The sequence below is a fragment of the Emys orbicularis genome, chromosome 2, assembly GCF_028017835.1.
Source record: "Emys orbicularis isolate rEmyOrb1 chromosome 2, rEmyOrb1.hap1, whole genome shotgun sequence".
NCBI classification, from domain to species: domain Eukaryota; kingdom Metazoa; phylum Chordata; order Testudines; family Emydidae; genus Emys; species Emys orbicularis.
This window is the reverse complement of record NC_088684.1, coordinates 49591563-49663073: the sequence shown is the minus strand read 5'-3', so window position 1 is coordinate 49663073 and position 71511 is coordinate 49591563. Positions and strand designations below refer to the sequence as shown.

At 41.1% G+C, this 71511-nt stretch overlaps 3 protein-coding genes and 1 long non-coding RNA gene across 5 annotated transcripts in view; 2 read left to right on the top strand and 2 right to left on the bottom strand.

Annotated features, from left to right (window-relative positions):
* E2F5 (E2F transcription factor 5) overlaps window positions 1–23657 on the top strand; it is a 26821-nt gene extending 3164 nt beyond the window's left edge. Inside the window, exons 2-9 of the mRNA XM_065398135.1 lie at window positions 10142–10251; window positions 11135–11296; window positions 14714–14757; window positions 18122–18186; window positions 19687–19954; window positions 20627–20827; window positions 21286–21330; window positions 23042–23657. Coding sequence (XP_065254207.1) covers window positions 10142–10251; window positions 11135–11296; window positions 14714–14757; window positions 18122–18186; window positions 19687–19954; window positions 20627–20827; window positions 21286–21330; window positions 23042–23151 — 1005 coding nt within the window. The 3' untranslated portion in view covers window positions 23152–23657. The remainder of the gene's footprint in view (window positions 1–10141; window positions 10252–11134; window positions 11297–14713; window positions 14758–18121; window positions 18187–19686; window positions 19955–20626; window positions 20828–21285; window positions 21331–23041) is intronic.
* An 89-nt stretch (window positions 23658–23746) lies between these two features.
* RBIS (ribosomal biogenesis factor) lies at window positions 23747–28913 on the bottom strand. The gene is made up of 4 exons (XM_065398134.1): window positions 28675–28913; window positions 27942–28058; window positions 24878–24994; window positions 23747–23929 (listed from the first exon to the last, which is right to left on the bottom strand). Exons 2-4 carry the CDS (start codon window positions 28053–28055, stop codon window positions 23861–23863), a joined length of 300 nt encoding a protein of 99 aa, XP_065254206.1. The 5' UTR covers window positions 28056–28058; window positions 28675–28913; the 3' UTR covers window positions 23747–23860.
* Window positions 28914–34887: 5974 nt separating this feature from the next.
* LOC135873506 (carbonic anhydrase 13-like) lies at window positions 34888–67152 on the top strand. Of its 2 annotated transcripts, none has more exons than XM_065398050.1 (7): window positions 34888–35051; window positions 45855–46052; window positions 55453–55571; window positions 59498–59593; window positions 61214–61276; window positions 62423–62578; window positions 66958–67152. In XM_065398050.1, exons 1-7 carry the CDS (start codon window positions 35021–35023, stop codon window positions 67069–67071), a joined length of 777 nt encoding a protein of 258 aa, XP_065254122.1. In that variant the 5' UTR covers window positions 34888–35020; the 3' UTR covers window positions 67072–67152. The 2 variants fall into 2 exon arrangements, with proteins under 2 accessions (XP_065254122.1, XP_065254123.1); XM_065398051.1 differs by lacking the exon at window positions 34888–35051 and adding an exon at window positions 35441–36426.
* A 112-nt stretch (window positions 67153–67264) lies between these two features.
* LOC135873507 (uncharacterized) lies at window positions 67265–70398 on the bottom strand. Its single transcript, XR_010561128.1, has 2 exons — window positions 68898–70398; window positions 67265–68732 (listed from the first exon to the last, which is right to left on the bottom strand). It is a non-coding gene; the product is annotated as an uncharacterized LOC135873507 (long non-coding RNA).
* Window positions 70399–71511: the final 1113 nt, after the last annotated feature.

Below are 71511 nucleotides of genomic sequence, written 5' to 3'. Positions count from 1 at the left end.
TCTAATTAGGAAATTACATGTACAGTGAAAATGAATTTTGGCCAATTGACTGAGATCTCGTATACTGTTTTTAGTGCAAAATACAATAGAGGTTAGCTTGAAAATTTTGTGCTCCCATACAATTAATAATAAACACCAACTGTTCTTATTGGAGGAGAAAATATACTTTTTCTTAGTGTTTAGTATTGTGCATCAGCATTGGTATAGATTAGAAATGCTAATGACTAAAGTTGTGGGTCTGACATGAAAATGAAACTTTTCAAAGGAAGCTTGGAGGGAAGCCAGAATATATTAGGACTGTCCCAGATTGTACCACAGACTTCCTATGTGATCCTGGACAAGTCAGTAAGCCTTTTTGTGCTTTAACTTTTTCATCTGTAAAATGAGCATAGAACATCCCTGCCTCAAGGGCTGCTGTGAAGTTTACTTTATTATCTGTCATGAACTTTGGTATCCTCTGAGACAGTTTGAGAAGTAGAAATTACAGTCAGTAATGATGGTTCCAGAGATGATGGAGCAAATGGAGATTTGTTTTGAACACTGCAATATATTTCCATTATGGCCCATAATGGCTCCCCAAAACTATTAGGGTTAATTTATTTAGTATTTATGATTCTCATCACCATAGTATCTAAGAGTTTGTCTACATATTAAAGTTATTGTAGAATAAAGTAGATTAGGAATTTAAAGCAGAATAACTATTTTGGCATAACTCCATGTGTGGACACTCTTATTCCTGAATAAGTGTGTCCACACATAGAGTTCTTCCACAGTAGATATCCTGAATAACTCCATGTGTAGACAAGTCCTGAGTTGTCTGTATGTTGTCCACTTTTTCATGGGTATGTAGGATCTCTCAGTGGCATGGTAGTATAGTAGTAGTGATGATTGATATTTAAAACTTTGTCTGTTTTTATCCAGAAAAGCAAAGAAAATTTGAGTGAAGAATGAAAATTAAGGCTCAGGTTTAAATCTTTCTACTTCCTTCACTCCATCCTGGCAGGTTCTCTAGGTTTAAATCAGAAACTGTTTTCTTACATATTTTGTTTGCTGAGCTGTTAAGTATGAGTAGAAGATGGTGGTAAACTTTATTAAAGCACAGTCTGTACGGAATAAATGTTTAGTACTTTCATGACCAATCAAACTGAACAACTGTTTAGCCCAATATCTACTGTAAAGCAGTTACACATGTCTCAATTAAGAAAGGTAGAAACCAAGTTGCATACCTTAGCTACATTTTCAGGGAGTTACAGAATTTCTGTAGGCAGGTGACTCATCAATTTTAGTTCCAGTAGCAGGCATCTTTATAAGGCCAGGGGTTCCACATCTTAGAGAGACATTGCCTTGTGAACCGCCTATCCTCCCATTCAAAATCACTTACCATTTCTGTAACACTTCTGTGACACCTACAGCAGTTGTTTACATGGAAAATAATACTTAGAAGGCATTAAATAAATGTGTTTTTAGCTTCCTGATTTAGCAGTAGAATATGAAGAGGAAGAGGAGCTGGCCATCTACCCGTAGTCCACTAGCAAGTGCCCTTGTGCTCCACGGACTAAAGCTTGAAAATCACTGTTAAAACAGGCTGTGGGATTATGATTTGGGCATGTGATACTGCACAGTTGTTGTCTTGTCATTCTTTTTCCTTCTTCCACCCCCATTAGGTTCTGGTGCACTGTCCCATAAGTGGTCACTAGCAGCAGTTCTCTCTTTAGATGGCTCTGGATGCCTGTCATTGGCAATGGTTCTAGCATTAGACACATACCTTGTTAACATTTAGAGGTAGATGGACTGTGGGAGGAGAACTGGGAGCTTGTCTACACTTCAAAATTAATTTGGATTAAAGGAGGGTGTGAATTTAAAATGCAACAGTTATTTTTCAGTCGTTGCATGTGTGGACATTCTTATTCCAGAATAATGTCCATCCCCATCCATGAAGTTATTCTGGAATAACTGTGTGGGTAGACAAGCCTGGTCAAGGAGATGAAATAAAATTATCAGTGAAGAAGTGAGAAGGGAAGAGATCAGAAAGATGAGGAGGGAAAGGAGGCTCCAAAACAAAAAAAAAATCCCACTGGAAAAGTAGAAACAAGAAAAGAGAGACTAAATTAATCACATCAGAAATGGTGCCGCATGTCAGTTAGGTAAAAAGCAGTGCTTGCAGAAATGCAAGTGTACACATTGTGTGCTACAGCGAGCAAGAAGAGCAGAGCTGAGTTGTCTGAGACAAGGTTTATATTTTTTTAAGGGACAGGGAAGCAGCATACTCCTTATTTCGCGTAACTAGTGGCATGCTGATGCTGCCCCTGCTTTGATAAATGTGCCTGGATTCTAATTTCAACCAAATAACCAATGAACTACTTTTTAAAACTTCCTTGGAAGCATAAAATGGGTCACAGTCTAAATATTCACAGAATCTACGCATCCTGCTGTGTATTTGTCTGCCAGTCATGAGCCGCCTTAAGGGAAAGTCTCAAGTAATATTTGCCTGGGTTACATACTTATTTCAAATGGGAGGAGTTACTAGAAATGGTGACTACTGTGCAGCTATTTTCCACTAAAAATATTTTATTGAGCAATTCCAAATATGAAAAATTTGGAGGGAGAGAAAGGAGAGGTGATCTCAACTGAAGTGAAATGTCCTTTTCTCTTGTAGACCGGGCCTGTTGTGAGCCACCTTGGCACATCTTATTGGAAACAAGTCCCTTTAAAAGAGTTCTATCTACCAACAGTGAGAGAATTGTTGAGACGTCTTAGGTAAAATTTTCAAAACCACCAATTTTGAAAGTGACCTAGGTGTTTAACAGCCTAAGTCTTATTGAAAGTTAATAGGACTTAGACTCTTAAGATGCTTTTGAAAGTTTTACCTCCCAGTCATTAAAACTTAGCGGAACATGGCATTTTTCATGACTTCTGTAATTGTGTTGAAACCAGTTTTGTCCTGTCTGTAGTAGCAACTAAAGGGTTTCCACACATTTGTGGGTTGGAATATGTTGGGGACAGCATCAACCCATTGCTGAAAACTTTTGTCAGAAATGGGTTACTTTCCTCTTGTAGCTGGGCCCTTTCTATATCGTCTGCCATATATAATTTTCAAACCCCTTTTATTTTAGAAGGGTGTATTTTTGGATGGGGGATGGGGCAATGCATTTGAGACCAGTCTGCTAGCTCAGACTAACGGTATAAAATGGATAGTTTTTTTTTTTTTTTTTACCAGCGGTGGTAATAAAGACAACCATTAACTCTTCTTCTGCAAGTACGGGGATGGGTTTTAATTTCAGCTATGAAGCAGAATTCTTTGTTACATAAAAATGAAATTTTGTGATGCATAAATATATAAATGATTAAGTATAAATCTGGAATAGACTGTTCCAGCACAGCTGTTATATTAAAAAATATGCCCTGTGTGATTTTCATAGCACTGCCTACTATTAAAGTTGACCAGCACTTCCCACTGAAAGGCCCTGTTTACAATTGTAACCATTTGGGCTGAGATGTTCCATGCTGGGTGTCTGGCTCAGGATGAATTTCTTTTTGAAAATCTCAGCCAAAACTGTTCCTCTATTTCCAAGAACAAAACTAGAAAAAAATATATTTTGTCCATGTTATAGAACTGTGGTGCCCTAGTACCCCCCACTGCTTTGGAATAGGGACTTGAAATTTGGCATGGGGTAGCCTTTACATCAAGAATGTCTTTTGATGTCCCCCTGAAAATCCACCCAAATTTGGCCACGCTATAAGCCTTTGAAAAATTGCAGCTCATGCATGGCCAGTAGACATCTTACATTTTAGCAGCTAAATTCCCTGAAGATTGTGTCCACACAGGGCATCCTCCAGCCAGGGCCTGAATAGGACTTTCCCTGCAGTTACAGATCTGGGCTGCTGTGGGCCAGGTCTGGGCACTGGAACTAAAAGCAGGAAATTGGTCTCCTGCCCAGACAGTGAGCAGGAGGAATCTATCTGATGCAAACATAAAGAGAAGAGCTGGGCTTGAAGGGATATACTGGGACAAGGAGTCTGGGAGATAGAGGCGGGAACTGGACCTGTGAGCAACAGTGGGAAGGACATTGGAACTGGCTGGGCAAGGAGATTGGGTCTGGAGCCAGTAGGTGTGTGTGGGAAGAGACAGGGATTAAGAATCAAGGCCGAGGGGGGAGAGAGACAGATCTGATGAGGAGCCAGGGTGTAAGGTAAAACTGGTACTGGTTGGGTAAAGAAACTGGGGCAAGAAGCCAGGAGGATGACACTAGGACTGGGAGCCAGTGGGGACAGAGAACGTGGGTGGGTGCGGGGTCTTGGTGACTGGAAACCAGGAGAGGGGAGAGAAACGTCGGCTAAGGAGATGTGCGGAGTAGAAGTGGTATTGGATGGAGAAGGAGACTGGGACGGGGAGTACAGAGGGGTAAGAGTAGGACTGACTGGACAAGGAGATTGGAACTGGAATGAGAATCCTGAGGAATGGAGATTGACTTTGGGTAGGCTAGAAGAATGGGACTGGATAAGGAGCCTGGGGTAGGGAAGAGACAGAACTAGGACAAGGATAGGTTGAAGGGGACAGAGTAGAAGGGCTCACACATGGGGAGGAATGGGCAAAAGAGTCTGTGCTCACACTCCCCTCCAGAGCCTGGAACAAAACCTAGGTTTCCTGAGTTCATCATTCCTCTGCTGTCAGCAAATAGGAGTGAAACCCACTGGCAAAGTGTCTCCTCCCCCTCTAGCATAGAAGATGACAACCTGCTACTTCTGTCAGTTACTCTGTCAGCTCAAGTGGCAAAGGTCTAAAGGTTCCAACCCAGTTGATGACCTATGTGGGTATCAATAAGATGCCACATGTTAGAACTGTTTTTTTTTTCCAGTTTGCTTATTTAAAAGTCTTAGGAAATTACACAAAAACTAAATTAAAGGAATATTATTGAGTTTGCCTGTTTAACCTTAACTCACCCTCTTGTGGCTATGCATTGTGAAAAGTCTTTGATTATATGATCATGTGCTGTTCTGTCCACAGGGACGCCTGCCTCCATCAGTGCACAGGCTGGACCTCCTCTGGGGATCATTCAGAACTGTGTAGTGAAGGAAGCTGTTGTCCATAGGACCCCTGCTTTATTTGTTGCGGAAGTTGGAAGGTGTGTTGTGAATGAGGCAGGGGATTTCAGGAGACATAGGACGGTCTCATGGTTAAGGCAGCTGAACACTGCCTTGGAGAATGGATTCTAGCCCTGCCTCTGAATTCATATGTGATGCTAGCTGAGTCACCTAAACCATACTTTTCACAGGTGGTTACTAATTGTGTGTTCCTCATTTTCTGGGTGCCTGACATGAGACCCTGGGGTCTGATTTGCAGAAGTGCTGATCACACACAACTGCAACTGAAGTCAAAGGGAACTGTGCTTTGAACCTAGAAAGTGCTATATAATGCTAAGTACTGTACTCTGAAAAATCAGTCCTAGATGTATTAAATTTGGCACCCAAAATTAGTGGCTACTTTTGACCTTAATCTCATTAGGTATGTTTACACTGCAATTGAGAGGTATAATTGCAGGATATGTGTACATACCTGAGCTAACTTTCATTTAGCTACATCAAAGCTAGCTTGAGTAACTATAGCAGTGGAGACTCAGCAGTGGTCACTAGAGTATGCCAGGGTCCTGGCTGGGCAGATCCAGTGGGTGCAACTGCCTGTGCTTTGGTATGTCTGCAGGTGCTGCAATCACACCTCCTGTAGACATCCCTTCTGTGCCTCAGATCTTCATCTGTAAATAGAGATAATACCCCCTTCCCCCATGTACCAACACCCCCACTTTATAAGGGGTTGTAAACATTAATTAAATAATATTGATACATTGGAGAGGGTTCAGAGAAGAGCCGTGAGATGCTTCAAGGATTAAAAAATGTCTTATAGTGATAGACTCAAGGAGCTCAATCAGTTTAGCTTAACGGAGAAAGAAGCTTAAGAGGTGACTTGATTACAGTCTATTAAGTACTTACATGGGGAACATATTTAATTTTGGGCTCTTCAGTTTAGCAGAGAAAGGTATAACAGGATCCAATGGTTGGAAGCTGAAGCTCAACAAATTCAGACTGTAAATAAGTCTGAAATCTTTAACAGTGAGAGTGATTAACTATTGGGACAATTTACCAAAGAGTTGTGGTGGATCCTCCATCGCTGACAACTTTTAAATCAAGAGTGGATGTTTTTCTAAAAGATCTGCTCTAGGAATGTTGTGGGGAAGTTCTCTGGCCTCTGTTACACAGGAGTTCAGACTAGATGGTCACAATGGTCCCTTCTGGCCTTGGAATCTATGAAGCAGTCAGATATTATAGGTTTCAGAGTATGATGAATGCCATAGAAAAACCTATGAGGAAATTAATTCTGGCTTTAGAGCAGGGTTTGACTATTGTGCAGTAAATAAGGCATAGGGCACACATTGAACAACGAGGAGAAAACAGAATATTGAATAGCTGCTCATTAAGTGAACACAGACCATCCTTTGCACTGAATGAGGCAGGGGTCCTGTGAAAAAATAGTGTATGATCATATAAGGAAGGATTGTAAGACAATCCATATGCACAGGGTGACAAAATTAAGGTTGCATATTTGTTTAATAAACCAGGAAAGTACAACATGCTGTTACTAATTTAATATCTTTTTGATATGGGCTGTAGTAATTCCTTCTTACCATTAATAATCTCGTTTGATAGGTATTGCATGTGAAGTGGAAGTAGCATTCCTTTACTTATAATGCAAGACTGTGAAAATTGTCTTCCCCATTTTCCTTTTATACTGTATCTTATTAATTAAAACGCCAATCAGGACAGTTTGGTCTATTGAAATTCCTTACAACTTGTTTTCTGCTGGGAGGACATAATTGCTTTGGCAGGTCAGTGAGTTGGTTATGTTTTAGAAAAGATGGAAGTGTATGGCCTTTGCTGTATAATAGGTTTATTTTTTATTCTGGTTTTTGGCATTTTTAATGTATGATTACACAGACTGATGTACGGAGTGTATTCATTAGTAGATTTTGACCATAATGTACAAGTGAGTTTCATGATTAGAAAAGCAAAGAGTTACTGTCACATTCTTCTTCAATAAAATGACTCATTTGCATCATTATCTATCTCTCCTGCTTTCCAAAATCCTTGTTTTTAATCTCGCATGTATTTTATTTATTTAAATAGTTTCATGTCTTCTGCACCATTACTAAATAGTTTGAAGACTGAGTACTTTATTTAAAAATAAAACTTTTCACACACCTGTTCCAGTTTAGTATCCTTCCCTATTTTTAGAGGTGACTTAAAAAGCGGGACATGTAATACTTGCAGTATCACTTGAAGTAAAACAATAGTAGAATGGGTGCCCTTTGCTTTTGTCCACTACTTCATTCCTTTTTAGGGATAAACTAATCTGTCTCAGGCCTTGTTTATCTGCTGGGTAATAGGTTATTACCTTGATTCACATATTAATCCATCTGTACTTCGTATGTATTCTTAATTCCTCAGTCTCATAGGAGAAGAGTCGTGTGTTGGTTTGAATCTTAGTTGGCAGTTATGTCTTCTGGAGCTGAAATAGTGGAGCGTTAATCAAGTGCTGGATGTTGTTGGGTTTAATTATGATAAATGGCTTTTAAAATAAGATTCTTTCTACCTATCTTTGCTGGATTTCTAGGTAGAAGTTATGCTTACTAAGCCTTTTTCAAAAGGTAGGGGATAATTCTGGAGACATTTCAATTGTCCAAAGCTGTGAGCTATTGCTAAGTGTGTAATGACTTCCACATTTGTCCATTAAATTGCTATGCTATGCTGGGTTTCTATCTCATTTCTTTTTATGTGTTTCAATAGCTTTAGTATGGAACATGCTATATAAAAGCAAAATCAGTCCTACTCCCAATTCTAATTGTGTATTATGTTCTTAATACAAGGGTCTGTATTAAAGGCTTTCCTAATTATAAAGTTGCTACACTCTGTTATGTCTTATGATTTCTACATTTCTCATGGAACACATGAAGAATCAATCTGCTTTGTTGCTCTATAAGTGTTTCCTCAATGATTTGGAGAGAAGGTCCAATGGTGGGATCCAGAAATATATTAACAAAAGATAGCTGCTCCGTTTTATATCACACAAGACACACCGACATTTTTTTGGCTAGACTACCCCCGGTTATTGAGGCTTTAACTATTCTGTGATGTGTGGTTCTAAGGCGAACATGAGTTAATCCAGCATAGATCTGGATTAGCTTTTCAGAGTCACCAGAGGAGGTAGACTCCCTTCTAGCCTCCTCTACTCTTTGGGTTTATTTGTTTATTGTTGCAGAGAGATACTGCCCTCCTTCTTCCATATTCTCATTCTCCACCTTCCAAAAAGAAAAATTCAGACTTTTTTTATGGGGTTGGGAGGAAGGAGAGGGATTGGTTATTTAATATTTGGGACATTCACAGCACCTTTGTACTCTTTCCTGCCTGGCGTATACCCAGCTGGCTATGGAAGAACTGGCCCCTATGTTGAGGTAATGGGCGGATTCTCTGAGCATGGTTTGTAGAGCTCTGCATGCCATTTTTATATGGAGTTTGGTTGGATTCTGATCTTGAAGGAGAGTGGTGCAGAATGTGCAAGGCCTTTTGTTTGTGGTTTGTATTTTGTTTGATAAATTCCTGAGAAATTTTAGTGTTTGTTACAAAACTTAAAAAAATGGGTGAAAACTGATACAAAAAAATCAATGTCAGTTTTTTGGGGTAAATATTAGCAGTTAATATTGGGGGATGGAAGGAAAGAAAAAGCAACAAATAGAAAGGTAAGAGTGTTGAAAGTAAAAGCAGTTTAATGCTGGTTCATTTCATTAGCTGTACATTAACTGTACATACACGCATGCATGTACATGTGTGTATCTTCCACTACATTGCCTTACTTTAACAGACAGCCTTGCATTTACACTCAGACTAATTTATTATTAACATAAGAAAATCCAGTCCATTAGGTAGATTTGTTTAACGTACTCAGTACTTTTCATGTACTTAAATGGTCCAAAATTTGGGTTAAAATCCAAAACTCAATCTTTTGGAGTTCAGGACCATTTGTAAACCTTAATGATATGTTGCAACCCAAAGGCCCCCCCTCCAGGGTTCAGGGGTGCGGGGCAGGAGACAGGGGGGCTCAGAGCTAAGATTCCAGGTGCTCTAGCCAGACGTGAATAGCTGGAAACCCCCCCAACCAGCAACTGGGGGGGGGGAGCCAAGATAATCCCCCCAAAACACACCCTCCCTCCATATGGCCCATGTCAGAGGTGGAGGGGAACCTGGGGAAGGAATTGGGGGCGGGCAGAGGGATGCGGGGGACTGGGGGGGTAAGGATATGGGAGCAAAGCAGTCTGGGGGAGGGGCGATGAGCCTATAGTGCCCCCAAAAATATAGCCCCCCACACTGCCATAGGCAGTAGAGGGGTGGGGGGAATTTGAGGTCCTGGAGATAAAGTGGGGGGAATGGAGGAAGAAATTAGTTGGGGTATAGGTAGCATGACAGAGGGGAAGTCATCTGGCTGAGTGAGAGGGGTACATTGGGCAGGGGCAAGCTTGGTGGGGAGGACAGGAGTGGAAGGGGGGTGCTGCTCAGTTGCAGGGCAGGATACACTTTGGGAGGCCAGTACTTTACTGAGAACATGACACCGTTTCCCTCTCGGCTCCTGACCTTGTAGCCGGCTGGGCTTGGCTCCCCACTCTGGGTGTTACATACACCAGCGTCACAGTACTGCTCCGGTTTAGCCTGGCCACCCTGCTGGGGAGGGGTGGGAGGGGGGGAATTTGTGTGAGTAACATTGTGACCTGGCGCATGGGGTCGTAGCGCCTCTCACTCAAATTTGGCCCAGCTTGCCCCCCGTCATCATGACGGAGGGGTTGCTAGGCCAACCCTAGGCGGCGCTGCAACCCTGTGCACTGGGTCACAACACAGGGAGCAAGGAGCCAAGCCTAGCCAGCCCTGCAACTCTTTGACGTGTTCTGGCGACCCAGTTTTGGGTCGTGACCTGCAGGTTGAGAAACCATGGACCTGGAATCAGCACCCAGGAAGCTTGCTGAGCTTCAGGTGAGCAGCCTAATGGGCCAGTTTTTTGCCTTGGTGTGCAGATTGCTGACACTTATCTCTGTTCTTTTAACAGGCTGCTGATACTCTTGCTGTGAGACAAAAAAGAAGAATCTATGACATCACCAATGTTTTGGAAGGCATAGATTTAATTGAGAAAAAGTCAAAAAACAGCATCCAATGGAAGTAAGAAGTGTCAATTCTGCATATTTTCACATTCTCAAGCGAGGAAAAAGTTGTTCCTTTTTCCTTGGCTATATTCAACAATAATTAAAATTCATTTTGTAATCAGTGGTAGCCTATGTAGAATATGTCAGTGGTCTCAATCCAGTTCCTAATGACCGGGTGTCCTCACTGCAATTGTCGTCCTTGTTTTCAGAGAGGCCAAAAATTGAATGGTGCTGGAGACTGAAGTACTCTGAGCAGTGAAGTCTGAAGTTTTCAGCATATCTGAGGGGCAATTTATCATTGTTGTTTTTCATACTGTACCATGTTTAGATTAAAGTGACAATCCTGAAAAGTGAAAATCTGGCAATTTTCATGGGCACTAAAATTTATATAACATAACTTTATAACTTGCTACTTAAAAGAAATAAATCTTTGAACTTCAAGATGAGTTTGGGCAGGGATTGGGGATGTGGCTGTGATGTGTGTTGTAGAGTTGAACAGAGCAGTGTCAAGGACCAGGCAGGCAGTGTGCTAGCCTAAGATTCTGTCTATGCGAAAACATGTTCCATTCTCCCATTGCCCCAGTGAGGAGCTAACTAGGGGGAATTGAGCTGGGTACACAGCCCTGACACAGAAAACGCCACCCGCCATGAAAATGGAAAACAGTGACTGGAATCCCAACGTTGGCCCCAAATTTAAGACATTTTTCAATATTTTTCTACTTAAAAAATAAAAGCAGGAATTTTACTACTTCTTAGTATTTCATAATATAATTAATATGGTGGGTTTAAAAAAAAAAAGCAAGACCTATGCTTCAAACTCTCTCTCTCTCTCTCTGTAGTTTTGTACATTATCATTACACATATTGTGACTGCATAAAATATTGTACCTTTTTTTAAAGAGGTGTAGGTGCTGGCTGCAATACAAAAGAAGTCATAGACAGACTGAGGTATCTTGAAACAGAAATTGAAGATTTGGAACTAAAAGAAAAAGAGCTGGATCAGCAAAAATTGTGGCTGCAGCAAAGCATCAAAAATGTTATGGATGACTCCACAAACAACCAATATCCTTTGGGACGTACATTGTGTCCATTCATGAAATAGAATTAAAGAAGCACCAGTCATATGTTAAAAGGTTGGTCACATAATATGACCTGCTCTAGAAGTGAGAAGATATTTGAACTAGGTGACCAAGGGGGGGTTACTAACTCTAGAAGAAATAGAATTGGTCTCAAGCATTTTTCTGTTAAAATGTGATTTCAATTTTCTTTTGCACTGGTAGTGAAATTAACTCACCTTGTGAAGCAAGTGCTATGAGACGATAGCAAGACCCATTAGGCTGTGGAATACACAGTGAGATCTAAAGGAGTAGAAGAAACTTTGCTTGTGGCATTTTAAAACCAAGCTAGACAAAGCGCTGGAAAATATACTGTAGGGAACAATCTTGTATTGGCAGAAAGAGGCACTGGATGGTCTAATACAGTGGTTTTCAACTTGTGGTCCATGGACCCTTAGGGGTCTGCAGTCTAGGATTTCCAAAGGGATCCCACCTCCATTCAAATTTTTTTAGGGGTCTGCACATGAAAAAAAGGTGGAAAACCACTGCTTTAATAGGTCTTTTCAAGTTTTAACCTCTGTGATTGTATCAATGGTAATCTGGAAATAATCCATCAGAAATTTACACAGTGGTAATTTTTTAATGTAGAAAATCCAGACTTTTAGCATTAACTGAAATTAACTGCTTTCGTGGTTTAAATTAGATTTAGGATACTCCAGAATATTCTTCTTTGGTTGTTCATAGGATAGGTTATCTAAAGCTTTTGAAAAGATATGTGAGTTGACAAACTCCTGAGGCTTTTTGAAACTGGAACTGAAAATATCCGGTGTGTAAACAGGTAATAAGTCTATTGTTTAAACTATATTTGCTCATTACTTTGTAACCACATGTTTAGCATTCTTAGGGCTAGTCTACACTGCCCATGGTAAAGCGCTGCCGTGGCAGCGCTTTAACGTGGCTTGTGTAGTCACGGCAGAGTGCTGGGAGAGAGCTCTCTCAGCGCTTTAAAATAACCTACTTCCACGGGCATGGCTGCACTCGAAACTCCAAAGCGCTGCCGCGGGAGCGCTGCTGGTACTCCACCTCCATGAGGGGATTAGTTTACAGCACTGGCTCCCAGCGCTGGGCCACTGTTTACACTGGCGCTTTACAGCGCTGTAACTTGCTGTGCTCAGGGGGGTGTTTTTTCACACCCCTGAGCGAGAAAGTTGCAGTGCTGTAAAGTGCCAGTATAGACAAGCCCTTAGAGGATATTGAACAAAATAGGTCATTAGAGATTTTGGAGAGGGAAAAGTGCACTCTTATCTATAAGTAGCTCTAAAGCACTTAACACTATATTATGATTGTTCAGTACAAACTACTCCAGTCAAATCAGTGATTTTTATCACGTCAGAGCCTGCTTAAATTCACAGATCATTAACCTGATAGACTGCAGCTGTTCTAAAGTGAATCCAGTCAATACAGATAACATAACAGGTAAGGTCTCTAATCAGCAAAGCAATTAAATGTGTTTAAGTGCTATGCTGAATTGAGGCCCGAATGAGCTGTGAAATTATTTCCCATTGAATAAAGAGATTACTCTGCATGTGCAACAATCCATTTTTAAATGAATTATTGATTGTGAAGGCACAGTTTGGTCCACTTTCACAAAGCTCTGAGTGGAGTCAGTTTGCTGAGAGTGCTGGGAATGGAGTGGGATTGGGCACCCCAAGCCACCAGAGAAGGTCTAATAGTGAATAGTGTACCAAACCTTGTTAACAAAATAATTGAGTAATTGGAATGTAATTAAATATCTAAAGTAATGCAGGGCTAAGTTTTGTCTTGTGTGATACTGCAAGCTGAATACCTAGTAAGCAAAACAAAACCCTAAGTGCCTGGCCTCTACTTCTAAACACTACAGATAAAATGACTTTCAGAAATCAGCTTTTACATTTGAAAAAGGGTAGATTTGAAATGGAAACTACAGTGATTAGTTATAACCTAGTTGAAACATTGACTAAGAACGTATTGCATGAAACTTCAAAATAGTTTATACAAATATATGGCACTGTCTCTCTAGCTGCAAATGGTTTCTCAGGGAAGTCCAGTCCTAAAAAACCGCCATGTGCAGTACTCAGTTTGAAATACTTATTAATTGTATGTGGTGGGATTACAGGATTAAACCAAAAATGTTGTTTTTCAGGATGCGTTTTGACTAGGACCAATTTGAAAGTGAAAGGGAAAGCAGGTGCTTTCAAAGTTGTTGTAAGTGTATGAGGATATGGGTGTACACACAAATTTTTAAAATAGAACTTGTTTTACACCTTTGGAAGCCCTGCCATGCCCTTGCATTAAGATATATTCAGAGCTCTCTGTCCTACTTCTGAACATCAACAGGTTCCTATTTGGTGGTGGTTTTTTAAATTACATTTTAGTGGCTTGCAATTATTACAAAATAATTTATATGTTAATGGTGGCAGAGTTAGCAAAATTCATTTGACTGCACCAAATTCCATGAGACAAAATCATTAAAACTAAATCATTTTGGTTCTAAATTATTTAGAAGAAAAACGTACATAACATGGATCTGGGAACCAGTTTTCTCTCTCTTGATAATGACAATGTCTTGATTTTGCTGTAGTTTTTACACAGAAACAGTAAAACATCTCATAGCTTTCTGTGCTGTTGACTTATTTCTTAACTATACTTACCGCAGCCAACGTTGTTTTGTTTTTTTGTTTTTCCAGTAAAGCAATTCTTTTTCCAAGCTCCAGTGCTGACCTGTGTATTTTTATGGTTGACAGGTAAAACCTTGAACTTAAGGATTTTTCATAGAGCAATTCCCATAGACTATGAATTAAACACAGGATGTTGTTTCTTTTCAAAGCTGCTTGCCTCACCTATTCTGTAGGCTGCATCTAGTTCTTTGATGGGTATGTCGTCACTGGCAGAATTCATCCTGGATTCATCCGGAATTCATGCTGATCCATGATGGCTTTGGACATACTGTATCATAGTGATATGATATTAACCAGACTTATCAGTAAAAAGGAGATGGTGGTAGTATGTGTGAAATACATTTAAATAACATTTTGGAAACTTTCTAATGGTAGTCTAAAGCCAAGGCTTTGCTTGAAAGGCTTTGCTGGTCTAGTTATACTGGTATGCTATATTGACAAAGCATTTATAATGTGGACATAGCTAATATTGACAAAATTCTGCATTTGTATAGCTGCATCCTTTTGCCACTGTTATGTCAGTCACAGATCCCACTCTTGACCAACATTAGCTATAACAGTAAAAATGTAAAGTGTAGACCTTCCCCTAAACAACACACTGTAGGAACACAAACTTCTTTTGTAAACTGCACTAAATATCAACTTCACATTGCTTAGGGAAAAATCTCAGCTTCTTACTTCTTGAAAATTTCCTTGACATAAATCACATTTTCATATGTCACTCATGAAGACATCTGTAATTGCTTCAATGGTAAGTTGCTGCTGCTAGACTGTATTTTTGTAAGATGTTTGGAGCAGGTGTTTTAACCAGGGAAGACAAGGTCATAGTGGAGAAGCTAAATGAATTCTTTGCATTTGTCTTCACTGCAAAGGATGTGAGGGAGATTCTGATATTTGAGCCATTCTTTTTAGGTGACAGATCTGAATAACTGTCCCAGATTGAGGTGTCAATAGAGGAGGTTTTGGAACAAAGTGATACATTAAGCAGTAATAAGTCACCAGGACCAGATGGTATTCACCCAAGAGTTCTGAAGGAACTCAGAAATGAAATTGCAGAACTACTAACTGTGGTATGTAACCTGTCGCTGAAATCAACTTCTATACCGGATGACTGGTGGATATCTAATGTAACACCAATTTTTAAAAAAGGCTCCAGAGGTGATCCTGGCAATTACAGGCCAGTAAACCTAACTTTAGTACTAGGCAAATTGGTTGAAACTATAGTAAAGAACAGAATTATCAGACACATAGGATGAACATGATATGTTGGGCAAGAGTCAACATGTTTTTTTGTAAAGGGAAATCATGCCTCATCAATCTATTAGAATTTGTTGAGGGGGTCAACAAGCACATGGACAAGGATGATCCAGTGAATATAGCGTACTTGGACTTTCAGAAAGTTTCTGACAATGTCCTTCACCAAAGGCAAAGCAAGAAGTCATGGGATAAGACGGAAGGTCCTTTTGTGGATCAGTAACTGGTTAACAGGTAGGGTAGGAATAAATAGTCAGTTTTCACAGTGAAGAAAGATAAACAGCCGGGTCTCCAGGATCTGTCCTGGAACCGGCGCTGTTCAACATATTCAGAAATGATCTGGAAAAAGGGGTAAACAGTGAGGTGGCAAAGTTTGCAGATTTAAAAAAAAAAAAAAAATTCAAGATAGTTAAGTCCAAAGCTGACTGCAAAACGTTACAAAGGGATCTCACTAAAAGTAGATGACTGGGCAACAAAATGGCAAATGAAATTCAAAGTAATGCACATTGGAAAACATAATCCCAACTATACATACAAAATGATAGGGTATAAATTAGCTGTTACCACTCAAGAAAAAGATCTTGGAGTCACTGTGGGCAGTTCTCTGAAATCCTCCACTCAATGTGCAGTGGCAGTCAAAAAAAGCTGACTGAATATTAGGAAAGGGATAGAAAATATCATAATGCTGCTATATAAATCCATGGTATGCCCACACTGTGAATATTGTGTGCAGTTCTGGTTGCTCTATCTCTAAAAAAGATATATTAGAATTGGAAAAGGTACAGAGAAGGGCAACAAAAACGATTAAGGGTATGGAATAGCTTCCATAGGAGGAGAGATTAAAAAGTCTGGGACTGTTCAGTTTAGAAAAGTGACAACTAAGGGGGGATGTGATAGAGGGCTATAAAATCATGAATGGTGTGGAAAAAGTGAAGAAAAGTGTTATTTACTCCTTCACATAATACACTAATCAGAAGTAACACAATAATCAGAAGTCCCCAATGAAATTAATAGACAGCATGTTTGAAAGAAACATAAGGAAGTACTTCTTTACACCACGGACAAACAACCTCTGGAACTCATTGCCAGGGGATGTTGTGAAGGTAAAAATTATAAATGGGTTAAAAAAACAATTGGGTAAATTTATGGAGGATAGGTCCCTCAATGGTTATTAGCCAAGATGATCAGAGACTCAACCCCATGCTCTGAGTGTCCCTAAGCCTCAGACTGCCAGAAGCTGGGACCGGACGACAGGATGAAGCACTCAGTAATTGCATTGTTCTGGTCATTCCCTCAAGCATCTGGCACCAGCCACTGGTGGAAGACAGGATAGTGGTCTGACTCAGTATTACCATTCTTATGTTCTTGTGCATTAACCATCAGACTTGAAAAAAAGCTGTTTGAAACCTCTAGAAATGGGATTTTTTCAAATACCTCTCCCCCTCACCCCAGCCCCTCCCCAAAAACACATCCTACAATACAAAATGGCTATTTAATGAAGATCTAGAGCCAAGGATTCCATATTCCCACTATTGAGCAAAGTTCTTACAACATGAGGATCATTATTTGTATTTATTATATTGTTACATAAACCTCACTATAACATAGTGGTTTTTTTCCATAATTACTTTGAATTTAGAAAATGTTTGCAAGTGTAATTATGTTTATAAGAAATGGAACTTACAATACATAGCTACTTGATACTTTGAAACTACATACTTCGACAGAAGCGACATGAGCTATTAGATGTCTTTTCCATCTGCAGTCATGGATGTATGGAAGGGGGGCTTGGTTGCCCCCAGGGCATTGTTTTTCCTAATGCGGGCTCTGCAGGACCTGTCCAAGTTCTGGGGGGGGGGAGGGGAGCAGGTCAGGACATGTTGGTCTGACCCACCAGAGGTTCCCCAGAAAAGACAACTCAGGCCCAGGCTTCCATATATTTTGTGGGGACAGCTGCAGCCAGGGGGAATCCCTGACAGTACAGTTCCAGTGGAGCCATGCTACTGGGGATAGCTGAAGCCAAGAGCTGGGGGATAAACACAAAACATCTGCACAGATGGCTCCTGTCTTTCCCTGGATTCCTCATATTCCACCCAGTTTGGGAGTGGTGAAAAACTGGGACCTCTCCCCCACAGGAAGATGTGGGAGACTCTCTGCAAAGACCTCTAGCAGAGATTTCCCTCCCAGGTTCCCCTCCTGGTTTTTCCACAAGAGGGGACAATGTGGTCCAAAGTTTAGAAAACAATTCTAGGTTACATAAAATGCCTTTTCTCTAGTTTTGCCTGAAGAAGAACTTCAAGATAATGTTCTCTGTAGCCATGTACTTATATGTACTATAGAGTTTAACCCAAAACATAAAAAAGGTTATTACAAGAGTTCACTAATTACAAAATATGGAAACACTTAGAATGAGGTTTACAGTGAGAGAAGTGCTATCTCGCAATACACTGTGAGAGAAAAAAGCATTATCCTAATTTTATAGGTGAGAAACTGAGGCACGGAGAAGTGAAGTGACTTTCCCCAGGTATTTCAAACAGTCAGTAAGCTACAGAAAGAAAGGTGGTGTCCAAGTGCGCTGTGCAAGGCAACTACACCCAGATTGTACATGCTACAGAGACTGGAGTTCTGGGGACATATAAAGCTAAGTCCTTGGATATTCTGGTTATGAATACATAGATGGACAGGTTTTTTTCAAACATTGCTCTCATTCATTGTTCCTGAAGTACATCAAAATGTGCAGGATTTGTATCAAACTAATGCTGAAGTGGCATTAGAGAACTATATTCCATTTGAGTGTACACAACCCAAGAATGTGTAAAATTACATATGGTTAACATTTTCTTAAATTACTACTTCACTAGGAGACACACTTCTAGCAATTCAAGCACCTTGTGGTACACAATTAGAAGTACCTATACCTGAAATGGTATGTACAAACTGTTTGCTTACATATGTGTGGTGAGGGAGGGGTAAGGATGCCTGTGTTGCAGCTAGCAAGGTTTGTCTCTTCGTCTGTGTGGGAGAAAAAATTAGGATTCACCTAATTGGATGTGGACTGATATTGGGTAAACAGCATTTTTTGCGCATCTAGACAGACTAAAAGTGATTATACCTTTCAGTTAAAACAAGATACTTTGGGTTTTCCCCTTCCTTCTTCTCTCTTCCGCTTGCAAAAGCCCAATAGCTGCCGTTTCTCTTCAGGCAAAAAGCAGTGGTGCTTCCTTCAGTCTGTCAATGCTGGTCTTTCAGTGGCAAGCTCCTTTCCTCCCAACCCCTGCTGGGCCAAGGAATTTGGAAACCCAGATCAGATCCCCACAGAACAACAGAGGAAGCGGTAGAAAAACAGATTGTCATTTAGGACTAGACCAGATAGAGCATCAGAGAATAATAGAGAGAACAATCTTGCTTTGGCCAAGAAAGATGGATGGGCAAGACAATCTACTTTGCTTCATGTTTTTACCTTCTGCCATCTTCAATTTCTGTGATACAGTGCTTTTCAGTTTTTCATGCTGCCTACACAGGTGGGGAAAGAGTGGCAAACATTTTTTGTGCAGTTGTAGGAGGATAGTGATTCAATTTGATGTGTTTCATATTTTAACTTGAGCAAAGAATGAGTAAAAGCACAGTAATTAAACAATGAGGTTATAAAAAATGCCACAAGGTGAACTGCAATGCTAATCTAATGAGACTGTCCTTTGTACTGCTGGACACAGATAACTTGTATTGGTTGTCTTCATGACTGAAATATCTCACCTGTTCCCAAAATAGAAAGATAATGACTTAATCTCATGAACTGGCCAATGGTAGCACCACTGCACACGCCAGATTGAATCACAAGAACTAGCTCTTTAACATGAAGGCTTCATGTTGACTATTCTGCAGGGAAATTGTCCTGTGTTCACTGAATCAGGGAGGAAAGGATTTGGCTATGGTGGGACAGTTAGTTCCAATTAAGTCAATTTTGCAGATGAGAAAATTATTTTAAAGAGGCTACTATATGTCCCGGGGTCAGGTTTTAGTGGGAACCCTGCTGTGACTCGCAGCTAAGCTTGAATTCAATTACATGAGCATTGCACAGAATTCTGTACTTGAGTGCCATGTGTCAGTTGTTAATTATGTGAGAATGTAGAAGGGTTGGAATCTTATTGGTTATGGGGTGTGTTGTATTGGTTTTAAGTCTCTTTTTCTGTCTGATGTGATGTTAGTTAACTTTGTATAAAACTGTCTTAATGTGGTCTTATGACTAGAAAATTGTATGTCACCTTGCAATGGCATCTTGAGAATTTTATTCTTAAATAAAAGTTTTCTACCTAGGCAACTATGCATTTCCATTACTTTCTATGGCAATCACTGCATGCAGTTATTTGGCTTAATTGTCAGTGACAAGGAATTGTAACTGTTTTATTTCAATGTGCCACCTTTAAAGGGACAAAATGGACAAAAGAAATACCAGATCAGTCTAAAGAGTAGTTCAGGACCTATCCACGTGCTGCTTATTAATAAAGACTCAAGTTCCCCCACGCCTGTGGTGTTTCCAGTTCCTCCTCCTGATGACCTTGCACAGCCCCCATCTCAGCCTGCAATTCCAGTGACTCCCCCAAAACCTACTGCATCTACTGAGAATCCATCAGAGCAGCATGACATTAACCAGGAGCAGCATTTACCACATACCCCAGTTACAGATACACCATCAGGTGGGTCCATGGTTTGTTTCCCCCCACCCCCAAAAGAGATTTTAGAGATGGGGTAGAGAAAGGGAATCAACTGTTAGCATAATGTAGCAGCTGCCGGCCTGAGACCTGACACCAATGGAGTTACTGTCAGCTGGCTGGAGGTTGCTGGGGGAGGTCACCATCCTCTTCCTGTTCTATGTTCAGACTTCTGTTGAAATGGATTGTTCCACTTGCAATTTATCATCCTATACCAGAAACACCTCAGAAGTGATCCAGAAACCAGCCCACAACAGGGTTCTGGGCTGTTCCTCAAGGTGATTGTATGTGGTGTATGAAAGACTACAAACCTCTACTGGAATGTAAAGCTTGAATATTTACCTTTGACAAGCTTGTACTAGGACAGTCCCTGCTGTTGTTGCAAAAGGCAGTTTTATGTGAAAAGCAGGCTTAGTGAGGGAGATTACCTGAACTTGTTTTTATCACTAATAGATAATCAAATGCCGTTTAGCAACATACTACAGAAATTGTGAACCAAATCTCTGAAGGGCCTTGAGACCTGTGCCTGGTTTTTGAAAGGAGATGACATCTCAAATACTGGCCATGTTCTACCAGTAAGACTTAGCCAGATACAGGTGTGTCTGCATATAGTTTACCATAATAGACTTTGTAATATGTATTTTTCTGCCATTGTAGACAACAGTGTGCAAGAGAACAATACAACTCCAGCAACTCCTTACTCTAGCCTTCCGGACTCCTTGCTGTACACGAGCCTTGCAACAGATGCAACACAAACTACTGCTAGCTCAAATGACTATCAGGCCTTGCTTCCCTTGGATGTTAATTGTATTCTCAAGCCAAACTCATTTGATATAGCAAAGATGGATGAGCCCACAGGTAGGCAGACTCTCGTTAGTTTAACCCTTCCTGACAAAGCTAGCAGCAGATTTCCCAGGGGAGAAGAGGCCAGCAGTTTGTCTTGTCTGCAGCCTTTCCCTTCTCCTTCCTGGAGCTCTTTTCTTTTCACCATTTTGGCTGTGGTTGCTATCTGGTTTTGGGTGAAGTGCATCCCTCATAAAGATGCTCCATTCTGGTACATTGCTTACATTCCCTTTGTAGTTATAAGTGTTTGTGTAACCTAAGAATAGCACCAGAAACTGTCCAAAAGGAAAAGTTAAGGGGTTTTATTATTTTAAGCCCAGTAGGATACTGGTCTGGTTGACTATCTCTATTGCTCTTGAAAGCATTACGTTATAAATGTAGTAGCCTAACAGCTAACATTCTCCATTTCAATAGCTGTTTAATGCACAGAACCTGGGCTGACTTTCACAAATAAGTGCTTTTGTGTTTAACAGGAACTATTAGTAGTGATATCATTGACGAATTGATGTCTTCAGATGGTAAGCATTTAGCATTCCTATTTTTTTTAAATAAGCAGAGTTATATTTTAAGAATGTGATCCATTCATAGGAACGTAGGACTGGAAGGGATCTCCTGACTCATTGAGTCTAGTCCTCTGTTATTGCAGGCAAATGTCATTCATATCTGAATTCATCACTTCCCTAGGTTTTTGTTCAAATCTGATTCCAAAATTCATTACTAATATCTGATATTAAAATAGCTGCCACACAGGCCCCAGCTTCCTCATTTCCCCTGAGGTGCTCAACCCCTGCTCTGCCCCAGGCCCCACCCCCACTCCACCCCTTCCCCCAAGTCCCCACCTCTTCCCATCTCCTTCCCTGAACGTGCCCTGCCCTCATTCTGCCTCCTACATGCTGCTGAACAGCTGATCCTCAGCGGGCAGGAGTTGATCGGCAGAGCCGAAGGTGGGCAGAAGGTGCTGGTGGGGGTGAGCTGATCGGCAGGGCTGTCAGTGGGTGCTAAGCACCCACTAATTTTTTTTCCACGGGTGCTCCAGCCCCGGAGCACCCATGGAGTCGGTGCCTATGAGCTGCCAGCACCATTTTAAACATGACCTATTTCACTCCCACCTTTCCTGTTGCAACTCTCCCTTTCCACCTTTATTCTAGTTTCCATCACTTACCTGTTTTCCCTTCCATATTGACTGTCACGATATTAAGGCCCAAATCCTGCGAACACTTACATGTGTGAGTAATGTTATACATGCATAATACCTTTAGATTCATTGATACTACTCATTTGCATTAAATGATGCCAGTGTTCAATTTTTTGCAGGCTCAGGGCCTAATTGAGTATCCAGTTGATGAGAGAGAATGACTCAGTGGTCAGGGTACTACATGGAGAGACCTGGGTTTAATTTCCTGCTCTGCTGCAGGCTTCCTGTGAGAGTTTGGGCAAGTCATCTAGGGCTTGTCTACACTTACTGGAGGATTGATGCTGCGGCGATTGATGGATGGGCAGTCGATAATTGACTGCTGATCGCTCTCCCGTTGACTCCTGTACTCCACCGGATTGAGAAGAGTAAGGGGAGTCGATGGGAGAACGTCTCCAGTCGACACTACGTAGTGTGGACCCTGCGGTAAGTAGATCTAAGCTACGTCAACTTGAGTTACGCTATTAACGTAACTCAAATTGTGTAGCTTAGATCGACTTTCATGCATAGTGTAGACATGGCCTCAGTCTCTTCATGCCTTAGTTTCCAGTCTGTAAAGGGGGATAATAGCATGACACTACCTCACAGGAAAAATACATTTTAAGACTGTGAGGCACACAGGTACTACAATAATGAAGGCTATATAATACAATAGATCCACTGCTAGGTACCAACCACAAAGGCTGCTTAAGTGTTGCTTTGCTGCAGCAGAAGAGACTAATCTCTGTTACACTTCACTGGCTTTGCTGCAGGTAAGATTGCAAAGGAAATTTTTTCTCCTCTAAAGAAAATTCGTTTAAAGCATAGTAAATAAATGGTGTCTACACATTTAAATTATTTTTAACCTTATTTTGGTGGAGTTGCACCAGGATCCCCAATGCACACGAATACTGCCAAAGCAAAGCAAGTTGTAACATTTTGGACTACTGACACTGGACACCAAAGTTTTTGAAATTTACTGGATGTTGCAAGGCAGAATTTTAATTATAATAGATTTCTGTGATTCTATGACTAACTAAACTGTTCTTGTTTTACAGTTTTTCCTCTCTTACGACTCTCTCCTACTCCCGGAGATGACTACAACTTTAACCTGGATGATAATGAAGGAGTCTGTGATCTTTTTGATGTGCAGATACTAAATTATTAGATTCGGTGGGAACCAGACTGTCATATCTACCTCTAACTTTATAACATTCTAGACTTCTTCATAACCTAAGTATTTTAAATAATGAATGTATAACCTCTTAGTTCACTGACTCTGGGAGTGCATTTCCTTTTGCTTCCTTACCTACTTCACAAAACACCTTAAATTCAAAACCAGAAGAAAGGGCTTTTATCAAAATGTTCTCTGGTATTTTTTCACAAGTTACATTAATGTAACTCAGCTTTGAAATCCCAAGTTCTCCCCCCCCCCCCCTCCTTTTTCTTGCAGCCTTCTGGTTACTTAAAAAAAAACCCCAAGGCTTGTCACTTAGCAGAATTTTCTTTCTGCAGCTTTACTGTCAAGAAGCTTTCTGTATGTTTTTAACCTTTCACTACAATTTTTAAAAAGCGTTCACTGCCAAATTTTGAAGTGAAGGACATTAAATGAGTTAAGTTAAATTGTTTCAGTGAACCAATTTTGTGAAGTGCCTTCTGTTTTAGCACTTTAAGTTTCTCACATTTTGACTTCTGACATTCCACTTTCCTAGATTATAGGAAAGGTCTGTTTGTAGTTTGTATTAAAGTGTGCCAATGCTTGTATATTAACAAGATTTTTTTAATAAAACTGTACAAACAGAGTATTCATTATGTGCCATCCACTGATTTTTGCCAGTAAATTTTGCTTTTGAAATTCATAGATATTTCATTATGCATTACAACTGAGATAATAAGCTTGCAGTTGCATCCACATCAGCTGGTTCACTTTCCAGGTGCTTGGAAACCTGAAAATAATTAAAAAAAAAAATTACATGAAGTAGGAAGCTGAGGTTGTATAAAAAATTTCATTGATGGAAGATATAAAGCTAACAAATACTTGCTGTCTGAAAGATTGATTAGCTTGGTGTATTGGACTGCAAGACATCCTAAGTTTTTTATAACTTACTCACTTTTATGGGAATATATGATTTGCTAGACTAGACGGACCAGTGGTCAATACTTAAAGCTTCAGAGGAAAGCCAAAAAAATCTGTGCCCGTAACACACATAGCCAAAATGGAGATAAACTTGAATGCTCTAGTCAACAAAATCTAAAATTGTGAAGGAGATTATTACTGCACAGAGACTAACACACTGTCTAACTTGTTCCAGGGAGAATTATTAATAGGACCCCACTAGTGCTCCAGAAAGAGAGAAATTGTTTCAAAATGTTATATTTTGATGAGGAAGCTGCAATTGGAGCAGAGGTGGGGCTGATGTTTTTACAAAAAAATTAATTTTTTCATATTGACACTGTCATCAAATGGTTAGCCAGGAGATCCAGGATGTCTTGCAAAAGCAACCACCTTTATTTTCTATGCCTATTCGTGTTAAGGGTTAACTCGATGAATCAAGGTGTCCAGTTGAAAAATTATTTTACTAATTTTTAAAGCTCACGAGTAAAAATCAACTAAAACATCCAGATATTAAATGAAAAATCCATTCTGGCATCTAGTGATGCTCAACTATTTCCTCTCTTCTGACTAAGAACGGAGTTTGTGCCCTCAGAAGAACTGCTAAGGTTGCTTGCAGACTTGACATCTCTTCATGATGGGGTCACAACTGTGTTTTTTTTTTTTTCCAGTCAAGACCTAAAAACTTATTAAAATTAAACCTTAATTTTGGAATCTTTCTAACCTGAGGTTGCAGCTACCCTCCCAACCAAAGATGCATTAAATAGGACTCAATTATTACCCAACGCCTCTTTTGAGATTTTGATGAAATGCCTTTTGATAGTTGTTTGACTTCTTTCTGTACTTCAGTAAATGCTTTATTTACCGTTCTAACTTTTTCATCATTCACAATGTTTATCTTTAGAGGAGAAAAAATTGCACAAGTTAGTCAAAGGCAGCAAGCGATCTTAATATGATGCTAAGGCTTATTCATAGCCTATTTGTTATACATACACCTCTACTCCGATATAACGCTGTCCTCGGGAGCCAAAAAAATCTTACTGCATTATAGGTGAAACTGCGTTATATTGAACTTGCTTTGATCCGCCGGACTGTGCAAACCCAACAACGCCCCCCCCCCCCCCCCCCTCCGAGCGCTGCTTTACTGCGTTATATCCGAATTCATGTTATATCGGACCGTGTTATATCGGGGTAGAGGTGTATTTACAATGGTTCTATCTTTAAAATTGCTTGGAGTGGGGCACATTCTTTAAAATATATTTTAATTGTACTACTGTTTGAATGTGTAAATATTAAAGATAGTGAATTTTTAATAGAACTTTCATATAAATGGATCACTAGCAAAGAAATCTAACAAATAGGTCAAAGCTAACTTGTTTATATTGGAGATAAAAGGGGAAGAAAGATTTCCTTCTGGAAACGGAACACGTAACAGAAAACTAGTTCAGACAAACTGTCACACCTTCAGTTTATTTTAGCCAATATGAAGAAGCACCCAGTCCAGGCAGGTTCTTTATTTCTATCAGCAGGTAGGTAGGTAGATATCTGTAATTTGTAACTGCTCATCTCATTTTAACTTGATCTAATGGGCCACTTTTTGGTAACAACAGCATTCTCAAATCTGTTTTACTGTTATATACGAAATACTATATAAAATGGAGATTTGGCTCCACCTCTAGATATTCCTGAATATAAGCTTGCTGCTATTGTTTGTCACTGAAAGTTATCTTTGTATCTGAATAACATCCTCAGGTGCCAGTGACACAAAATATTTTCCCTTTGAGTCATTGTTAATTCCATAGCTTTGGTAACATTCCAACTTTCTACTAAGTGATTTGTTCTCTTTTGTCTATAACTTGCAGCAGGAAAGTTAAGAGGTCTTTCCTTAAACACCTTCCTCAGAAAAAATGTGATTACCATTGGCTTAGCTATACATTTTCCAACAGTTTGAAAATATATACTGGAAAAACGTCTTCGCTGTTGCTTTATTAGATTCCTAACAGTTTAATTCTGTGGCAGATTATGCAGTTCAGGAGTGACACAAGCTTTGGGAAAACAAAGCCAAGTCGTGGTGGCTAACAAGTCTAGTGCATCACCTGAACAGTACAGTTTTGTCTAATTTTAGAATGAAAGCTCATTAAGCCAGGGATCACATCTTAAGTCTTGTTCAGTGTCATGTTCCCCAGTAATCAATAACATGCTGCAAAACCACTTTCCAAGATAAAGCAGTATGAAATCATTGTATTGGGTGTATATAGAACAGTATTGTGGACAACCGTCAAGCTTTCAGCACTCATTAAGGTAATACCATTAAATTTAGAAATCATACTCCCACCTAGAAACTTCAGCAAGAGCTGGTTTAAAAAAAATGGGTTGTTCTAAAAAAAAATTCTGCAAAAATTGTCATTTACACAGATGCAATTTTCTAGTTTTTTAAATAAATTTCCAACCAGCTCTAGTAACAAATATTCCAGTAACCTAGATTATTTCTGTCAGGTTTTCTGTTTCTGACAGTGCTTGGTATGTAATCAGTTTTACTGTTTACCCAGTAACTCTTCCCCTTTTTGGTTTTGTAGGTCTTGCAGCAATAAAGGCAAGGTTTTTTTGTTTTTTTTTTAAGAAAACAAAATGGCAAAAGCACAAAAATGGGCAGTAAGACTTAGAGGCAAAGGGTAGTCCCCAAAGTTCTTAAAAACCCAACAACCCACCCTAGATTTCAAGTTGATTGTTTAGTGTAAACGTCTACTTCTTGTGATGTTTTCTTCTCATTTGTTTCAAGTAGCTGTGTCAATGGAGTTCCTATCAACCAGTATTAGTTCAGGATATCCACATATAATCCTGTCTTCTGTTCTAGCCCAATTGGTGAATCAATGCATCTGACGAAGTGGGTATTCACCCACGAAAGCTTATGCTCCAATACATCTGTTAGTCTTAAAGGTGCCACAGGACTCTCTGTTGCTTTTTACAGATCCAGACTAACACGGCTACCCCTCTGATGTTTGCTTTTAGTCATCTCTCTCCATGCTCATTAATGTTTTATATAGTGGGAAACTGAAGGCTTTTTGCCCCTGTTCTGTGGGTGATGGCCCTACAAGTTCACTGTCCATTTTAGTCAATTTCACGGGTCATATGATTTTAAAAAATTGTAAATTTCATGATTTCAGCTATTTAAATCTGCAATTTCATGGTGGTGTAATTGTAGGGGTCCTGACCCAAAAAGGAGTTGTGTGTGTGGGGAGGATGTCGCAAGATTATTGTAAGGGGGTTAGCAGTACTGCTATGCTTACTTCTGCACTGCTGCTGGCAGCGACACTGCCTTCAGAGCTGGGCAGCTGGAGAGCAGCAGCTGCTGGCCAGGAGCCCAGCTGTGAAGGCGAAGTCACCACCAGCAGCAGCGTAGAAGTAAGGATGGCAATGATATGGTATTGCCACCCTTAGTTCTGTGCTGCTGCCTTCAGAGCTAGGCCCTCAGTCAGCAGCTGCCACACTCTGGCCACCCAGCTCTGAAGGCACCGCAGAAGTAAGGATGGCAAGAGTGTGACATCCTTAAAATAACCTTGAGATTCCCCTACAACTCCCTTTTGGATCAGGACCCCCAATTTGAAAAACACTGGTCTCACCCGTGAAATCTGTATAGTATAGGATAAAAGCGCACACAAGACCGGATTTCACAGTCCACGAAGCATTTGTTGTCGCTGTGAATTTGATAGGGCCCTACCCATGGTACAGGTCCTGTGTACCATGGGTCTTTTTTTGTTTTTACTAAAGATGCTTGGTGGAGATCTCAAAAACAACATGTGAAGAAAAAAATGTTTGCACAGGGTTATTACTGTGGCCCTACTAACCTTCTTCAGATTTGTTGTGACCGGTTTAGCTTTATTCTTGGCCTTCAGGGATTTGGTGTTGGCCACATGGAAGACACTCTTCGGCTTTGACCCTTTGGCTTTGTTCTTGCCCATGGCCTAGAAGGTGGTAAGACAACGAGGTTCGCCTTGTAAGTATGTGGCGGTGTCGGCTGGAGGCCGTGCCAGCTTTTTCACCAATAACATCGGTTTCTGGGACTGGTACCCCACTAAGAAAGAGCAGGGCTGGGGTTTGTTTAAAATCGAATCACTTCGGCCATAAGGAGGCTTGCCGGAGCGGAAGGGCAGCTCAGACTAAAAGAGGCTGCGGGTCCCCAGGCCAAGCGGCGGGGTAGCCTGGCGACAGCTGAGCGGCGCTGCGAGCCCGGCTGCCAGGTCTCTGGGCCCAGCTCGTGCAGGTCCTGCCCCACCGGTAACTCTTTCGGGAAAGGGCGGAGGCTTCGTTTCCGTGTCCACCCCCCGAGACGTGAGTAACGGGCGGGGTCGAGCCAGAATCCCCCCCTCGCAGCCAGAGTGCGCTGCCGGGCGCGGGCAAACACTCGCCTCCAGCCTCATGGCAGCTCCCCGCTTCCACAGTAAAACCAACCGGCCCCGCTGCCCGCCCCGGCCCGCGGACCCGCGCTCCCCCGCCCCGGGCCGAGCCTCGGCAGGCGGCCACAGCGGGCGCACGAGGGGCTCCCCCCGCCACGTGCCCGCGTCCCCCCAGCGCACTCACCGCAGCGGCTGCCGTCCGATCTCACAGGCTGCGGCTGCGCGAGCGCCCTGCGTCATCATAGAAGCGCTCCTGGAATTTCCCCCGTCCCGGAGGAGGGAAACCCCGATCCTGAGGCCCCGCCCCCAGAGCAGCCCTGGCGTCCCCATGCAGCGGCTGGATGATGGGGACCAGCTGCCGAGGGGGAGCCTGGGGATCATGCGGGGACTCCGTCACTGCGTGCTGCGCATTTCCATGTGCCCGGGGCGGCCTTACCAGCCAGGGACGCGTCCTGCTCTTTCCCCCGGGCGGGCTCCAATGTCCCGCTCCCGCGGGGGCTGGGAGATTGGAAAGAAAACAATGAGACTGCCCTGTCAACAGCAGCACGGTGCCCACCGGCCAAAAGGCAGGCGTGGGGCGAGAGGCAGGACAAGCTAGTGAGGGCTAATGGAGGCTAGACAACGCGGCAGAAGGAAATCAATGGCTCCCTAGGGCCCTGTCCCGAGATTAACAATGCTCCCACCCGACATACCGGGAGCAAGCGCCAGGGAGCGGCGTTCCCCCGCGTGTGTTTGAACTTGGGTGTGCTATTGCCATGCTGCTGTTAACGCCTTGCTTGAATTACACACCAAGAGCCAGGGGCAGCCCCTGAGATCAATCAGCCACCTGGCTGTGCCCGGCACTTGGCAAGCACAGGGTAACAGACAGTGCTTGCCTAGTGACTCGATCCGGCATCCAGGTGATAAATTCAACAGAGGGTCCTGTGGCACCTTTAAGACTAACAGAGGTATTGGAGCATAAGCTTTCGTGGGTGAATGGCGTCTGATGAAGTGGGCATTCACCCACGAAAGCTTATGCTCCAATACCTCTGTTAGTCTTAAAGGTGCCACAGGACCCTCTGTTGCTTTTTACAGATTCAGACTAACACGGCTACCCCTCTGACAGGTGATAAATGTTACTTCTGTGGTGCCATCTGCCTGCCTGCCAATTCTAACCACACTTGCTTTTAGAAATACTTGAATGGAAATGCAGGACACCTCCTTGCCTAACCGGTGCAATTCTCATGCCTTTTGCTACTTCCTAGATGAAAGGTTTTATATTTAAAAATGTTATTAACCAAAGTGAGGGGGGGGGAAGGCTTTTGGGTGTTTTACAAAGGTACATGTCTGTTTTGAAATGAAACCTCACAAAGGGCTAAAAAAGAGGCTGAGATTGTGGGATGCTGAGCTCTCTCAAATCTCAGGGGGCAGGCAATCAGGGCTTGGTGTTTTGCAGCCTCAGGCCCTCATTTTTGGTGTATGTTTTTCAAAAATGAATGTCTTTCTTTTGAAGACTTAAAAACATTATCAGCAATACCCACATGTCATGCCTGATCTGATTTTATTCTCTGTTCCCATTTCCCATCCTGTATTTATCACCTGTTCTAGCTATGTGTGCGACTAAGTGCATGGACAGGAATTTTCAGCTTGTTTAAAACATTAAACTTACTTCAGCAGTGTGAACATAAGGCCAATTTTACAGGGTGCTCCGCACTCAGCTCCCATTGATCACAGCAGAAGTTGTGTGTTTACATCACCTTCAGGATTGGGCCATATTTCTGGGCCTAACCTAAGCCCATTTATGCAGCTATGGTGGCTGTAAAATCTCTAGGCAAAGATGATGTGCAATGCTTCTAATAGCAAATCAGCTGTGTTGTGTGGTGTAAAAAGCAATTCTATATTCAGTAATAGCCTGCAGAACCACATGTATACACACTTAATAAAGGGAGTGGTGAGGGTTGGAAAAGCTACAAAATGGCAGGACCTGGGTAGAGAGTGGGCATATCTCTGCTCTTTCCTCCTTATTCTCCACCTGTAGCTGTGCTTAGCAACTGAGCAGTTACTCCAGCAGGCCCTTGAAAAGATTTGTGGTAAAGGAAGCAGAATGTTCTGCAATGACACCTACCACAGAGTGCCACCTCCTTCACAGACAGCATTTGGCAGAGAGGTGCAATACAGCAATAGGATTTCTGTTGTAATGTAAGTTCTTCAAGGCTGAGATCTTCTAATTTTTATGTTATTGTAAAGTTCCTAGCACACTTTTAGGTGCTGTAAAACAGATGGTCTCTGGAAAAAACAGCTTAGCACAGGCACATCCGTGCTATTACAAACCATAGTGGATGTCCACTACCATTGCTGGTGAAGCCTCTCTCAGTCTTCATATCATAATAGTAGTCCTACTGTGCTGATAATGGGGCCAGAGCTCAGGCTAATGCCTCTGCTAATGGTCCTGGGCTTGATTCTGCAATCCTCACTCAAAACTCCCACTGACTTCTATTAATGGGAATTTTATGTGAGAATAGCTGGGGTTCATAGTACATATAGCTTGGAGAGGTGGATTGAAAGGTGGATAAGGAACTGGTTAAAGGGGAGACTACAATGGGTCATACTGAAAGGTGAATTGTCAGGCTGGAGGGAGGTTACTAGTTTTGGGACCAATCTTATTTAATCTTGTTATTACTGACCTTGGCACAAAAAGTGGGAATGTGCTAATAAAGTTTGCAGATGACACAAAGCTGGGAGGTATTGCCAATACAGAGAAGGACTGGGATATCATACAGGAAGATCTGGATGACCTTGTAAACTGGAGTAATAGTAATAAGATGAAATTTAACAGTGAAAAGTGCAAGGTCATGCATTTAGGGATTAATAACAAGAACTATTGTTATAAGCTGGGGAGACATCAGTTGGAAGTAACAGAAAAGGAGAAGGACCTCGGAGTATTGGTTGATCACAGGATGACTATGAGCCGCCAATGTGATATGGCCGTGAAAAAAGCTAATGCGGTCTTGGGATGCATCAGGCGAGGTATTTCCAGTAGAGATAAGGAGATGTTAGTACCATTCGTTATACAAGGCACTGTTGAGACCTTATCTGGAATACTGTGTGCAGTTCTGGTCTCCCATGTTTAAGAAGGATGAATTCAAACTGGAACAGGTTTGATCCGAGGAATGGAAAACTTGTCATATGAAAGGAGAGGGGGGGAGGGATAGCTCAGTGGTTTGAGCATTGGCCTGCTAAACCCAGGGTTGTGAGTTCAATCCTTGAGGGGGCCACTTGGGGATCTGGGGCAAAATCAGTACTTGGTCCTGCTAGTGAAGGCAGGGGGCTGGACTCGATGACCTTTCAAGGTCCCTTCCAGTTCTAGGAGATGGGATATCTCCATTAAAAAAAAAAAAAAAAAAAGAGACTCAAAGAGCTTGGCTTGTTTAGCCTAACCAAAAGAAGGCTGAGGGGAGATATGATTGCTCTTTATAAATATATCAGAGGAATAAATACCAGGGAGGGAGAGGAATTATTTAAGCTCAGTACCAGTGTGGACACAAGAACAAATGGATATAAACTGGACATTAGGAAGTTTAGACTTGAAATTAAATGAAGGTTTCTAACCATCAGAAGAGTGAAGTTCTGGAACAGCCTTCCAAGGGGAGTAGTGGGGGCAAAAGATATATCTGGTTTCAAGTCCTAGCTTGATAAGTTTATGGAGGGGATGGTATAATGGGATAGCCTAATTTTGGCAATTAATTCGTCTTTGACTACTAGCGGTAAATATGCCCAATGGCTTGTGATGGGATGTTAGATGTGGTGGGATCTGAGTTACTACAGAGAATTCTTTCCTGGATGTCTGGCTGGTGAGTTTTGCCCACATGCTCAGGGTTTAGCTGATCGCCATATTGGGGTCGGAAAGGAATTTTCCTCCAGGGCAGATTGGCAGAAGCCCTGGGGGTTTTTCGCCTTCCTCTGCAGCGTGGGGCACGGGTCACTTGCTGGAAGATTCTCTGCACCTTGAAGTCTTTAAACCATGATTTGAGGACTTCAATGGCTCAGACACAGGTTTGATACAGGAGTGGGTGGGTGAGATTCTGTGCCCTGCATTGTGCAGGAGGTCAGACTAGATGATCATAATGGTCCCTTCTGACCTTAAAGTCTATGATTCTATTTGTTCTCCAGCACTGTGGAAAAACAACAGAGACTTCACAAATCATTTAGAAATATCAAATAAGAAAATGATGAACAAATATTTTGTAGAGTAAACAAAATGATAGCATTATAGATGCATTTAATTAAAAAAATGTAATATCAAACAGTGTTTTGTTCTGCTTGCCATAGGTACAAAAAGCAAGTCTTTTTCAGTGTCACCAACTCTTTGTTCATTAGAAAAGAACTACAGCTTTTCCTCCCATAGAAAGCAGTAGAAGGTTGTTTTTTAAACACAAGGCAATCCTGCAAAGACACGCGTGCTTAACTTTGTACACTGTGAGCAGTCAAATGGTCTAACTGTGTAAAGTTTACCAGCACACATGAACATTTTTGCAGGATATAGGCCCAAATGAGTAACTTAAAGGGATACCATCAACTTGGAAATCTCACTTCCATCTGAAAAATTTGTATCTGTCATTGTTACAAATAACCCCTTGAGTTATTATAACTGAAAGATTAAAAAAAAAAACCCACAAAACATTTTCTCTATTCCATTTGCATTTGGCAGCACTTTGTTTTACTCAGGACATCAGCCTGAGGGTTTTCTGGTTATGCTACACATCAGAGAATCAAGTGGTTCTTTTAAATTGCAATAATCTGTGGCTGTTATTTTTCAGTCTATACTTATGTAAATATTGGATAATTCAGCTTTCTACTTGAATCATGGCTAACTATGGAATGTAATGTGCTTAAGTACGAGGTAAAACTAATTTATAAAAATACTTTCTTGGTTTCCTTTGGGTTGCTTGTTTGGAACCACATTCCTTCTTGAATCTAGTTAAAAATATTCATCTTTAGTACTTATCCTTACAAGATCATCTTCAAGGGATCTCCTTGCAGTAAACCAGGTAAACAAGCAAAACCAGCAAGAGAAAGGAAATGGAGTAGCATATAAATAAATGGTATGCATAATTCATTAACTAACTAGAGCAAATGTAGAACTCAGAGTCATTAGCAAAATATGTGCACTTTGTTGTACATTGGAAAGAAGTCATTTAATCTTCAGGAGTAGGTTTAGGCTTCATTTTGTTTTCTATTTTTTTGTACTATATGTGAAATGTTCCCATAAAACTTTGTCTAGACAATAATTGTATTTTGTTTTAAAAAATTATTACAACGAAGACAGGAAACAAAATATAAAAAACGCTTACTTTTAGGGCCAGATTTTCAGTACTGTACATGTACTGTTGCAGGGACTGTTTGTGCAAATGACATTTAGCCACGGAATTGGTAATTTGTGCATATCATTACCACAGTTATGTGCTCGTATGTGTGTGCACAGCCAAGTGTACCCTCAGAAAACAAAGAAAAATAACCCCTATTTAAAAACAAACAAAACCACAGTTCAGGCCTTTTAAGCCAATTTCATTGTATTTAAGCCTAACTCATGATTTTTAATGCTTTGTTTGGCAATACCAAGACAGAGACAGCTTCACACACACACAAAATAGATAATGTGTTAAAAGCAAACAAACACCTTACCTCCTCCCCTATAAAACAATCAGTTTTTTCCCCCCACAGGCCTGGAAAGGAAGAAAGAAAGAGAGAGATTATTTTTATTGTTAAATACTTGGGACATACTCAGCTACTCTGATGATGAGGGTCATAAAATGCATAGACATTTACAAGGCCTTTTCCTGGTATAACTTAGGTGTTATAACTTAGGTGGTATAACTTAGGTGTTTTCTTGATTCTTTCTCTTGCTTTTGAGGGGAGAGGCTTTGAATCCTTTAACTGACATGAAGTCAGTTTGCTGCACATCCTGTACTATTTAAAGCCCACTCCTGCAATTGGAGCTGTGCAGGCAGACCCCTGCACCTGCCTGGATCCAGTTGCAGGACTGGGGCTTATCTAGATGCATGGGTGAGGAGCCTAATCCTGCAGGATGCTGAGCACCATCAGGTGCCACTTACCCCCGTGCAACATTGGACAGCAAGCAAACATCCTCTGTTAAAAATGTCACTATTAATAAACAACTCAGATGGGAACAGCAAAGTTTGGGTCCAGATCTGAACTCTTCACAGTCTTGGCCTTTTTCAGGTCCAAGGTTTGTGTTCAGGCCCATCCCTGATGAATAGGAACACAAATGATCCCATCAGCGGTTGGAATCACAGTCCTGGCTGTTGCTACTCGAGCAATGTTACCTGCTCTAGGTGACTCCGCGCTGGAGGGGGCCAGGTCCCCCTGCTGGCGGAAGGTGGGAATTACAAGCGGCGCCCTGCCGCTCTCGGCGCTCAACCAGACTTTATCAGCCTCTGGGCGCCGCCTGCCTCCTTCAGAGCGCCCTGTGTCTTGCTCCGACCAGCCAGACGTTCTGCTCCTCTCGCCAGCAAGCAGGGACGTGGGTGGCCATGCTGCACTGGGGATACGACGAGCACAACGGTGAGGGAGGACAGCTCCTGGGGGGCAGGGGGGCGAGCCCAGGTGAGAGAAGCCAACCTTGGCTCGGCAGCAGCAGGGGTTGCCCCAGAGTTTGCTCCAACTTTTCGCCCTCTACAGTGAGGGGGCTGCCCGCAGGAGGTTGAGCGCGGGCGCTGGGAGCTGTAGGGGACGAGGCTGCTGTTGAGAGCAGGGGAAATTTGGTGCCTGAGCTGAGTTGTCAGGTTGAACAGCTTTTCCCCGCTGGAGCTGGTACTGCCCCAGTAATGGTCCTTGGGTCGTTCTCTCTTCTGGTTATTAGCATCGACTTGAGCAAGCAGGTGTCACGCTAGGGAGCCCCTGCAGGAGGCGACTCAACATGGGAGAGTTTCTTTCACTCCAGGTGAGTGAGGTGGATCCTGCCCATTTCCCCAGAGGGGGCATCCTGGTGCCAGGCAGTGTCAACACTGCAGCACGACCTTTGGGTCAAAGATTAGGTTTTGAAGTGGGACTTAGGCAGGTTATTCTTTTTCTTAGCACAGCCAAATAGTTCCCCATTAGAACATTTTTGCTTTTGAGAGATAAGGGTTTTATCCTCGGATAAGAAATATTGTCCTATTATCAAGCTCTGTAATAGCTGTTAGTGGAAATAGACCAACCGGCTTTAATTAGAATAGTTCTTCATGCTAATGGCAATGTGTTTGCACTTGGAAGTATATATTTATCAGCTAAATGGTAAACAATTTAATAACTATTCTATAGGAATTTGATTCCCCTTCCTTTTATTTTTGCAGTATTAATTTTTATTTTCTCCTATTTAGCACTGCTAAGAGAGTGTTTGTAAAAGAAATGTTAGTTCCTCACAGCCTGCTTTTTGCTTCTTCATCTGTCTATCAACCAGTCAATCAATCATATTTGTAATGAGCGTGGTATCAAAGCACCAAAATTCTAAGAGCCAGAATCTGCCATCTTTACTGGAGTTAAGTGATGCCTTACTCTCTGAATATCTCCACTAAAATCAATGGGGCTACTTGTGGAGGAGGCCCTATATTATAAAAAGAAAAAACTACCTTGTACACTGATTCAGTGACAGTAACTGTTTCTTTCATATAAGAAGAGTTACCCAGATGATGCACTGCCAGATTGTGAGTGGCTGCTGGTCATCAAAAGTAGATACACAGACAGTGAAAATGTATTTGCGCTCTTAGAAGATTTAAAACTTTAAAAATGACTTTGGCAGCTATCGTGTTTGTAAGAGAGTTTAGCTGGACTGAGTATAACTCAAAGGAATATGCAGCAGGTTGAGCTGCATCTGTAGATAAATTACAGAACATTGAAAGTTGAAGAGCTGTGTTTTAGTGTATACTCTGATCCATGAGAACGGTGTATTGGTTAATGGGTAAGTAATATAATTGTTCCTACAAAACTATTCAAGCACGTTCCTGTTAGAATGATGCTTGTTTAATTTGCATATGGACAGTCAACATCAGCTGTATTTTTAAATGGTTGAGTTAATTGTAGCTATTGTATTAAGGAATTTCTTACTGACTTCAGCTAAGTTCTGCTCTGTTACACAGATGTAAATCCCAAATACTTCCATTGAAGTCAGAGTTACTCAGGATTTACACCTTTGTAAGTAAGAGCAGAATGTGACCTATTTCTGCTCACCACTGGTGAGTTGGCAAGTGATTTTTTTTTCAAACGTTTTCAGATTTCCCTCAATCTTCTCATTCTTTTTTGAACTCTCAGGATTGATTTATTTGTTCTTAGTGTTGGGGGATGATTTTCCTCTCATCTATAATGGCAAATGACTTCAGTGGAGTTGTGCCTGATTGACACAAGTGTGAGTGAAAGGAGAATTCAAGATTTTGTTTTCAGTGAGTTCATGAAGAGAGGCAGCCCTAATAAAATAAATAAAACTTAAAAAACCTGAAATTGTTTCATTGCTACACAAGTAACCAAATGAGAAATGTGAACGTGTAGCTATATGGTGACTATGTCTTTTATAGATTGGGAGTCAGGAGGAATAGCTATGCAAGTCTCTGCCTTCTTTCTCTACCTCTCTCTGTTTTCACTGTACTTGTGGGGATATACTTTTCAGAATGGTTGGGTGATGTTGAAATGTGGCAATGCTGAAATGATTAGATTTGTTCTCTATTGTTATACAGTCCCTCTCCCCTCCCCCAAATTGAATAATGTATGACAACCCCTCCTTGATGGAGCATGAAACCTGAAAAACAAGGATTCTGGGCTCCACCTGCAAGGTCCCGATAAGATATCCTTCCTCTCCTTCTTCTCCACCCTCCCAGCTTCTGGGAAAGGGGAGGGTGTTGGAATGTCTATCAGTTTTCTGTCCCTGGACCCTGTGGAGGCCCCAATCTCTCATATCAGGCTCTGCTTGGTGACTGATAAACTTGAAACTCCACACACCCCTTAACCCCACCAATATTCTCTCTCTTCTCCCGCTTGAGAGCCCCCAGCTGTTGCTAGACAGGCAGATCTTCATTAGTCAATCCATTCAGCCTCTGTGGAAGTGGTATCTGCTCTCTACTCCTCCCTAGCAACATTTCTGTTTAGTTCCTCATCTTTTTGATTCTCCATTGCTCTTGCTCAGAGCTTTGCCGAGCAGCAGAAGTATGAAATTGATGTGATTCTTGACAGTTTCACTGCTCTACATGATTCCGAGTATGTTCTATAAACTGAGTAGTTTTAATTTCATTCTGCCAATGCAGTTGTGTCTTCCTGATTCTGCAGGGAGACAGCTTTTTAGTGTCTTTGCTGCTCTTCAAATAGCAGTGTGCTGCTGCTTGGCAAAGCGGCTATTTGAAGAGCAGCAAAGATACTAAAGCTGTCTCCCTGCAGATTCAGGAAGGTAAAACTGCAGTGCTTTACATTCAGTTCACATTTTGAATGTTATCTTTGCATCCATAAAGATTAAAGCTTTTTTTTTAAAAAAATGAAAGTTTATGTTTGCACAAATTGATGGTTTAGGTGCCACCTGCCAGGGAAAGCTTTCTGCTTATCACTGTTAAGAGAGCAAGTGAATTTTTTCAAGCATTACACTGTATTTGTGTGTGTATGTCCCTGTGTATAAATAGATAGATAGATATAGAGATGCACTATACTCACTGGTATGCTATATAGCTATAGATATACACTATATTCCCTGGTTCCAACTGGATGAAATGGTCAGCGCAGATTGTCCAATGCATTTATGTCACCAATACTAAGAGTGTTACTTTGTCACCACACTAATCTTTGCTTTGTTCTTGTAAGTGCTCCTATTTCACATGATGTAGGCATCTGATATTAATATAGGGAGGCACAGTAGTGGCACTTGGAGAACTGGCTGCCATGTGGAATAGGGCTCAGTCCTGTAAGGTGCTTAGCACCTCCTATGAAGAGCTGGGTGCTCTCAGCACTTGACAGGATTGGCCCCTTAATGACAAATGGGGAATGGTTACCTTTACCATGCTATTTCTCTAATAAGGAATTTGAAAAATGCATGTATGTGTACTGTGTATGACTGTAAAGAAAGTTATAAAGCTGTTGCAGCTATTTTAGGATTAAAGTCTTTTTGTGGACACTGATAAAAATTAAACTGTTGTGGATAAAGTAATAAGAGTGTTTGAGTTTCTCAGGGCATACCTCTGCCCCCATAGGTAGGTTAATTTCAGTGTCTTGTTTGAGAAGTACACGCTGAACTCTGCATTTCCTGCATTTCTAACTTTTATTTTATTTAGCGCTAGCATTCTTGTGAAACAATATTTTCTTAGAGCACTGTGATGTGCTAGTGACCTTAACTTCAATTTAAGTTTTTTGTGTGGGATAAATCCATGCTATAGTTGCTCTTTACAAATAATCAAAGATGTAATCCAACAACAAACCAACAACCTTACTCTGTATAAAAGAAGCCAGTCCACAAACTGAATATCCTCAACTCAGCTCCTGCAAAACACCAATTCATGTTTACAAATATAAATCTACACCCTCACCTGAATCCTGCCCCCCAAATGCATATAGTATCTCTGATAGTCAGGTCCCAAGATATTTAGGGTTTTATAGGTGAACGCCACTACTTTTAACGCCACCTGAAAATCAGCAGGCAGCCAGAGGAGATTTTGGAGCACTGGTATCATGTGCTCATCATGACAAGCTGCATCTCTTAACACAGGCATGGCTGCCCTCTTCATGTGCTTCAGTTTCCAAGTTGATACAGGGTGTATCCCTATGTGGAGCGGATTGCAATAGCCTAATCTTGAAGTGACAAACACATGGGTGACGTAAAGTGAGCTTTGCAAGCAAGATAAAGAAATGCAATCTTCAGATGGAGGGAAAAACATCCTGGTCACTGTTGCTATATAATCATTTAACAGTCCCTGGGATTCTTAACAAAATACTTTTGGGATCTCTCTGGCAGGGCTTGTCTACACTTACAGCGCTGCACCGGTGCAGCTGCACTGCTGTAGCACTTAGAGAAGATGCTAGCTACGCCAACGTGAGAGCGTCTCCCATTGCTGTAGTTAATCCACCTCCTCGAGAGGCAGTAGCTATGTCAATGGGAGAAGCCCACCTGTCGACATAGCACTGTCTACACTGGGGATTAGGTTGGTATAACTGTGTCACTTGGGGTGCAGATTTTCCACACCCCTGAGCGACATAGTTATACCGACATAAGTTCCTTGTGTAGACCAAGACCAAGCCTCAGAAAATAATGAAATAACTGCAAGGCAGACCCATCTACTTGCACTCAGGTCTGCATGGTTTTGAAGGTATCTGATAGATCCAGTAACATCATCATGGACACCTGCGATGAATTCCTGGCCCCAGTGAAATCAATGGGAGTTTGACACTTACTTCAATAGAGACAGGATATAACCTCATATTTTTTTACATTGATAAGAGATCAGTGACCAATGCTAGTAGTGCAGTCCCATTACAGTAACAAGGTCTGAAGTCAGATTGACAAGAGTCAAGAAAATCTGAGTCCTCCTCGTGTACTCTGAGAATTGTCTCATTACAACCTTATCCATAATCTTAATCAAAAATGGAAAATTAGATACTGTGCAATATCTGGCTAGACTGTCAGTGTCAAGTGATAGTTTCTTGAGCCACTGTTACACATTTTTCCTTTAGAGCACTCAACATTTGGCCGTTCCTTAAGTATAGACGATTTCCACTAGTAAAGGATACAGTATTTTCCTGATAACCGTCACCAGAAAGAAAAGGCATGAGTCCAAAGAACAGGTTTTGGAGCAAAGTTCTCTCAGTATATCCAGAAATGTAAGGAAATAAATTAGTATATCAGTTACAGATTACTTTGAGTTTCTTAGGCAAGTCGTGGGCATATTGTGAAAGTGTGTATCAACTTTCCTTTAAGGAAGTGCATTCAACATTAGAATGGGGGAAGCAAGCAACATCTTCCCGGCACAATGGAGGCATATAGGTCACAGATCAAATTCTGCAGTGATTAACAACCCATTAAATCCCATTGATTTTAAATAGGGTTTCACAGAATGTAGGTCAGCACTGAATTTGGCCATAATGTATAAATAAGAAAAGTTAAAGACTAAAACATTTTGACCTTCTGGCCAGATTCACTGAAAAGCCAAAGTTTATGGTTGCTTTGTGTCACTAGAGTGATACAAAGCAGCTGAAGCAAACAAGTGAATCTGACCCTCTTGACTTATGAAAAGTAGAAAAGCAGATGCACATCTCTGTTACATATTTCTGCAATTTCTTTTTTAAACCAAAGTAAACTTTTGGGTGCACAGCTAGCTAATGCCTTGTACTGGTCCATGTATTTTATGTACCAAAACAGTTTCCAACCAGACTTGCAGAATCAGGCCTTTTCATTAATTCTAAAGCCAAAAGGGACCACTGTGACATCTGTTTGGGCCTCCTGCAAAGTCCAGGCCATAGGATTTACCTGAAATAATTCCTTTTTGAACTACAGCCTATCTTTTAGAAAAGCATCCAATCTTGATTGCCAGTGATGGAGAGTCCACCACAATCTTTGGTGAGTTGTTCCAAAAATGTATGCCTTATTTCCAATCTGAATTTGTCTAGCATCAACTTTCAGCCATTGGATTTTGTTTTATATTTGTCTGCTAGATTAAAGAGCCAATTATCAAATTTCTGTTCCCCATAATGTACCTACAGATTGTGAACTAGTCACCCCTTAACCTTTCTTTGTTAAGCTAAATAGATTGCGCTCCTGTCACTACAGGACATGGTTTTCCAATCTCTCAAACATTTACATGGCTCTTCTCTGAACCCTCTTTAATTTATCAACATCGTTCTTGAATTGTGGACACCAGAACTGGACACAGTTTTCCAGTAGTGCTTGCACAGTGCCAAATACAGAGGTAATATGACCTCCCTACACCTACTTTATCTGTCACAAGTCCAGAGAAGATAAAATTGTCTTTGTTACAATAATTCACAAGAAAATTCTCTCCCACTTAAGGATGAAGTAGTTGTCAGTAAGAATTTCAAAATAAATTATTAATCTGGTTTTGTTGTGTTTTAGGCATTCGATTACAAACTATTTAGTGGTGGTTACAAATTGTTAACATTAGCTTGGTAACATTAGGTTTTTTGGCTGTCAATTTATGACTTTAAAATAGTTGCGTTTGAAGTAAAAAGCTATGATGACTTCTTGATCTGCCATTTCAAGCTAGTAAGATGTGTATTGTAAATTCTGCTATTTAGTTAATAGATTTTGAGATTCCATCTTAGTGACTAAAAATTACCCTTGGACAAATCCCAGACCGAAAGTCTCTACCTCTATGCTGTGTGCAGTCGGCCTCTTATCTGACATGTAAATTATTGCTCTTCTCTGAGACCTATTCTGTGCATTTTCCCTCTGTTGTTTAGGAGAGCTGTACTCTCTTTATGGAAGTGATTAGAGGAGAAAGAGCTTTCTAAAACTGCTTTCCTAAAACTCAAGTAAGCTTTCTTGGACACACTGAGGGCTTGTCTACCCTGGCAATTAACAGCGCTGCAACTTTCTTGCTCAGGAGTGTGAAAAAACACCCCCCCTAAGCGCAGCAAGTTGCAGCACTGTAAAGCGCCAGTGTAAACAGTGCCCCAGCGCTGGGAGCTACGTCCCTCATTGAGGTGGGTTTTTTAGAGCGACCACACAAGGCATGTTAAAGTGCTGCCGCGGCAGCGCTTTAGCGCTGCCATTGTAGACTTGCCCTGACACATTGATGCTATTTTAGGGCCTGTGAGGTGTTGAGTACCAAGCACTCCATTTGAAATCAATGAATGTGAAAGGTACTCAACACCTCTCAGATTTAGGCCATTAGTTGTAAAGCACTGAATGTGCTAGGGGAAGATGGAGCCAAAATGGATGAGGAAAGGGCACAGCTAGTTTGAATGATGGAGACAAGCAAGCCTGGTGTGAATGAAGCTGACGTTTCAAGAGTATTTAATAGCATCCCTAGAATGAATTTAGCAGTGGAATAGTGGGCTAACATTGTGATACGGGTACATTTCTAGTACTGAGGAGACAAGTCAATTGCACTTTTATTAGAGGATAATAGTAGTGCCAACACAAGTTAGCATGGGCTAGGTTCTCATACTTCCTTACTCCTTGAGTAATCCCATTGAAATCAATGGGACTATTTGCACAGTGAGACACTACTCAGCATCTGATTTACCATTGCTTCTAATATTGTTCCTGCTTTTAATTTATACCCTGAAATCTATATAGCCAGATTCTGATACTCTTACTCATACTAAGTACTAATGGGGCTACTCAAAAAACCAAATATCAGAAGCTGGCCTACATAGCTAACTCTTCACCAATAAATTTTGCTCAATATCAAGAATATCTCTTTTGTGTCTCCTTAAAAGTGATAACCCTACACTCAGTTCAGTATATCTCTTGTACTATTGTTTCCTGATTATCACAGATTTATACCAAAATTCTTTATTTTGCCTGTCATTATTTTCTAACCTTTTATGAACAAAATAAAATGGAAATTCATTCAGTCTTACAAAGAAAGCACAAATTATTGCTGTTATTATTATTATACATATGGAAAGCCAGGGAATATGTAGACCAGATAGCCAAGGTTATTGAGACAAATCAGTAGAACTTGTTTAAATACATCAAAAGTCAAATGCCCATATCTGAGTCCACCAGATCAACAAGAGCTAGAAGAATCATTCAAAGCAGCATTTGTTTCTAGTCTGTAAGAGAAATAGTTTTGTTTGTTTTTTATCGGGATGCATGAAGATGTTACTAAAGGAAAGACAATTCAGAACGATGAGCTTGACATTTAGTTATGAATATGTGAGAATCATGGTTAGTCTTATTATACACAGGAATGAACTCCGTGGTCCAGACCCAGCTCCTGGGAACATACTGTCTCCTGCATGCATGAATCTGCCCCTACTGATAAACCATTTTGTTGTCTTAATGGAATGTTGCTGCCATCGCAGGTCTTGATGACTGAAGGAAGGAGGGTGTTTTTAGTAGTTAGGGCCAGTCTTGAAGAGAACGTTGATTATTGGGACAAAGATCTCATACTGGACTCTGTATTCAATAGGCAACCAGTGCAGAGAGTGTATCGTAACCTGTGTTATTAAATAGACGGGCTGCTGCATTTTATACCAGGTGGAACTTGTTCAGTGTGTGTGGCTTTATTCCTGAATGTAATTAGTTTGGGAAGAATTATATTTTTATCACTGAATGTCAGTAAATGTCACACACACACACTGATGAAAAAATATTTTTATCCATAATAATTGAAATTTACAGATAGGCACAGTAAGAAAAATGCTGATTGAGAATTTATTTGATTTAAGGATGTTTACTTTGTATATTTTTACATGTGATGTTAACCCCTTCCTCACCCCACAGTTTTATGCAACTGTGAAAATTTAAATAAATAAAAACGGAAAAAGCTTAAAAATAAACATTGATAGTATCCATCAAAATTATATTACATCAAATTCTGTTAAGCCTATGTATAACAAATTGTAATAATCAAAAGGTTATAAATGACTGGATTATTGTGCCCTAATTCTGAGAGTGACAGGATGGGATATAAACTTCTGGTCCTTATTCTTCATTTGTGTGGGTTCCCCCCAACCCACCGGCCCCCCCTCAATCTCTGTTTGGGTTTATGGTAGCACTGAGGAGACCTAAAGGACCCCAAGCACAGACAGGCTTAACAATTTTGAAAGCAGATGCCCTTAATAATGGGAGGAGGAGGAGGTTATAGAGGAAACAAATTCCTCAAAATTATTTCCTCTTCTTAGTAGCATCACCTTAGTCTTGCCTGGATTCATTTTTAGCCATTTGCACTCCTTCCATATGCGGATTTTGGCTAAACACTGAGCATGCTGAGAGATGATGCTGTTTACATTTGTCATAAAGGAGATATAGAGCGAGGTGTCATCTGTATACTGTTGACACCTCAACCTATTTGGCCTCACCATCTCATCCACTGGCTCCTTCCTGAATAAAATGGAGGCTGGGGGGAGAAGGGGGAAAGGACTGAACTTTATGGAACTCCACTGGTGCGGGCTCTAAAGATGGAGATACAGTTGTCCAGAATGCCCCTGAACACAGAAGTATGAGTTGAGCCATTTCAAGGAACCTCCATCCACCTCTGCGGCTAGTGGGACAGGAGAATTTGATCAGTGATAACAAATGCTGGAGAAGGGTCCTGCAGGATGAGAATGGAAGTACTTAACTTGTCTATGCACAAACCCCAGCATCCCTGTGACGGGTTGGGTCACAGAGACCCCCTTGGGACTGCCACCTGATGTGCTGATACTACCTCTGAGCCCGTTTCCCCTGCCAGCTGGGGACCCCAGAACCCTGTCTTGTTGAGCCAGACATGCTACTCCGTTGCAACACAGACCCAGGGTCTGAATCACGCCCCCAAAGCTGCAGACTTAACTGAAAACGGCTTAAGAAGTGCTCCTGTCTCTAGCACCCAGACACCCAGCTCCCAGTGGGATCCAAACCCCAAATAAATCTGTTTTACTCTGTATAAAGCTTATACAGTGTAAACTCATAAATGGTCCGCCCTCTATAATACTGATAGAGAGATATGCACAGCTGTAGCATATTTTTTATAAAATTATATGGAGTGCAATGTCACAATCCCCACATGAAAATTCTGTGCAGAAGCCCTATGCCTCTCTTGGCCCCCTATTTTATGACCGTGTAGATCCATTGGGGCCACACTGTCAGAGCTTCTGCCTCCAGGGATACCATGAAGGAACCCCTTAAAGACAGGGCCTTGGGGAAAGATAATGTACTGAGGTCTAGATGAGACACTGTGTTGGATTAAAGCAAGGTCTTTGATGGCCTGAAAATTCAGTTGAAGCTCACAGTACGCCGGAGGCAAGACACTGGACTGGAAGGAAAACTTGTTAGATATTGGTGTTGCTCAGATGAAGAGTTAAGTATCTCTGACCTTACTGAATGTACGGGTGCCTGCTGCATTCCGATTGGCTAGAAGTACCTGGGAAGAGGCAAAAAGTGCCAAACTAATGTTCTAATTTGTGTTTGATCAATTAGACTGGAGAAGGATCTGTGATGAGACCAAAGAGCTGTCTGATGACCCAGCAGAGACAGCTGTATGATATATTGAATTCCATTCTTTGGTGAATCTTTCTGTTTTTAATTTAAAATAAATAGATACAATTAATTAAGATAATCCAGGTGAGTTCTTGTGATTGATTTTCTCATTTGTCAATTCCTTTTTTCTATGAAAAGAGCAAACACAGTATAATTAATTAATTAATTTTAAACACCTTCTCTCCCCTTCTTCCTCACTTCCTTCTAATGAATTTTAGGGCCTGCTCGCTGGAAAGAGGTTTTCCCTGTTGCTAATGGAGACCGTCAGTCCCCCATTGACATCCAAACTGAAGAAACCAAATATGACCCTGCTCTACCTCCTATTAGCCCTAACTATGATCCAACTTCTGCTAAAGTCATCCTCAACAATGGACACTCCACAAGTGTAGAATTTGATGACACAGAAAATAAATCAGGTTTGTTTCTGTTCATATTTAATTGTACTTTCTTTCTTACCCAGACTGTACTCCATTCATGAGACAGGGAATGTTGCACTGGAGATTATATCATGTCATATGAACAGTAACACTAGTTTTCTGAGTCCAAAAGCGATACTTTTTCCTGCTTTTCAGTATGTTGCAATTTTGAGATGATTTCTTAAAGAAATTCTAAATCACAGTTCTCAGAAAATGCCTAGGATCACATTCTGTTAATTTTCCCCCACATGTTATGGTCTCATCCATACAATGTCCAACACCCAGTTTGAATTGTTTTATAACACATTTTTCAAACACTGCTCCACAGCATGGATGGAGCTTTTGTGTCTTATTGCAGGTCCATTCAAGTGAATAAGGTCCACTCAAGTCTCTTATCTGCATTTAAATGCAGGTATTGCATGATTTATGTCCTAGCTCTGAACTCATGTCAAGAGTTGATCAATAAAGAACAAAGAAATTATATGCCAAAGGATCCTTTTTCTTTCTAAGAAATGTCATTGTCCCATTCTTTTTTTTTTTTTTTAAACACCCATTGACTCCCCTTTTGCAAACAACTATGGAGGCTCGGAGGTTGTCCTGTCCAAAAAACATTCTGTTATATTTACTGACTTCATATGGGTTTTCAGAATGCTTCCTTTGCATAGCAGAGAGGCAAGCTTGCATCTACAGAAAGCTCTTTTTCAAACAATAAAAGTGTAGCCCTTCAGAAGCGAGAGAAGCCTCTTGTGGTTGATCTGTTAATTTCAGATACTGCCTCACTACTTGGAGAAGGTTGGTGAGAGAAGCCTTTGTTATAAAGGCAAGTGAGAAAATAAACCCAATTTAGTAAGGAACTGTTTTGATTTTTCTGTTTGCTGTTTGACATTTGCAGGATGTCAGGATGTATGAGTAATATTCTCAAACCCTTCTTTGTAACTCAGTTTCTTTAGCAGGTGCTGTAAGATCAAAGGTTGTTTGTATGTATTACCAAGTTTAGGATAGTTAGGAAAGTGAGCATGGACCAAAATAAGATTTACAAAGAAAGCTGAGCAGGAGAATCCTTCCTTCCTATGTTACAGAGGAATGAGGAACTGCTTTAGGCAACAGTTTCATTTCCTTGCATTTACTATATCTTCCCAATTGTTGAAACTTGTAAACTTCCGGTAACATTGTTACACTTTACCCTATTGCGCAATATATTCACAAGGCAGTACATGCCACATTACTTATGCAGAAGCTGTAATCATATGAAGATTCCAGCACAGCAGACATTATTTTAGGGTTACCATATTTCAACAATCAAAAAAAGAGGACGGGAGGAGCCCCGCCCCCGTCCTGCCCTAGCCCTGCCCCTGCCCCTTCCATTCCCTCCCACTTCCTGCCCCCCTCAGAACCCCCAACCCTCCCCCCCACTCCTTGTCCCCTGACTGCCCCCTCCTGAGACCCTCCCCCCAAACCTAACTGGCCCCCTAGGACCCTACCCCCTACCTGTCCAAACTGCCCCAACCCTTATCCACACCCCCACCCCCAAACAGACACCAGGGACTCCCACGCCCCATCCAACCACTCCCCACCCCCTGACAGCCCCCCCCAGAACTCCCGACCCATCTAAACCCCTCTGCTCCCTGTCTCTTGACTGCCCCCTCCAGAACCTCCCTGCCCCTTCTCCGACCCCCTGGCCCCCTTACCGTGCCACTCAGAACAGAGTGCTGTGGAGCGGCGCACTGGGCAGCAGGGGAGGGGGAGCAGGGGGAGGAGCTCCAGACTGCCGGAGGCCTGATGCGAACCGCCGGCCGGTGATCTGCGAATGCAGGGAGGGGGAGGGAGGGAGAGAGAGGAGGGGAGTGATCTCAAGTTGCAGGGGAGAGGAGGGGGAAGCGGAGGAGGGGCTCTGGCTGCCAGAGCCCCGTGTGAGTGGCATGATCCGGCCGGCAGCCCTGTCAGCGCGCGCGCTCTGCATGGGGGGGAAATCCGGACATTTACAAATTCCCCCCGGACGCTATTTTTAACTCAAAAAAGCCAGACATGTCCGGCAGAATCCGGACGAATGGTAACCCTAATTATTTTGAATGAAAATGTTTGTAAACAGAAAATGGAACAGTGATATGCTATGAAAAAGGGTTACAGATAATTTTATTGGGAACTTTTTGATGAATTATTGAATATTTCCTTGAACAAAGCATATTTTTCAGTTTGCTTATTTGTAGGGCTGTCGATTAATCACAGTTAACTCATGCAACTAACTAAAATAAATTAATCACGATTAATCCCAGTTTTAATCACACTGTTAAACAATAGAATACCAAGTAAAATTTATTAAATATTTTTGGAAGTTTTTCTACATTTTCAAATATATTGATTTCAATTACAACATAGAACACAAAGTGCACAGTGCTCACTTTATATTATTTTTATTACAAATATTTGCACTGTAAAAATGATAAAAGAAATAGTATTTTTCAATTCACCTCATATAAGTACTGTAGTGTATTCTCTTTATCATGAAAGTGCAACTTACAAATGTTAATTTTTTTTGTTACATAACTGCACTCAAAAACAAAACAATGTAAAACTTTAGAGTCTATAAGTCCACTGAGTCCTACTTCTTGTTCAGCCAATCACTAAGACAAACAAATTTGTTTACATTTATGGAAGATAATGCTGCCCACTTCTTATTTAAAATGTCACCTGAAAGTGAGAACAGGCGTACTTTTGTAGAACTTTTCTAGCTGGCATTGCAAGGTATTTACATGCCAGATATGCTAAAGATTTGTATTCCCCTTCATGCTTCGGCCACCATTCCAGAGGACATGCTTCCATGCTGATGATGCTCATTTAAAAAAAAATGTGTTAATTAAATTTGTGACTGAACTCCTTGGGGGAGAATTGTATGTCTCCTGCTCTGTTTTACCCGCATTCTGCCAAATATTTCATGTTATAGCAATCTCAGATGATGACCCAGCACATGTTGCTCGTTTAAGAACATTTTCACTGCAGATTTGACAAAACACAAAGAAGTTACTAATGTGAAATTTATAAAAATAGCTACAGCACTTGACCCAAGAATCTAAAGTGCCTTCCAAAATCTGAGAGGGACAAGGTGTAGAGCATGGTTTAAGAAGTCTTAAAAGAGCAACACTCTGATGCGGAAACTACAGAACCCGAACCACCAAAAAAGAAAATCAACCATCTGCTGGTGGCATCTGACTCAGATGATGAAAATGATCTGCTTTGGATCATTATCAAGCAGAACCCATCATCAGCATGGACACGTCCTCTGGAATGGTGGTTGAAGCATGAAGGGATATATGAATCTTTAGTGCATCTGGCACGTAAATACCTTGTGATGCCGGCTACAACAGTGCCATGCAAATGCCTGTTCTGACTTTCAGGTGACATTGTAAACAAGAAGCGGGCAGCATTATCTCTCACAAGTGCGAACATGCTTGTTTGTCTGAGCGGTTGGCTGAACAAGAAGTAGGACTGAGTGGACTTGCAGGCTCTACAGTTTACATTGTTTTGTTTTTGAATCAATTATTTTTGTACATAATTCTACATTTTTAAGTTCAACTTTCATGATAAAGAGGTTGCACTACAGTACATGTAATGCGGGAATTTAAAAATACTATTTCTTTTATTATTTTCACATTGCAAATATTTGTAATAAAAAATAAATATAAAGAGAGCACTGTACACTTTGTATTCTATGTTGTAAATCAATATATTTGAAAATGTAGAAAACATCCAAAAATATTTAAATAAATGGTATTCTATTATTGTTTAACAGTGCAATTAAACGCACGAATAATTGCGATTAATTTTTTTAATCACTTGACAGCCCTACTTATTTGGTTTAAATACTGTGGTTTTTTAGCTGACAAGTGTGTGTTCAAACAATACTCAAACAAGTGTGTATTCAGAGAGATAAAAATCATCCAAAGCACAGGACTTGGTGATGGGGGACTTCAGTTACTCAGACATCTGTTGGGAAAATACCACAGCAGGGCACAGATTATGCAACAAGTTCTTGGAATGTATTGGAGATAATTTTTTATTTCAGAAGGTGGAGAAAGCTACTAGGGGAGAGGCTGTTCTAGATTTGATTTTGACAAATAGGGAGGAACTGGTTGAGAATTTGAAAGTGGAAGGCAGCTTGGGTGAAAGTGATCATGAAATGATAGAGTTCATGTTTCTAAGGAATGGTAGGAGGGAGAACAGCAAAATAAAGACAATGGATTTCCAGAAGGCAGACTTTAGCAAACTCAGGGAATTGATAGGTAAGATCCCATGAGAAGCAAGTCTAAGGGGAAAAACAATTGAAGACAATTGGCAGTTTTTCAAAGAGAAATTATGAAGGGCACAAGAGCAAACTATCCCACTGCATAGGAAAGATAGGAAGTATAGCAAGAGACCACCCTGGCTTAACCAGGAGATCTTCAATGATCTAAAAATAAAAAAAAAGTCCTACAAAAAGTGGAAACTAGGTCAAATTACAAAGGATGAATATAAACAAATAACAGGTATGTAGGGACAAAATTAGAAAGGCCAAGGCACAAAACGAGATCAAACTAGCTAGACACATAAAGGATAACAAGAAAACATTCTACAAATGTATTAGAAGCAAGAGGAAGACCAAGGACAGGGTAGGCCTGTTACTCAATGAGTGGGGAAAGAACAAGTTAAAAATTACTTAGACAAGTTAGATGTCTTCAAGTCACCAGGGCCTGATGAAATATATCCTAGAATATTCAAGGAGCTGACTGAGGAGATATCTGAGCCATTAGCCATTATCTTTGAAAAGTCATGGAGGACTGGAGTAGGGCAAATATAGTGCCCGTCTATAAAATAGGAAATAAGGACAACCAGGGGAATTACAGATCAGTCAGCTTAACTTCTGTAACTGGAAAGATAAGGGAGCAAATAATTAAGCAATCAATTTGCAAACATCTAGAACATCATAAAGTGATAATTAACAGTCAGCATGGATTTGTCAAGAACAAATTGTGTCAAACCAACCCGATAGCTTTCTTTGATAGGATAACAAACCTTGTGGAGGAAGCAGTAGATGTGGTATATCTTGACTTTAGTATGGCTTTTGATACTGTCTCGCATGACCTCATAAACAAACTAGGGAAATACAACCTAGATGGAGCTACTATAAGGTGGGTGCACAACTGGTTGGAAAATTGTTCCCAGAGTGTAATTATCAGTGGTTCACAGTCATGCTGGAAGGGCATAATGAGTGGGGTACTGCAGGGATCAATTCTGGGTCCAGTTCTGTTCAATATCTTCATCAATGATTTAGATGATGCCATAGAGAGTACACTTATAATGTTTGTGGACGATACCAAGCTGGGAGGGGTTGCAAGTGCTTTGGAGGATAAGGATTATAATTCAAAACGATCTGGACAAACTGGAGAAATGGTCTGAAGTAAATAGGATGAAATTCAATAAGGACCAATGCAAAGTACTCCACTTAGGAAGGAACAATCAGTTGCACACATACAAAATGGGAAATGACTGCCTAGGAAGGAGTACTGTGGAAAGGGATCTGGGGATCATAGTGGACCACAAGCTAAATATGAGTCAACAGTGTAATACTGTTGCAAAAAAAGTGAACATCATTTTGGGATGTATTAGCAGGAGTGTTGTAAGCAAGACATGAGAAGTAATTCTTCAGCTCTACTCCTCGCTGATTAGGCCTCAACTGGAGTATTGTGTCCAGTTCTGGGCGTTACATTTCAGGAAAGATGTGGACAAATTGGAAAAAGTCCAGAGAAAGAGCAACAAAAATTATTAAAGGTCTAGAAAACATAATCCAAGAGGGAAGATTGAAAACATTGGATTTGTTTAGTCTGGAAAAGAGAAGACTGAGAGGGGACATGATAACAGTTTTCAAGTACATAAAAGATTGTTACAAAGAGGAGGGAGAAAAGTTGTTCTTCTTAACCTCTGAGGATAGGCTAAGAAGCAATGCGCTTAAATTTCAGCACAGGAGGTTTAGGTTGGACATTAGGAAAAAAATCCTAACTGTCAGGGTGGTTAACCACTGGAATAAATTGCCTAGGGAGGTTGTGGAATCTCCATCATTGGAGATTTTTAAGAGCAGGTTAGACAAACACCTATCGGGGATGGTCTAGATAATACTTAGTCCTGCCATAAGTGCAGGGGACTGGACTAGATGACCTCTCAAGGTCCCTTCCAGTCCTATGATTCTATGATACCTCAGCATGTTCAGTGTTGGCTGTACTTCTGTAAGGAATACTTCTGCTGGACTCTCTTGACCCAACTTATTTATATAAATAATATGTTTCATATTTAAAGTGCCAGTGTCATGACAAAAAATTAGAAATGGGCCCAACTCTAACTTCAGATCTGAACCTATATTCAGACTTCATGGGCTAGGTTTTCTCCCATGTTCTGGCCTCAAAGTCAGCTAATCCAACCAGCTGGGAATTCCCTCAGTGTGGGAATCCTAGAAGTGGAGCTGATATAGCCTATTAGAAAGGGTCATGGCTGAAGTACCACTGTGCTTTGGTGATCCCCTCCACCTGGCATACCAGCCCCTTGGGTCCACAGCCACTTGGCATAGTTTAGATCAGCCCTGAGGCTATTTCAAGTTAGGTCAGGGACTGAACTGGCATAGAAACAGCCCTGGGTCTGGAAGCTGCAAATGGCTTCTTTGGACCTTCTCCTTTGACTCCCCCACCCTCAACATATATGCAGCACAGCTGAGGATCAAGGCCCATATTCATAGATTCATAGATCTTAAGGCCAGATGATACAGTTGTGATCATCTAGTCAGACCTCCTGCATAACACAGGCGATAGAACTTCCCTGAATTAATTCCTGACTCAAGCATAATAGTTGTGTTTGAACAAGAGCATATATTTAAAAAAAAAATCCAATCTTGATTTAAAAAATTCCAGTAAGGTAGAATCCAGCCCAACCCTTGGTAAATTGTTCCAATGGTTAATTATCCTCACTGTTTTAAAAAAAAAAGTGCTTTATTTCTAGTCTGAATTTGTCTAATCTGTTTTTTCTAGTCTGAATAGCTTCAACTTCCAGCCATTGGATCTTTGTTTACCTTTGTCTGCTAGATTGAAGAGCCTTTTATTATCAAATTTCTGTTCCCCAATAGGTACTTGCAGACGGTGATCAAATCACCCCTTAACCTTCTCTTTGTTAAGCTAAATAATTGAGCTCCATGATTCTCTCACTATCAGACATGTTTTCCAATCCTTTAGTCATTCTTGTGGCTCTTCTCTGAACCCTCTCCAGTTTTTCAACATCCTTCTTGAACTGTGGCCACAAGAACTGGACGCAGCATCCAACAGTGGTCGCACCAGTGCCAAATGCAGAGGTAATATACCCTCATGACTCCTACTTGACATTCCTGTTTGTGCGTCCAAGGATTAGCCCTTTTAGCCATGTTGCACTGGGAGCTCATGTTCAGCTGATTATTCATCACAATCTCCACAACTTTTTCCTGCGTCCCAGGATAGAGTCCCCCATTCCGTAAGAATGACTTACATTCCCTGTTTCTAGATGTATGACCTTACATTTCACTGCATTGAAATGCATATTGTTTGATTACAAACAGCTCACCAAGTAGTCCAGATTGCTCTGTATCAGTGACTTGTCCTCTTCGTTATTTACCCTTCCCCAATCTTTGTGTCGTCTGCAAATTTATCAGTGATGATTTTATGTTTTCTTTCAGATCATTGATTGTTTTAAACTTTGTGACACTGGCTCTTTTAAAGCAGTGTGTAATTGGCTGGGATTTTATTCTCTTTGAACATACCAGTAAATATAATCAAATCATGATCAATTGCATCTAAGTAACTTTTTGTTCTGTCATCAGTTCCTCTTTATATATCAAGATGAGGGTCTAATATAGAATTCCACCATGTTGGATGCAACACTTCTTGAGTTAAGAAATTGTCATCTATATTTTTTTCCTATTTAAGAAGCCAGTCATCCTGTTCTCCACTCTGATTTGGTGTGGGTGTTTTAGATTACACCAACTAGTATCCTATCGTGTACTTTATCTGTTAGAACATCGATCCATAAGCATTCAAGGTCATTTACTTCTGAGTTGTCAGTGACTCGGAAACAAGTAATGCCATTTTTGACAGTGCCACTCCCGCTCCTCCTTTGTCCACTCAATCCTTCCTAAATAGGTTATAGCCAGTGATTTTAACATTCCAGTAATGCAATTTTTCCCACCAGGTTTCAGTAATACCAACTAGGTTGAACGTATGCTCATAAATGTGCAATTTTAGATCCTTTTGTTTGTTACCCAGACTCCTAGCATTAGGGTATAGGCAAATACAGAAATTCTTCTCTTTTCATCCTTTGGTGGATTTTTGTACTTGATATCTTCATTTTGTGCTAAATGAATGCTCATTTGTTCCTCCTTTTTACCCTCCACTTTTGTTGTTGGTGTACGCCCTACCAGCCTGTGCCTTAGATGACTGGATCCTCTTTTCTATATCTCTATAATGGGTCTAGCTAGAACCCCAGAGCACAACAGTCCTTTTTCGGGGGGGTGTGGAGGGGTAGGGGAGAGCTGAAATCAAGATGAAGCTTTTTCTAAGAGGCGGGGGATTCAGCGTCAGGGCATTACAGAGAGAGACTGCAGATGAGATCGGATCTAAAATTCTGATCTTGGATTTTGGTTTGGATCCATCTCTAGTTGGTTTGTTTTTTTTAAAGAGACAAATATTTACACAAATAACACACACACATGCCTTTACATATGTTGTTAATGTGCCATTTATTTACATTTTACATGTCATTAATTTTGAACTGGACAAAACAGATGCATTATTAGCTTCACTTTGTTTATAGTCATTTTCACTGCCTGGTTTTCATGCTTTGGTACAGTACGGTTTCATCTGGGTTTCAAACAGTGCCAAGGAATGTTGAAATAAATTTTAAACCAACTGACCTATTTTCCTCCAATTTTATTAAAGAATCTACCTTTTATGGCACCTAATCTTTAGGCCTAATTTGGTTGTCAGTGTCACTTTGAAATGTGTTGATAAGAATGTAGCCGCCAAGTAGGTAGCATAATAATAATTCAATTTCTCAGAAGAATTAAAAAAAAAAAAAGGTACTGCTTCCTGCCTATAGTAAGACACATTGGGTTATCTCAGTTCATCCCCTAATAGTAGTAATTAGCTAATTTACATATATAACTTAAATTTTGAAGGGCATATTCTCTTCTTTCTCTTGTTGTTGTGCAGTAGTGGTATCCTATTAATATATATGCTTCGAGAATCTATTTGAGAGCCTGGATCCTGAAATGGTGCTGTATGCATGAAAGTGTAGGTCGGAAGCTTTTATTATAATGCATGTCCCCTTGGCTAAAAATCTCTTATTATCTGGTTTATAGTGCTGAGAGGGGGACCACTCACTGGAAGCTATAGGCTGCGCCAAATTCACTTTCATTGGGGGGCCAGCGATGACATTGGCTCTGAGCATGCAGTGGATGGAAAGAAGTATGCAGCCGAGGTAAGGCATTGCATTGAATTATATAGAGGCCATAGTCTCTCTGTAGTTAAGGCTGTGACTAGCGTTCCATTATAAGACAGATTTTGACTCCCTAACTTTTCAAAAGATAAGCAATATGCCTGAAATTTTTCATGTGTGATCCTATGCCAAAGGAGAATATATTTGGAGACTTTGGCAAAGGATAAGACAAGAAGTACATGAGATATTATAAGTGGAAAATTTAGAGGATTTTTATTGTTTGAGAATTGTTTTAATCTTTTTTTGTTTTTATTTTTTAACTTTTCCTTTGGGATCGTTATATCTCAAAATAAGCCTGACATAGAAACTGCAGATTTGGTTTTTTAATCGGCCTTACTGAGGATATGTGCATTTTACTATTTGCAGAAGAGCTGGGTGGTTATTTTTGTGGTGTATGTAGCAATGTGACAGTTATGCCTTTGTTTTCTGTGTACTGCACCTTTAAATCTCTAAGGACTATGCTGCCTACAGAGACAGGCAGCCATTATGAGTGTTCCATTTAGTGCAGAATGTCACAGAGGAGAAACGCACAGTGTGCTCTCTTGTGGAGTCTTTACTTTTGCTCTTTCTTGTTCCTTGCTTTTGATTATTCAACAATAAAAGTAATTCAGACTGAAAGTATCGGTTTCCTCTTTGCGTATGGGAAAAATAAAACAAGTATTTTAGTTAGGAAAATGGGATCTCAAACAACAAATAGCTCAGAGAAAGTGAGAGTTTTCCTGGGTAGAAAAGGAAAATAGAAAAGGTAAAAATCAATTTTTATGGAAATATGGAAGATTTTCACTATAATGCAAAAGAGGAACAATTTGAAATATATGTACAAAGTCCTGATCAGTATTTTATTGGAAATGCTATAGAGGACAGTGGTAAGAAAAAAAATCAATTTTTCTACCACTGGTGGGGAAAGTGACATTTGCAGTGTTTAAAGGCTTATGTTTTCCACAGGAACCAGGTGAGATGGAGTATAAAGAATTAATAGAGGTGCTTAAAAACATTATGTACCAAAACCAAATTTCTAGCTGAAAAAAAAAAATAAGTTCCATCTCAGAAACCAAATGGAAGGAGAAAATATCTCTGAATTTCTAGCCAGTCTAAAAAGCTTCCCACTACTTGTCATTTTGGTAACTTTCTACAAGAAGCGCTTTAGACATCGTTTTGGTTTTGGGATAAGGAAACCAGAATTAAGATCGAGGCTGCTGAGCACTGGTCATGCAGAAGAAATACCCCAGGAGATGAGAATGCAGTTTCAGTGCTGAACTCCCTGAAGAAAATGCTCTAACAAATCAAGAAAGCACCTCTGCCAAATTGGCACATGCTAGAAGAAAGAGAGAGTTCACAAGCAAAGAAGACTACGTGGCTTGCCCCATGTCAGAGGACATCAGGAAACAAGAGGGCTCCCCGGTCCTGTTGTGTTGTGACATCGCATTGGCCAGACCAAGTTCTCTTCAACAAGCTGCAGTGCAGGAGCGGTGGTAAGATGAGATACATCCCTTAAAAGAGAAGTCACAAGCCATTGAGAATGGGGCTCTACCCCAAAATGTTTCACAGCTCTTGTTTTTTTGTTTTGTTTTGTTTTGGTTTTTTGCAAAATTACAGGGAGTAGTGTGGTTTATTTAGCTGTGGGGATTTTACTTTTTGTCCTTTCTTGTTTGTTGTTTTTTAATTCACAATAAAAGTCATTCCGACTGAAAGTATCTGTTTCCTCTTTGTGTATGCAAAATATAACATTTTAAAAGTTATTCAATCTAGCTTTTGTGAATCTAAAATCGTGAATGGTCCGATGGTGACATTGTAAACTCCAGAATACTAACATGCATACATGTGCACACAGAATGGTCTATTGGACTGAGAAGTGAGGTATGAATTCCTATATTCTATTTCTGGTCTTAATAATACTACTTTGGACTTCTGTGATAGCTTTCCTACAAGGATATCTAAGGGCTTGTCTATGCAGGGAAGCTATTGCTAAATAAGCTAGGGTATGAATTTAAAGATTAATAGTTATTCTGTACTAACTCCCCAACGGGACACTCTTCCTCTGCAGTGAGAGCACCTGGGTGCAATTTAGCTTCACTTCCAAAATGTATTAAGCTACGGCACACTCAGACACCCTTCATGTGGAATAAGATTGTCCACACAGGAGCTATTCTGCGCTAGTTATTCTGGGCTATTTCCTCATGTAGACTAGTCATAAGGCCACAATCCAGGGACACACTTAAGCATGTGTTTAACTGTAAGCATGAGGGTATTTCCATTGACTTGAATGGGACTTTTCACGTGCTTAAAGGTAAACATATGCTTATGTACTTTGCTGGTTTGGGCCTAAGAGCTTAACAAACATTAATTATGCCTCACAACACCAAGTATTATTATACCCATTTTACAGATAGGGAAACCTTAAAGCCATAGAGATTAAGCAGCTTACCAAAGCCAAGTCCATGTCTGAGGCAGGATCTAGAACCAAGATCTCTGAGACCCCTGTTTTATCCACAAGACCACACAGCCTCCCATGCAGTTCATTCAGGCAAGCCATTAAGACCCATGTTTTCTAAAGAGGCCTTTACTTTTGGTGGCCCCAGTTTTTGTGTGTCCGCCTGGAGCTCAACAAGCATGGCTCCAAGTGAAGTCACTGGGAGCAACAGATTCTCAGCACCTCTGAAAATCAGGTTCTGAAAATCTAAAGATGGACCCAAAATTAAAAGCCTCTTTTGAAAAATTTGATCTTCAACTACTCTGGGTGAGTTAGTAAATCTTATGAGATTAATTAGATAATGTTTGTACAGTACTTTGAAAATAATAAGTGCTATATAAGAATTACTTTGTCTACACTCAACAGCATGGTAGTGCAGAGAACAGCAGTACTCTGAATAAGGGGGAAGAGACATCTGACTCTGTGACTTAGCTCCTTCCGTAGAGACTTGAGGACTCCTGACAGGGGAATACGAACATTATTTTAGGGAGCATGGCTTGGTGGGAGGGGTTGGAGGGCACCGGGGCAAAGATCACTTTGTTGTTTACCTGGCCAAATCATGGCAATCCTAGGACTGGCCAGAGTGGATCTTCCAAACTTTGGACCAGTCTGCGTGGAGCTTCCAAGCAATTACACATCAAACAAGCGAGGAGTTGCTCATTACAAATCTACCACAAAACATTCCCAGTCAGAAATCAATTGGAAATGCAGGTGCTCAGCACCTCTGAAGATCAGGCCACTTTTATTTAGATGCCTAAATACAAAAGCTGGTAATTTTTTCCCCAAACTTCAAGTTTTCTTTGAAAAATTTTCATAAAAAAATTTAAATTTGAGAAAAAAGAGGGGAGGAGGGAGATTTTTTTTGTGAAAATTTCATTTCCCGTCCCTCTCCTCATTTCATGATCAGCTGTAAAGCTGATCAATGTTTTGCTGAAATTTTGACTGAGGAAATGGGGCAGGGGAGGGGAAAATGCTGATGAAATTTGCATAATTTTATTCCACCACTTATTTTTACCAGCTCTACTAAATGTGGATTTAAGAGCCTAATTTTAGCCTTCAATGTTTGAAAATTTTGGCCTATGAAATTGCAGTGCTTTCCAATATTTAGAACAGTGAGTATCCACAGTATTTCAGATGGTGGTAACTGTTGCTAAATTTTGACTTTTAATAGTAACTGCTGTACCTGGAATGTAAAAACATTGTTAATTGTGCCATTCTCATATCTGTTCAAATCCCAGCCACATCAGTGCTTGTTGTTGCCCTTTGTATGATTATATATTTCCAGATTTCAATAAACATAAATATTTGCAGCTGGAAAATTGAATGCGTCTGAATATAAACAGGTGAAGTAGAAACCTCAACACTAGTACAATTGCATGTTAATTGTAATTGCACCAGTTCAGTGGGAATTGACACTATTTGTGCTTTTGCCTTTCAGCTTCATGTGGTTCACTGGAACTCGGACAAATATTCCACTTTTGTTGAGGCTGCTCGGCAGCGGGATGGATTAGCTGTCATGGCAGTATTTCTAAAGGTAAGCAACGATTGCTTTATCCCTTTTAATAAATCTGTGTTATAAGCTTAAACAACAAAACTGTTATTCTGTAGCAAATATCCCTTTACCCATAATTCTGCAGCAGCAAAAATATGAAGGCAAAACCCACATGCCTAATTTTTAATATGTTTGTAATAGTAGATTGCTGCACCACCTGGAAGACACCAAAATTCATAGCGTTTAAGACCAGAAGGGACCATTAGATCATCTAGTCTGACCTCCTGTATATCGCAGGCCATTAAATTCACCCAGGCACTTCTGTATGACCCAATAACATGTGTTTTTTCTAAAGCATATCTTCCAGAAAGCACTGGTCTTGATTTGAAGATATCAAGAGATGGAGAATTCACCACTTCCCTTAGCTGTTTGTTCCAATGGTGAATTGCTTCTTTTCTGTCTAAAGAGGAAAACACACATGAGAGGATTTCCTTAAAATCTCTGAACAAGATTGTGCCTTATACATTTGATAACCTGCTCATTCTAGGATAAAAGAAATCACCCCTTCCCACAGCCTCACTGACTTTGTGCAAGGAGCCACATAGAGGACACAAAAAACTTAACCTGTGATTAGAGGACAGGGTGCCGGGCAGCTCGGTAGCCCCTACTTCAGTGTCAAGTTAATACGGTGATGGCCACTGCCACTTTTGGAAATGTTATTGCCCTGGTTTGGAGCAGTGCTTATGACCCTTGCTGTTGACAGGATTTTGTGGCCTTTGCATCCACATAATTGCAGGACCCCTGGCTACACAACAGGCACACACCCTGTCTTTGCCAAGCAAATGCAAATCAAGCTTTGCTTGATATCAGGGATCTGGAGGGCTGCTGCACAGCTGCCTTCTCCCCACTTTCCTCCCACACTGTGTAACTACAATGGTTCTGCTTCCTCTGGAGCCTTTGGTCCCTGTGCTGACTGGTGAATTTCACTTCTGTGGCTATATTACAGCTGTCATGCTGCGGAGATCAGTGTCAGCAGGGATCCTTGACATGTTTTGTGCTGCTTGTTCATGTTGAACCTATCCCACTCTTGCCAACTAATTACAAAGTACTCTTTTCATGAGCCACTCCTTTATATGTGTTGTCACCTTCCCAGTGTACACCTTCCTGACCCAATGAACATGGCTGAGAAACCTGATTCTGCACGAGTCACACAGAAGAGTCATGTTCGTGAATTTTCCAGTGTGCTTTAAGGAACTTAAGCTTAAAAAGGCTGTAGACTAATTTATTCACATCATGTATACAGCCTGAGGTTCTTACAGTTCCTCTGTAAAACATTGTTAAGAAAACTAGCTTTTATTCTACTGCTACAAAAAGTGAACTAAAAATAAAATCAACTCCCCAGACTGATGCAGCTAACGAAAAAATAGTCTCATCAAAGTGAATGACATCCTCATTCTGAATAATCAGCATTTGTTCCAGGTTGTTTTAATTAACAATGGCCTGATACTGCATCCATTGATGTTTATCAGAGTTTTACCATTAACTTCACTGGGTGAAGGATCAGGCCCTATGTGAAAAACTTTAAAATTAAACATTAATAAGTGGAAAGTGAATGCATATTCTTCCCTCGAGAGTATGATCTTTGACTATTTGCCTTTATAGATTGGTGAATGTAACTCTCAGCTGAAGAAAATTACTGACCGTTTGGATGCCATTAGAGCCAAGGTAAAGTAATTCTCCTAAAATTCTCCAGTACTTCTGCTGCTGTTCTTTTTCTTCCATGCTTCACATTCACATTCCTTAGGTATTTACAGCTGGTAAACAAGGATTAGCTCTGATTTGGGGCAGTTTAGGGGCACTTTTGCTGGATAAAGTCAGACGCAAACCAGCACATTGTAATTATTTTGTTGTACAATGTGGGGGGAGGAGGGAAGATCATTAATTAGCTGTAATAATTTAATCCCTGACAAATAACATTATCATCAAGATCACTGACATTGGATAATTGCACATTTTATTTTAGTGGAGTTTCCCCCCCCCCCAAGAATATGGGGAATCGAGACATATTTTCTCACTTGTTTTATGGGGGGAGAAGAGGATCGTGTCCCCTTCGATCAGAACATGGAGTGGCCTTGCATGCATTAATTGGCCCTCCATATGTGAGGGGGGCAGTTATCTCTGTGACACCAAACCCTGCAGAGGCCTCTCTCTCGGTCCAAAAATCCACATGGGGTGGGAGGGCATGGATCAGTGGGCCAGGGAGGCGTGAGTGGGCTGGTGTCAGGCTGGAGAAGACACAGATTGCCATCCCACCAGCTCTCCAGACATTCCAAGCAAAGGAGAATACATCCAGATGTTGTATTATTTTTACGTCAGAGCCCCCATCACTGGGCTATTCGTAGTCAACAGGAGTGCCTGGTAGCATGGCTTCAGTGGAACCCTGCTGTCACCAGAAGGAACACTAGGGGTAGATCTGCTATAGAGGCACAGGACCTCCACATGGGTGGCTCTGGCCCATTCCCCTCCCTAGGTTTCAGAGCCTAAGCTGCAACATCTACACAGCTATTTTTAGCACGGTAGTGCAAGCCCAAGTCTGTGGACCCAGGCTGGGAGGCTCACTGCCATGAGCTGTGTAGATGTACCTCTGTGATCCTGCAGAGCCATGCAAACCTTGCCCCCACCAATGGAACAATCTCTTACAGTTTTTTCTCTCCATAATTCTCCTTTGGTATGATTAGTGGGGGAGATCCTGCTTGACACTTTTAAATAAACAAAATGTTCTGACACTATAAAGAAATTAACTAGACTGCATAATAAGTGGTTGCTAAATGTGGTGGTTCTGGGTTAGAATGTGCATGCTTCTTTTTCCAGGGTAAACAAGCACTGTTCACAAACTTTGACCCTTCCTGTTTGCTTCCTCACTCTCTGGACTACTGGACTTATCTTGGCTCTCTTACTGTTCCACCTCTTCTTGAAAGTGTCATCTGGATAATTCTCAGAGAGCCTATAAGTGTTTCCTCTGAGCAGGTACACTTTGATCCCCCCCAACCCTTCAAGTATAATGTTTTTAAAACTGAATTGTGGTTTATAATGATACTCCCAAGACTATTTTATTTATAGCTTTAGATATTTAATTAATTATGAAATTTCTTATCCTACCAAATTTTGTGTGTTACATTTTTGTCTTGAGTTTCTAGAGAAATGTGAAATTAACATGAATTTTTGTTGACTTCCGTTGGCCATCAGAATGATCAAGTATTATTAAAATGTTTTGAAATTTTAAAAAAATGGTTTGGGAGCTACAAATTGGGAAAAATGCAAGAAAGAAACTGATAGTTAATTTCATTTGAGGGTTCTGGTGATGATAAGAACCACTTGAATTTCATTCCATAGATTTTACCATCTCCAAAATGCTGCTATTCATTTATTTCTTTGCATTTAACTCATTCATTATAGAATTCCAGTTCAGCAAATGGCCAAATAAATACAGAGCGTTTCCTAGATACTAAGAGTATGAAATTTGGTCAATCTGAATACTATAGTTACTACTAATAACTAGTTCCTAACAATCAGGCTAAATGAATGTAGGAGAGGGATGAGCACACCACTTGGAACTGCCCTTTATATTTCTCATGTTACTTACAGCTGTAAAATTGACCTTCTGGCTGTATATTTGTAGACCAACAGTGACATCCAATGGTTACTGAGGTTAATACTCTTAGGCAGTGGAGATACTAAAGGGAATATGATTTTCCAGTTTCTACTATTAGAAATTGGTAACCAGTGCTGCTGTTGGTGGGTATCATTACTCCAGTTGGCATATTAAAAACTTGTGACTTATCACACCTCGATATTTACCTGTTCCATGTTATAGATAACTCACTCAGTAAAATTAATTGTTCTGGGCCAAATAATGCCACCCTTCCAACCTTGCCAATGAATAGCCTCGCTGAGCCATCCTGTAGTTCAGACTAATCCCTTAGCAAGACTATAATTAAGAGGAGTATGATTGTCCCACTGAGCGATGCTACTCAGTGTGATTAAGATGGGTAGAATTTGGCGTGGCCCACTAGTTGCTAAGTTTTAAATGGTGTGGTTTGATTGGTATCTCTTTGCTGGTGGATTCTAAAGGTGAAATCCTGGCCCCGCTGAAATCAGAAGCAAAGCTCCCATTGACTTTAGTGGGCCAGGATCTCAACCTAGAAGCATTATCTCTCAAGAGAGTTCAAGTACTCAAAAGAAGAGCTGGGAAGTTTAAAGGTCACATGAAGGGTAGACTTCTTTTTATGTGTAGTGTTTTCTTTGATTAGCATTTTACTAAGAATGAAAGAACCAGTTCAGAAGAAATAAGAACTGGCCTGAATCTTTGATCAAAATGCAAACCAGGTGTTTCAGTGGATAGGACACCTGTGAAGGAATCAAGAGACGTTGAGCTCTGGGAACAGCTGGCCTTGAACAAGTCACTTACCCACTCAGTGCTCACCTTCCCCATCTGTAAAATAGGCATAATGCTTACTGGGCTTGGTAAAGCTCTTTAAGATGAAAAGGTGCTATATAAGTATTCAGTATGATGATTATTACTGCTGTCCAAAGTTCAGATCCAGACCTGAACTTCCCAAATCCAAAGTTTTGATTTGGCATAATCTCTAGTTAAAATACTTTAAAAGTGAAATGTTGCATGGAACAGGGAATGTGTATACCATTTTTAGGGAATGAAATATCAGTATCTGATGCAACACACTTACTCTGTATTATTTCAAATTCGATCTATCCTGTTCAGTGTGTGATATTTTATATGTTCTATAATTAAATACAAAAAAATTGTTTGTTATTACCTATTATTTGTTTCCAGTAGTGCCCACAACGTGCCATGTGCTGTACAAACATAAAGGAAGTCACAGTTCATGCTTTGACTGGTACTACTTTGCAATTTGATTGTTAACTCTTCATTTTTATATTTTTTTCTTAGAAGCTTAAAATACAATTTCTTCCTTTATTGATTTTATTCTTTTCCACTCGGGAAATGTTTTAAAAATAAAGAAACAAAGGTCAGTTTCAAGCTTCCAGTGAGTTACCAGAAACATCATTATGGAAAAAATGCCTTAATTTTTTGAATACTGTAGTAACTTCAAAGGGAGAGTTGTTTTGTTTTTTACTTTTTTTGTTAATTAATTGCTTTATGAAAATTAATTTATTCACAGAAACGTTTTTCTTAATTGAGCGGGCCGTGTTATTAGCATAGTGGTGCAGGTTCTTAACTTTGGGTTTTGTCAGTGAAGTGTCCTGCCTATTAAACCGCGATTAAAGAAGTATGAGTCAGTAGTTTCTGTTTTTATTCTGTGGACTGAAACACTGACATATGTGGTAAGGCTGTGAGTTTGGAAATCTGGATGTATTATGCAAATTATACTGTTTTGCATAAGTAGTACATAAGCATCACCACCCCGTTTACATACTTTTCCCTCTCTTGCCACCATCATTTCCATCTACTCCGGTTCAAGTTTTTCCCTAGCTTTCCATCCCCACCCCCACCTCCTGAGCTAGCTTCCCTCTTGAGTTCCTCCACCATCTCTTCCTTCCCCCTCCCAAGTTCCCCGTCTGCCCCTAGCCCCACTTTGAGTATCCCCAATGTAACCCTCTGGTTCTCCCCTGTACCAGGAGCTTCCCCCGCCCCCCAGAGTATGGTCTGTGCCTAGTGTGTGGCCTAAAGGTGTGGGTAGAGTGACCCTCACTCTATGTATCCTCTCCCAGTGCTCTGTTCTAGCCATATTTCTAGGATCACAGACAAGCAGCCTAATTCTAGGAAGCTCTGTGGTGAGGGCGCACCTGCAGCTGGATCTTTATGCTTAGAATCCAGACTGTAACTATAGAGAAACAGCCTAGTGTGCCTCTCTCTCTTTCCTACTTGGGAGCGTGGAGCTCAGGAACCTAAGAGGGGACACTAAGGCCTGGTCCACACTAAAAATTTAGGTGGACATAGCTATGGCATTCATGGGTTTGGAAATAAAACCTTAGCTATGCCCTCTTACCCCCCAGTGTAGACATATCTGTGTTGACAGAAGAATATTTCCATCAACCTTGCTCCCATCATTCGAGGAGGTGGGGTTCCTACAGCAATGGAAAAATCTCTTCCTTTGGTGTAGGCTGCGTCTACGCTAAGGGATTATGCCAACATAGCTTTGAAAACATGGCTATGCTGGTATAGTCTCTGAAGTGTAGAAATACCTTAAGAATGGGACTCTCCTGGCCAGTCCTGAAGCCTTATGGGCTCTGACTGTGGGCTTGATTCTCTACTCTCTTAGGGCTAAATTGTACTTCTGAGGCACAACCCAAAGCAAAAGGCAGTGACTTACTGAAATCAATGGGAGTACTAGGAGTAAGGTTCTACTCAATGTGAGGAAGTGACAGAATCTGGTCATCAGTGATTTTCTACCCTCTGCTGCTTCTCCCAGATAACTATCTTAATAACCACTTTATTTTGGATGCTCGTTTTCTGAAGGAAGTTTGTTTTCCCACCCGGACAGTGACCCTGCCGTAACATACTATATATCCACTATCAGAATCATGACTTTTGTGCTGCCCTACTAATGTTAACTAAATAAAGGAAATCAGTCTGAAGCAAGCTAGTGTATAAAACTAATAACTATTCACAATAGGTCAGATTAGGAAGGTTCAGATCTGGAATCAAATCCAGATCTAAATGCCCTCACAGCTCATAATTATTTGTGCTGGGTGTTCCAGTTTGCCTTATTGTTGAGATAAATCCAAATTGTGAAGTTTGGATAGAGATTTAAACATTTCCTAATTGTAAGTGTGTGTGTGAGAGAGAAAGTTTGGATCAGATATTTTGGTTTGGGCTCACCTCTAGTAATTATTATTTGCTTTGTATTGTGTGCCAGGTAGATGATGTAAAAAATGGTAACTAGAGAAGTGTTTTGTAGCACAGCATCCATCATTCTTCACTGATGGTGATATTTCTGCACCATGAGGGCATACAATCAGATTTTGTTTGCCTGCTCATGTTGGCTCCCAGGCAATCCGTATGCAAAAAAAAAAAAACCTTAGTGGGAATGATGCTGGCCTTCAGACTGCAAAATAGGGTGCAGAAATCTTAAAAGAGAATTCTTTTTAGGCTTCAGGTTAGGAAAGATCAAGTGTGAATACCATGCTATACCCAGACAATGCCTGAAACAACACTCACAAAATGTAAATGAAAAACAATAGCTAACAGGAATAAGGGCTGAAATGCCCAAATGGCCATTCCATGTGTGCTCTAGACAATACGATCCCCACACTTCTTGGCGAAATAAAGGTGACAAGTATGTTCATGTTTATTACTTAGAATTCTTCGTTTAGCTTTAGCATGACAATTCTCTGCTGAACTCTATACCTCTTTTCATCTGCAGCTAGCCAAATTCCGCAGCCTTCTGTGTACTGCTGAGGGAGAGGCAGCCTGCTGCATGCTGAGAAACTACCGGCCACCGCAGCCTTTAAAGGGACGGGAAGTCAGAAGGAATTAAGGAGTAAAGCAAGAATCAGCCACTGCTGAGACCACTTAGGAGGCTGAATTATTTTTTAATAATAATATATTTTGTGCCTAATGAATAGGTATTTTATTATTCAGTTACAATGCAGTCATTTCAGCAAGACAAAGATGTCCTGACTTGTAGCATTTGGGCCGATTTTAACTGGTTTGAATGGGTTTTGTCTCTATTGGTACGTGTGCATTGTGGTGTTAGTGTTTGCAGCAGAGCTTACTGAACAACTTTGTTTCAGTCTGTGCATGTGAATGCAATCCTACATATTGAGTCTGATCCTACAAAGTGCTGAGCAACTCCTGCAAGGTACTGGACACCCTCAACTCCCTTTCATGTCAGTTGCAGTTGAGGATACATAGCCCCCTGAAGGGCTAAGCCCATTTTTTTAACACCATAAATCTTTCTTTAGGGACTAGACTGGCCTCTTCCTTTAATTTTCAAGGAGAAATTAATATTTAAAGCTGGTAGGATTTCATTACTGATCATAAGCAAAGTGATCCTGTTTAAGCTGGGACGCCATGATAGATTTACTAAAAAATATAGTATCCACTAATGACATTTAACCCACAAAGTATACAAATGTATTTACAGGCATTAACTTCCTCCGGGCCCCAGGGGTGCTCAACCCCCCGCTCTGCCCCAGGCCCCACTCCCACACGACCCTTTCCCCCAAACTCCTGCTCCGCCTCTTCCCACCCACACCCCAGGCACTGCCCCATCTCACCCCTTCCCCCAAACCCTGTTCTGCCTCTTCCCGCCCCCACTGCACCCCCGTCCCACCTCTTCCCACTCAGTTCTGCCCCCTCCCTCGAGTGTGCCCCATCCCCGCTCCTCCCCTCTCCCCCAGGGCCTCCTGCATGCTGCAAAACAGCTGATTGTGGCAGGTGGGAGGCACTGGGAGGAAGGGGGAGAAGTTGATCAGTGGGGCACCGGCAGACGGGAGGTGCTGAGGGGACGAAGGGAGCTGGCTGCCGGTGGGTGTAGTGCACCCACTAATTTTTTCCATGGGTGTTCCAGCCCTGGAATACTCACGGAGTCAGTGCCTATGAATGTATTACCATCCCTTTGTTTTGTCTGCATCATAGGAATGCTGGTACATTGCACCATGGTTTAGCAATACAATGCTAGTAAGCAATATGCGATCATATCATATGGATTCTGTATGCCCAAATTCCACCTCATGTAAGCCAGACAGTTCCTCGCACCTACAGGGGTGTTCAATGGGGAAGGATGCATGAAGCCTCCCTCCCTTGCATCTCTCATCCAGCAGGTGAGCATGGTCTGGAACATGGGTCTGTAGAATGTATTTGACATGATCCCATATTGCTTAAAGTGCATTCCTAACACTCAAACGTGCACTAGCCACTTCAGAAGATGGCTCTGCCTCCTCTTGCCCCATCCTGCTTCCTACCAGCCAGCTCTCCTGGCCAGGGATGCAGAGCATGCTGTACACCCTTGCCAGAAAAGAGAACACCCCACGCTGAAGATATTGTGCTTCTCTGATGTGTAATGCTTCCATGTACATGCTGGAGCATTGCCCCATGCTCAGGGCTCTCTGTCAGACACAGCTGAGGCCGATAAAGTTACATTTAATTCACATGACAAAAACCCCCTACGTTTATCAGAGGGGTAGCCGTGTTAGTCTGTATCCACAAAAACAACGAGGAGTCCGGTGGCACCTTAAAGACTAACAGATTTATTTGGGCATAAGCTTTTGTGGGCAAAACCCCCACTTCCTCAGATGCAAGTGGGGTTTTTACCCACGAAAGCTTATGCCCAAATAAATCTGTTAGTCTTTAAGGTGCCACCGGACTCCTCTTCGTTTCCCCTACATTTAGATAAAGTTAAGGATCTGACATATTCACAATTCACAGTTAACAGGGCACATTAGGGTGATGTCTCACGGTGCCCATGGATTGGAAGCTTAGGCTTTACCTGTGAATCACCTTGAGTTTGTGTTTCTCTCAGATGCTTTTCGTTATTGGAATGTAATTTTTATTAAGGCAATTTTCTTCTTTTGTTTTTAGTGAACTAGCTGTAGCTCTCAAAATAGGAAAATTATGGCCTAAACTGTTCCTTCTGCTTCTGTAAGCAAAGGGAACTGAAATCTCAGTAGCTCTTTCCTCTCAATCCTTTTCCTTCAGCACTTCTCCACTGGTCTTCTGGGGAGTTGGTGCCATGCCTTGTTTTGAGAACAAAGCTGGATGTTGATGGGAGTGGAGCAAAGGACCAGCCACTCTCTACAGCAATGTCCCTGTTGAGTCTGTGGATTTCTGCTCAAAAATCCAATCAGGATTTAATGCCGCATGAAGTGGTGGTAACTCCCCCTGACTCCCTCCAGGGCTGTAACCGTGAAGCCAAGGGAGAATCAGCCAGTGGCCACACAACTCCTGCAGGATTGGGAGGAAGTGTCAGAGCAGCCACATGGAGGGAAAGCCACCCTTCCATGCGACTATTTCTTTCTCCAAGATGCCTAGGACTGTAGGTTTTGTAGGCTGCACCTGTTGCCTCCTCCACTGGTACTGTGACCCATCCTCCAGGAGGGGAAAATTGAGGGGATACCATACAAGCATGGCCAAGCTTGCAGAGATTCCTGAATCCCTCGTATTCCTCTATAAATAAATAGGTTGTTTAGCTTAGTTTAGATAGATAGATAGATAAGTCAGTCTTATTGTTCTCTCCTCCACTCCAGTAGAGTGCCTCCTCTAAAGGGGAGCTTAAGTTGCTTCTGTTACTGCAGGTCCTCTCACTGCAATACAGTATTTTGAGCAGTGAGAAAAAGAAAACTGGCTATGGGAGAAGCAATAGAGCCAATGCAGCAGCAGGAGCTGTGGACAAGAATGGCCAAATGTAAAACCTGCAGGCACTTTTTTTTCAGTCTCCGCTAACCAGGATAGGCAGGAGGACCCAGGTAGATATAAAAAGACTTGAGTGTGGTCTCATTCAAATGACAATTATATGTGTAGAGTATAATTGCTGGCGTGTGTGTTTTTTCACTTTCTTTTTTGATCTGATGTTGCATCTGGTATGTTTCCCTGTCGTGTGAGTAGCTGCGGAACATCATGAATGAAGTTTACACATTGTGTAAAGGGCGTGAAGAACTGATTTGCCTGAGGACAGGAATAATGAGGCTACTGCTGTGTGTGTTCATATTAGAAATAAAATAAGTTTTAGCTGTTTTTCCTGCATTGAAAATAAATAGTGGAGGGGATACAGTGGTTTGATATTTGTAAGGATTTTATCAAATAAAAACAGATGTTGTCAATGTTTCTTGTACTTCCCACTGAATAAACTGGAGTTTGTCGACAGCCTACAGATTTGCCTAGATGCCTACAGCCAAGCTTGTGGTTCAGTTTCAGCATTTGCTTTTCAACTCTAGTTTGTGATCAATCCGAAGACGAAGTAGTTGAAAATAAGTCTGGAGTAGATATTGTTAACTGGATCTAAGTGAAGTGTCTTGGGCAATATTAGGTCATCCAATAGTTGGCACTCTTTATTTTAGTACAATGCGTCTAAAATATTGTGGTGCCCTATTAGTTGCTGAGACATACTGCAACTGAGCAGGCAATGCTAAAATATGGACCTCCTCTGCCTCTTAGCAGTGGCTTTGTTAGCTATATTGATGGTGTTGGCCTCCTTCTGTGTTTGGGACTTGATACCGAGAAGTATGAAATGTGCAGTCACCCAAAAGATGAAGAGCATTTGCTGAGAACTGGAGCTGTTAGGAACGACATGTAGCTGGGTGGCTGGTTGACACAAGACTTCTATTTTCAGAATTAAACAGACCCTTGGCTCAGGACCTGAGTGAGGCAGGGGAGCTTTATGATTCTCAGGGCTGTCAAAGGCCATTTCGCCGGCACAATTTAGAGCAGCCTCAAGACTGTTGTTACTTGTGCCTGGCTGCGCCAACCTCCAAGGAGCTGTTTCAGCAGCTGGAGATACTGGATCAAGAATGCAGTCCAGCCTCCTTCCTTTTCCACCAGTCCTTCCCCTAACATGCCTCCATGTTGGGGCCTGTGAGAGTATTGGTGTGGAGTTAGCTGTGCCAATGCTTCAGCAGTTGGGGATTTCATTACACTGAGGGAATCCCCAGAAGCTGATTAAACGGGCTTTAAAGCCCCTTTAACCTCTCTTTACCACACTGGTGGTGCATAGTGGGAGCCAGAATCTAGCCCACGTTTTTTATTTAACAGAACGGTAAAAAAGCACTTGGAGCTCAACTGTGCCACTACTGCACCCTTTTGTGGGTTGCGTCCTGTTACCCATCTTGCATCCAGTCAGCTCTGCTGCCTGCTGATGTGGGGGCGGGGGGAGTTCCACTGCCTCCCAGCCCCTGTGGGGCACTGTGCTCCTGCAGGGGAGGTAGGTGGGGGAGCAGTTCCTGTGCTCTGGGGAGCATAGGGTCTGCAGTTTGGTTTGGTA

Coding starts and splice junctions, on each gene's coding strand:
- RBIS (XM_065398134.1), bottom strand. CDS start 28,055: ATGGGCAAGAACAAAGCCAAAGGGTCAAAGCCGAAGAGTGTCTTCCAT. Junction 24,995..27,941: donor TCACAACAAATCTGAAGAAG/GTTAGTAGGGCC, acceptor TCTCCTCTAAAG/ATAAACATTGTGAATGATGA. Junction 23,930..24,877: donor AATCTCAAAAGAGGCGTTGG/GTAATAATTGAG, acceptor AATTATTTTCAG/GTTTCCAAGCACCTGGAAAG.
- LOC135873506 (XM_065398050.1), top strand. CDS start 35,021: ATGCTGCACTGGGGATACGACGAGCACAACG. Junction 35,052..45,854: donor GGGATACGACGAGCACAACG/GTGAGGGAGGAC, acceptor AATGAATTTTAG/GGCCTGCTCGCTGGAAAGAG. Junction 55,572..59,497: donor GAAAGAAGTATGCAGCCGAG/GTAAGGCATTGC, acceptor TTTGCCTTTCAG/CTTCATGTGGTTCACTGGAA.